Source organism: Crotalus tigris, unplaced genomic scaffold (assembly GCF_016545835.1).
Source record: "Crotalus tigris isolate CLP2741 ecotype Arizona unplaced genomic scaffold, ASM1654583v1 scf7180000023617.9722795, whole genome shotgun sequence".
Taxonomy (NCBI): domain Eukaryota; kingdom Metazoa; phylum Chordata; class Lepidosauria; order Squamata; family Viperidae; genus Crotalus; species Crotalus tigris.
This window is the reverse complement of record NW_024100081.1, coordinates 7,798,257-7,865,265: the sequence shown is the minus strand read 5'-3', so window position 1 is coordinate 7,865,265 and position 67,009 is coordinate 7,798,257. Positions and strand designations below refer to the sequence as shown.

Sequence of the window (67,009 nt, the reverse complement as noted above, 5' to 3'; positions counted from 1 at the left end):
TTGTGCCATGCATTTATGAAGTGGTTGATTTGTTTCCCCAGTGTACAGATCTGCACAAGTAGGAAAAGGGCCTCAGAGAAGCAAAAACCTTGGTGACAGATCCTTGCTTTAGTGCACATAGTTCCTTTGATAGGAGAAGTCTTGTATTGTCTTGCATATCTATCTGAAGAAATACTCACATGAAAGAGCACAGATATGCTGTCATTGGTCTGGACTGAGATTTAGTTATAATATATATTCTGCTCAGCTGGTTTATCTGTTTCCAAGACCTATCTAACATTTCACTGCCCCTCTGTTGTATTGATCTTTAGCAAGCCTTGTCAAAGGCAGTTGGGTAACCAATGAAGGGGTGAAAGAGCTTATGAAAGCAAGAGAGTTTATACAGGTGATCTACAACTGTGCTGGAATGACATATCCTCTGTCTTTCTAGAGCTACTGTCAGAGGCACAATTTAATTTCAATCTAATTTTCCCTTAAAACTATTCTAACCTCCTGGTTTGTTCTTGTAGACCAAGAATATCCTTATGGCAAGCAGATTTTAGAAGAGGGATACTTATATATTAGATGAATCTGGTGAGTTACAAACATTGGTGTGAAACTCAGACATTCTAGTCTTATTTCAAAAGACCTGTGATATCTGTACATAAGGAGATCCTAGGAAGATATTGTGCAGTGATTTGCAAAGTATCAGTTTAGAATGACGAGCATCACAGAAGTATAAAGTGGGATCTAACTGCTGGTGTCAAGCTAAATTTGGAAATATTTTTCAATCAGAGCATAAAAACAATCTACCAGAATTACCATTGCAATTTGAAAGAAATAAGTTATTAAATTATATAATAGTTGGTTCCCATCCTATGAAACAAATGTAGCTTTATATTTGGTAACAGAAAATAAACTTGAGAATATGTCTGATTTAACAACATCTGCAGACTTGCAAGGCATTATGAAGTCTGCTAGAAATATTTTTGATATATAGGCAGTTTTTTGATGAGCATTCAGGTTTTGACTACTGAACTGAAATGCTCTTATTCCTTTGACTGTTGCTGTTTTTATTTAGATTTCCTAAACTTTGTTAGTTTTCTAGTGTGTTATTTGGAATTAAAAGTGGGCTGCTAATCTAATTGTGCAAGCATTCCCTATGTCCCCTAATCTTTTCAAACTCCAGGTGTAGATTTACTATTCATACATGGGAAAAGGCAGCAATTGAAACATGAAGTCATTCAACATAAATGAGGAATTAACTACTCCTGCTGATTTAAGAAAAAAATACTGCTATATAAAATGAATTTAATTTGATTACTTTGTGGTTAATGCAGCTAACAGGAGCTTAATGGACTTGATGCAGATAAAGATGATAAATGATTATGGCATCTGGCACTCGATAAGGAACGTGTAAGGTGTTATCCACTAAGCATTTCATAGAAACAGTGCAAAGTTTTACAAAATAAGGAATTACTCAGATTGTCAGAGAACAGCCTAGTCAGAGAAACATTAGTAAATAGGTACATTTTCCTGACTTTTATGCACCACACAGATTATTTAGTTTTAGTCAGGAGAAATTGAATAAAAGGGATGGACATGAGAGAAGATTATAATAAACAGATTTAATTCAGCACATTTACTGATGCTTATGGCATATTTCCATGTGGTGGTCTCCCATGGAGAATGAGACACGCACGCAAGTATCTCGGGATAGGAGCCCAGAGCTGACTCTTGCACCCTATTTTATTGTTACTAAGGTTTTTACATCACACAGCGTAAGCAAAAGATGTATATAGGGGTGGTTACAATGTATCAAATAACAGACACTTTCCAGATGCAAGGCTACTGCAGGTGTTCTTATCAAAGTCTGTCCAAATGGTTGATGAATGCATCCTGTGTCTAGAGCGGTCCGTTTGTTATCTCAAGGACCTTGTGGGAGATGTCCATGGGCAGATGCCCATGGACATATTTGTGCAATTAATCCCACATCTCCTGCTTTTGTGTTTTTTTAATGTTACCGTATATTCCGGCGTATAGGGCGATCTGGCGTATAAGACGACCCCCGAGTTTGACGCCGGGTCGCAAGACGATCACGCCAAGTCGCAAGATGATCGATGCCGAGTCGCATATAAGACGACTTTCTAGGCATGCGACTTGGCATCGATTGTCTTATACGCCGGAAATAACGTTATTTCCGGCGTATAAGACAACTTTCTAGGCATGTGACTCGGCGTCGATCATCTTATACGCTGGAAATAACGTTATTTCCGGCGCATAAGATGATCGACGCCGAGTCGCATGCCTAGAAAGTCGTCTTATACGCCGGAAATAACGTTTTATTTCCCACGTATAAGATGACTTTCTAGGCATGCGACTTGGCATCGATTGTCTTATACGCCAGAAATAACGTTATTTCCGGCGCATAAGATGATCAACGCCGAGTCGCATGCCTAGAAAGTCGTCTTATACGCCAGAAACTACCTTATTTCTCGGCGTATAAGACGACCCCCGAGTTCGGAGGCTGTTTCATCGCTCTCAAAAGTCGTCTTATACGCCGGAATATACGGTACTCACTTCCAGTTCCAGAAGGGATCTTGATTCACTGATTAAGGTGTCCTTCCTAGTGGAGGGCGTAACATTTTTGCACATTTGCAGGAGGGAGGGAATACATTGAATGCAACAACATAGCAATACAAATAATATCAAAATGGTTACTATAATAGAAATCAAAGATCGTAGCCAGGATCCATCCGGTAGCCAGGACCAAAGGGCACCCCAAATATCCACGGTGCCTGATCCATCACTGCGTAAGGGATTATTTTGGAGCATAGATTCCATTTTCCTGGCTGTAGCAGAAATATTAGGTTGAAAATCATGTATATACATACAACAATGAGAATGAATTAAGGCACATACACCGCCTTTTGCTGCTAAAATAATATCTAAAGCATACCGATTTTGCAAAACTACTTCCCTTATTTCCCCCATTTCTTGATTAATCATTTTAATGCTGTTGATTGTTTCATTAAACATATGAACAGTCCAATTGTTAAGCAAATGAAGGTCCCTATAGTTCATGGCAACTCCTAGATTGGGTAAAATTCCTCTGCTGATTTGAGTCTCTAAACTACCACCCAATGTTAGGGGTGGATCCGAGGAACCAGTATCACGTTTGTTCCGCAGGCATCCATCAGGGAGATGAGGCAAGGCATATGCAGCAGGAGTCAAAAGGCCTAGTGTACAGGTGTCTTTCCAATCCTTAGGCACCTGGCGATAGGCTCTACGGCCACATAGTAGCCACATATCGGGTAACTCATAATAACCCTGGTGAGACTCATTAGCAAATGTTATTATGGATTCCATGTCAAGGCAAGCCATGTAGGTACTGATGTTTGTCCATTGATTGCTTTGATAAGTGTCATTTATCTTAGTAAGGTTGCTTTTGATGGATATGCATTTCTTTGCTGAATTCCGTATAATAACTTGTTGACAATTACTATAAGTTCCCAAATAAATGGCAGTACGGAATAGTCCTGTGCTATAAAAACAAAATCTGGCAGGTTCCATTATACGAGCGCCCACAGCATATGTCATATTCAATGTCTCTGTAGTTATGCTCCACAGCTGCTTCCATCCTGTTTCATTGAACGGAATGGCATGGAAAATAAGGCCACCATGACTGTCACCAGGAATTTGCATGCAGATCCAACAGTTCGTGACGTTAAGTGTAAGAGCAGTGCGCCTGGCATCCCGTACAAAAGCATTAAAAGCCCACAGTCCCTGATCCTCATATGCCTGGCTGAGGTGGTGTATGTTGAGCCATATAAGGACGAACACAACGAGCTGGAGTCCAAATGATCTCGCCATGGTCGTCTATTGCAGCGTAGCCTCGACCCCAGGTAATGAGGGAGGCAGGCCCTTTCCAGGTGGGATCAGGCAAACGTCGATAGTATACCTGGGAGCGTGAAGAATCTGTGGGAGAAGCAGAAAAATGCCTGCTTGCGGCAGTTGAGCCAGGGGTGCCAGAAACATTCAAAAAGTTTAAGGTAAAAAGTACAAGATTAAGAGTGTTTTGTATCCCAGGCAAGCCGGGGGTATTTTCCCCTTTCTTTTTTGCATGCATAATTTCTTTTGGATTGCCCAGGATAGAAAAGGTACGAATACAATGATTAATAACATGTTTAGCAGACTCACCCTTTTGGGGGGTGGCCATAATAAAACCTGAATAGGTGTCAATGGAAACATGCAAATATTTCCAGGGGGCAAATGGCAAATATTGAGTAACATCCATTTGCCAAAGTTGACAGCTCTGCGTCTCTCTTGGGTTGACCCCTTGAGGAACAGAGTGTGCTTGGAGGCTGCAGGTGGGACATTGTTGTATGATAGCCGCAGCCTCCGTAGCTGTTAAAGAAAATTGTTTCATTAAAGCCTTCTTATTTTGATGAAAATATGAATGGCTGTCCCATGGGGTTATGGGAGATAAAACAAGGACAGAAACGTCCTGGTGAGTGGAGGCGGCCGAAGCGGCAGCATCCGCCTTGGCATTGCCTTCGGAGATAATACCAGGGAAAGGTTGGTGACTTCTAATATGAGCAGGAAAAAAACAAGTAGAGCGGGAATGAAGAAGGGATTGAAGTGTGAGAAATAGACTGAGGAGAGAGTCATCCAATGAGGGTGACACATATGAGTCAGATAAAGAGGTGAGAACTTTATATACATAAAGACTATCTAAAATAAGATTAAAAGGTTCAGAAGAAAAAGTTTGTAAAGCCAATATTGTAGCAGCAAGTTCAGCACGCTGAGCAGAAGTTTGAGGAGGAGTAATTTTTGTGTGCCATTGTTCACCCTCCTTCCATACACATGAACCATAAGTCTTGCTGCCATCAACATACAGGGTGACAGCGTTAGGAATGGGAGAGGAGGAAATGGGAGAATGCAGAGAAATTGAAACATTATTAAGGAGTTGGAAGCGAGGGTCAGAGGGAATATGACAGGAAACAGATCCTGCCCAGTCAGCAAGAGAAAGTTGCAATACATCTGAAGAGGCAAATAAAGGTTCCCATATAGTAAGAGACATGGGGACATATAAAAAAACAATATCAAATCCAATTAAACATTTTGCTCGAAAACGGCCCTTCGTAATTAAAAGAGCAAACATATATGGCAGTGGATTGATAGATTTGCGAGGGGTATTGGGAGGTGAATCCATTCAACAATGGAGACGCTCCCCTTTTGATGTTGGAGAAGGGCAGCTGTAGGAATAAAGGGAGTATTAAATATGGCCAAAGACAAAGGCTCATTGGGAATGGCTCGGTCCACCCATCAGGTGGAGAGGGCACTATTAATTAAGGCAAAAACATGTTTTTGAGTAGGGTTAAGAACAACAACAGAGGAGGGGGAAGTGTGGCCTCGCAAAGCCAAAAACAAGGGTGCCAATTGGGCAGTGGTGAGTGCAAGAAATGGACGCACAAAATTTATGGTGCCCAAGATTTGTTGTAAAGTAACTAAAGTGAGAGGAGAAGGAAGGTGGATGGCAGGGAGTACTGGAACAGAATGAGAGGCTAGGACTTTATGTCCCAGATATAAAAAGAGAGATTGGGTCTGAACTTTTTCTGGGGCAACAATAAAGCCATAAGAAGCTAAAAGCTGAATGAGTTGGGGAAGGACAGTTTGTACTGTGCCAGGAGGACCCGGGGCAGCTAGGAGAATGTCATCCATATAGTGATAAAGCAAAAAGTTAGGATAGGATTTGCGAAAAGGCAACAAGGCAGCGTCCACAAAAGCTTGACATATGGTGGGGCTGTTAAGCATGCCTTGGGGAAGAACAGTCCATTGATAGCGAGGAATAGGGCGGGACATGTTAGTTTGAGGCAAAGAAAAGGAAAAAAGTTGTTTGTCATCAGGGTGTAAAGGAATGGTAAAAAAACCAGTCTTTTAAATCAATAATTGCCAAATCATAGTCTTTGGGGATCATATTTGGGTTGGGCATTCCGCACTGTAGCGGACCCATGGGTTTAATTATTTTGTTAATGAGGCATAAATCATGAATAATTCTCCAGTTGCCTGATTTTTTCTTGACTACAAATACTGGGGTGTTATAAGGACTGGTAGTTGGTTCCAAATGGCCAGATTGTATTTGCTGATATACCAGTTTCTGCAACGCTTCCTGTTTTTCTAAAGTGAGTGGCCATTAGTCCACCCACACGGGGGTGTCAGAAAGGAGCGTAAGCTTCATGGGTGAAGAAGGCATTGTTAGTCTTCCAGAGTTAACTTCGCATTAAATTGAGAGAGTAAGTCTCTGCCCCATAAATTTGTGTGAAGAGGGAGGATGACAGATTTAAATTTAGCAGAAATGCCTTTTGTGATTTGTTGTGCAGTAAGCCAATTTTTACTGGAGCTTGCTTGTTGAAGTCCTCCCACTCCCCTGACTGCCGGCGAGAACTCAAGAGGCCAGTTAGAGGGCCATTCAGCTGTTCTTATGACTGAAACATCCGCACCAGAGTCTACAAGACCAGAGAAGAGAATGCCATTGATTAAAAAAGGCATCACCAGTTTTTGGGGAGTAATTTGCTTTGTTAGTGCCAATAAATCAAAGGAAGAATTCCCAGAGTGAGGTGCATATGCAGCCTCTGGAATGGGTGGTGCTGGACGTGGTAATAAGACCAAGCGTGCCACCGTATCCCCCCGGTTCATTGTGACAGGGAGATTGGTATAAAATTGGACTTTTAGGGTGTCTCTATACGTGGGATCTATCAAACCTGGAAGCACAGACACTCCTTGTTCCCGAGCAACAGGTGTGGGAAGGATTATTGCCTCCGTTTCTGGAGGCAAGGGTCCAGAATAAAGGGTTTCAGCAACCGTGAGTAGGTTAGGAAAAGTAACAGAAAGAGCAGAAGCCAATTTTAAATCTATGCCAGAAAAACATTGCGAAGCAGAAGAAGTAAGGTCTGAAAAGGATGCAGCCTTTGGAGAGGGGTTAGCTGCAGACCCCTTTGTTAGTTTAACAGGGAACAACTCTGTCTCGGATAGTTCAGAAACGCTTAAATCACCATTGTTTAAAGCCTTTTGAAAAGCACCATGGATGATTCCAGGCCGGAGACAGGCGGCAACGTGGCAGGAACAGGAGAGGCTGTTTGTTGTTTATCAGGATCCATAAAATTTGCAGGGGCAGAAGGAGGGTTAAAACCAGCTCCAGGGGGTAAGGGAGTGGCCAACATAACAGACGGATTTTTATACGGTGGAGGGTCTAATAAAGGCTGATGAGGCAAGTCAGCATGGGTTTGAATCAGGGTATAGGCAATTTTCCAAAGGCACAAAATCTCTGCTGGGGCTCTTGGAGACTGATGGAGAACGGTGCCAATTTTCCTCCATGTATCTACTTTTAAAGATCCAGACTCTGGATAGGATGAGCAGTTAGCCCATACGTAAGCAAGCAATTTAACAGCCTCAGATTTAGAAAGGTGACGGGTTAATTTCTGTTCCTGATCAGTAAGATATTTTTTCCTGCCAAGTAGCCTCAGCTCTTCCACATGCTGCTTTTGAGCGTGAGACATTCCACCCCCCATACTTACGAAGAGGAGTCAGTTGCCAGCAACTTCGTCGGGTGCACCAAGCCTATTCCAGGCGATAAGTAAAGGGTCGGCAGGGACGTATCCTTCAGTGGATCACGTCGGGGTCACCAGATGTGGTGGTCTCCCATGGAGAATGAGACACGCATGCAAGTATCTCGGGATGGGAGCCCAGAGCTGACTCTTGCACCCTATTTTATTGTTACTAAGGTTTTTACATCACACAGCGTAAGCAAAAGACGTATATAGGAGTGGTTACAATGTATCAAATAACAGACACTTTCCAGATGCAAGGCTACTGCAGGTGTTCTTATCAGAGTCTGTCCAAATGGTTGATGAATGCATCCTGTGTCTAGAGCGGTCCGTTTGTTATCTCAAGGACCTTGTGGGAGATGTCCATGGGCAGATGCCCATGGACATATTTGTGCAATTAATCCCACATTTCCACATATTAGCAAGGATATCCAATTACTTGGATTGACTGTTGTGAAACAGTCTCAAGCAGAGTGTACACTAAATAGCTTTTCTCCTCAAAGCTTCCACGCTACATGCATATTACTTTAGCAGACTGTCTGCTTACCTGCAGTGCCTTCTACTCACATTAGTTTATGTCATGTCTAAGCTTTCTTCATTTTTAAAAATATACATGCAAGGCTGAAATATGACTGACTAATTTATGATTCAATGTGTTAGGTGAAGCCAGCATTGGTGCTAATTGAGGATGCACTAAACTGGAATAAACGTTTGCTGCTTCTATCCTCAGCTGGGTTTTCATTCTTGGAGAGAAGACAACTGAATCTTAGGTAATCTTAGGCGAAGCTTAGATCAATCTTAGATTTATGTACTGTAGGACTAGATCTTTATTTTCCCACAATAACAACCCTGTGAGGTAGGTTGGGCTGAGAGGGAAAGGTGAGATTTTGCACACAAACACTCCATTCCTAGTCCAATTCCATAGCAATAGCATATGCTTTACAGCACTCTCTGAGTGGATTACAACATCAGCATATTGACCCCAACAATCTGTGTCCTCATTTTACTGACCTTGGAAGGACGGAAGGCTGAGTCAACCTTGAGCTGGTCAGAATTACATCCTGGCAATGAGCCATGAGTTAGCCTGCACTGAGTGAGGCTAAGCATTCTAACTGCATTCTAACCACTGTGTCACCACAGTTTAGGGTCAGTTTGTGATGGCTGTTCTTCTTCCTTCCTGCTGAAGATTACCACTAGCTCCATGATGCTTCAGGTAATCACCTATCTTGTCTGTTATACAATGGCTTGTTAAAAAGGGCATGCAAGTGCTGAGAGAAAAGCATGAAAAAAAGATGTTAACTGTCTAGGGAGATTCTCAGTCACCCAGGTCATAGATGTCTCAAAGGTGCTTTTTCAGCAGGGGTGGGTTTTTTTCCTTAAGAAAGAAGATGTTTTGTTTCTCAAGCGAAACGTCTTCTTCTTATTCTTCCTCAAGGAAAAAACAGTCCAGTTGCCTTTTTAAAAAAGCACCTTTGAGAAAAAAGATCTTAACTTGAGCTGAGGCTTCTGGGAACTGCCTAGATATGGCCATATCATTTTCTTGGGAACAGAATGCAAATGGTTTGTCATTGTCTTTTACCAGGACTTTTCCTGACTTCTTAGTCTTAACTACAGTCCTGGGGATTCTAATTTTGCTCCACATTTTCATTTAAGTATTGTAACAAGTGTCCCTAATATTCACCTTTATCTCTCATCAGGAGTCCGTCAACTGAGGCTTCCACATACTAATTTCGTATACAGACAAGATGTAGTCTAACTTGCGAATCTTGATTATATTGGGGCTACATCCAGAATTCCATGTTTAGGACAATGCCAATCAATTTGGACATATGCTGACCAATATGTGCCACAAGGTCAACCAAAACCCAGTTTTTCTCCCAAAGTCTCTTACTAGGCCAAGCAGGTTCATGCTGTTCTATCTTTAGGATCTCTAATCTGGAGACTATCTTGTTAATCCATATACTATTGGTCACATCCTACCAAAGGGAGGACACTTATTGTTTATCAAGCATTTTCTAAATGGGAATCATTCCACATTCTGGATACTCTGGATTTTCAGCTAGGTTTATTCCAGAATGAAATAACTAGTCATGAGCAGGAACGCTGTGTGTGTATGTGTGTGTGGTTTTTTTTTTTAATTTGAAAAAGGTTATAATGCTTATACTTGGAAATACTGGTGTTTCTTCCCTCTTTAGAGGAAAATATGTGATATTTAAATTTAAATTTAGTTTTATTGCTTTTTAATTAATAACAAAAAAGAGCAAAGCACAAAAATAATAGTGATAGAAAGATACATTGTCAAAGAGAAAAAAATACATAAAATGTGCTTTAACAATAAAAGTGAAAAATTCAGCAAAAAAGAAACACACTATGGTATATCATAAAAATAGTTACAATTCTACATTTATTATTGAACACAAATATTTTTCAAAGCATATATATTTCTGATATATTCGTGGCTCTTTTTTTAACCTAATGTAATTTCATGGCACTCTCATGGGTTTAACCCTATTATTTTGACTAAAATATTTTATTTTTATTTAATTTAACAGTCTCTTGAGATTGCCATAAATACATTAATTCTTATAATCCTTGAGATGCCAAACTTCAACTTTTAAAATTTGAATGGAATGACTAGGCTTCCTTTTTATTTTATTTTATTTTATTAAAAATAAAGTGCATTCAGGGCCAGATCCAACAGTCTATATAATGCCATTCCAACTCTGGTTCTGAACTGGAGAATGTTTTTATTTATTTTTAAAATATTTTGAATAAAATCACTCTTCCAAACAATAAAATGTCATCTAGGTGTTTCTAACCTTCAGTTTGAAAAAAAAGAAAGCAATTCAGTTATTCTTCCAATGTTGATCCTATCTTGATAAACAACAAACAAACAACAAACAGACAACAGAGAAACAACAAAGAAACCTCATAACTTTTTTTTATTATCTGAAGATAACAGGCATTTTACATAAAGTAAGACGGACACAAGTTGGTTACATGGCGTCATGCTGCAGCCTGCTTCAAAAGAATACAATTGTATTTATTTTAAACTATCAGAGAATAAATAAATATTATACATATTTGCATTGCCAGGTAGTGTATCCTACAACACAAAACTGTTACACTATAGCTTAATTTTTACAGAAAATTATATCAGTTTTTTTTCACCCTTTAAATGTTTAGGTCTTTATCTGGATATGGCCCATATGCATGATTTCGATATGGTAATCCTTGACTTACAAACATATGTTTAGCGACCATTCAAAGTAACAACAGCAGTGAAAAAAATGACTTATGACTGTTTTTCAAACTTATGATCATTGCAATATCCCCATGGTCATGTGATCAAAATTCAGTTGCTTGGCAACTGACTCCCACTTATGATGATGGCAGTGTCCTGGGGTCATGTGATCACATTTTGAGATCTTCTGACAAGCAAAGTCAATGGGCGAGGCAGATTCACTTAACAAACGTGTTACTAACTTAACAGCTGCAGTGATCCACTTAATACCTGTGGCAAGAAAGGTCATAAAAAGGGGCAATACTCCCATAACAACTGTCTCACTTAGCAACAATTGTGGCTGTAAGTTGAGCCCTACCTTTAGAGGCATTGTAAATCACCTTTTTATAAACAGCTCCCCAACATCTAAATTGATGTATTATGGGGGTTTTTTAAGCCACAGAGGTCTTTTAAACATCAGTAGTAACAGATCAGTTCATGAAACATTTATTCTCAAATATGACTTCTCTTGAGATAGAATTTCCTAGCCCCAGCGATGTAAAGTTTAACAGTCCTTCAAACTTGTTCTCTCCTTTTTCTCCACTAAAAACAAATACATCAGTGCATTTTCTGTGCATTTGAATTACTTTATAAAAGTATGAGTTTATCCAGAGTACTTGGGTGGGCCTAATAAACATACTGCGTTCATGTTTTTTTTCTCATCTTTAAGTTGTTATATATCATTATTTTATAAAACCAATATGCGGTCTGATGAAATTTGTACTTTTGAAAACAAGCTCCAGATGTAGTTCCCACTTATCACCAGAGCAGGATATTTATTTAGCTCTGTACCTTATATATAACTATACAAAGTAGCCCATCTTCAGGAGGTTTTAACAGATCTTTGACTTTTGGGAGATAGAACTGATTGACCCCAAGATTTTTCAAACTCTGTTTTGCAAAATTTTAGGATTCCACAAGAACTTGATGAGTTTCCAACAAGAAATTAAGTAAAAAACAGAGGGGAAAAAATTCACTTGAACACAGAAAGTCTCTTATCACTAAATCTTTACTTCCTGATCAGGAGTTCTAGGTATGCAAATATTTCTTTCAGCTAACAGATTACATACCCTGAAAAAGTTTGATAATCCCCAGTTTACAACTTTTGATCAGAAAGGATCGTCATCTCTTTTATCAAAGGAGACTGTATTTGAAAGACAACATCTTTAATCATTTTAATTCACTGTTAATTTATATGTGGATTTAATATATGAGGGGATAGGAATCCTGTAGTCCTCCAGTTGCTACTGAATTATCGCTTCTATTAGCCACAGGATACTGGGAATTGTAAGGTATATCTGCACTGCCTTGCAGGCTTGTTCCCACAATGGGACAGCAAATATGTTCAGGCTAGAAGTGGATAATATCAGCCTTTACTCACCTCCATCCTTGAATCTCCAAGTAGCCTTTTTGCCTTATGTCAATCCAAGTTCTTTTGTCTGTTTCAGCTGAAGGGCTAACCCTAGCAGTTCATTTGCTACTTTGCAAAGGGGAAAAAATGCTCCCAAATTGAAACAGTACTTGCCCTGATCAAAGACATTACTTCTAGCAGTGCCAGTCAGATAGCATGGTGCTTAAAAGCTTGGGTTGATAAATAAGAGGTTGCTGGTTCCAAACCCATTAGAAATGTGTGTGTTTTTAATTACTAATTTCTTTTTTTTAGATAGCTACAATGGTTCTTTTTATTCTCTCATTTATCTCCAGGGATTGAAAAAGAATAATGAAACGATGAAATGCTGCACTATTATTTTTAAAAGCCCTCAGCTGGCAAGCTGAAGGAAAGAGAATAATGACAAAAACATTTTGCAGCAACCTTTTTAAATACTGGTATTTTTTAAAAAAAAGATTTTAAAAAATACCATAGTGTAGGACAATTGGCAAGCATGGAATTTTATTTTGGAAGTTGGGTGTTGAATCTAGTTATATATGCATTTGGATTATTTATATAAATATATAAATTTATATATCTATATAAATTTATATATGTATTTATATTTGTGCGTGTGCATATACATATACAAAAATGTATGTATTTGTATTTATCAATCTTCCTATATATGTACAGACATGAAAATGCACAGAAAGACAGAGTAATTGGCAATGCTTTCCTTCAATAACATGGTAAGAGCGCACAACATGGAAATGTCCAATTTGAGGACACGGCAGTCTGCAGTCTAATCTTCCTAGCAAACAGTGGCCGAACTGACTCAGTCCAGGTATGTTTCACCAAGACTGATTTAGACAAGAGCAAAGGACAGGAGCAGCTTAAATGGTAATTGCAGATATGTTCAAAGCTTAACAATATCTGGAACATTTCCCATAGCCTTATTGTGAAAATATTCAGGAGAAGGTGTCAAACAAACAGTTCATTTCATTGCTTCAGACTGCAAAAAGGGAGTTCATCAGGTGTCTCCACATAAAAACTAATATTTCAGGGATAAGGGGCATAGCTTAGTTTTGTTTCCAGCTTCTGGCTTTCAGTCTCTAAGACAGTGGTGGCGAACCTATGGCACGGGTGCCAGAGGCAGCACTCAGAGCCCTCTCTGTGGGCATGCGCGCCGTCGCCCTAGTCCTATGCCTTCAGCTGGGTTTTATAAAAACTTTTCACTTTAGGCCTCCACCGCTGTGTACAAAAAAAAAAAAGGATCAATCAATCAGTCAAAAAAGATCTTGCAAAGTTGGAATTGATTGATTGAACTTTTTAGTCACACCCAATCTGCTGTTACCATCGCAGCCACGCCCACCCAATGGGCCACACCCACCCGGCACCCGACGATGCATAAGTGGGTTTTGGGTTGCAGTTTGGGCACTCGGTCTCTAAAAGGTTCGCCATCACTGCTCTAAGACATTTGTGTATGTGATATTGAAAATCAGAGAGAGATCTTACACTCAATGGAAAGCTTCCTTCTCCTCTGCCCAGGCTAATTATATCTTCACGGAGTGGGAGCCATTGATTATATAAGAGAATGAGCAGCTTGGTTTGAATGCAGATGATGAAATTCTTACTTTTGTCACCCCCACTTTTTTCAGGGGCTCCTGCTATCTTTTGCATGCAGCCCTTGGAAAGTACAATATGATCCTTGAGTTAAGGAAAGGTTCCTCACCTATACTGGGAAATGTATAATCTCCTGAAGCACTTAAAAAAGATACACTACAACCTAAGAACTTTTTTCCTTACCTATTAGTGTGAAGTTGGCTGTTATTTTAATACAATTTGTTCTCAAAAACTGGTGAGACTTCAGATACATAAATGGGGTAAAGAGAATTCCAAGGGCTTAAATTTGGATCAAATATTCAAAGTGCTGACGAGATCCGTTTCAAAACAGAGCTTCTAAACTGTGTGTGAAACTACTCTGAAAAAATTAAGAATACAGTATCACTCATTTCAGACTCAAAAATCTGTGATTCCATTCAGGTATGCTTCACATGTGTTTAAAAGGTACAACATATTATTTTATTAACCAGACTGTGACATAGCCAGTTGATCATCTATATAATTTTGGGGAAGACTGATTTACATTCCAATTCATTCATTTTTCTTTTTACTATTTATTTTTCTCCGTCAAAATCAAATTTTTACTGTAATGCACTTGAGAGATGCTAAAGTAATTTTGACATTGGCATGTTCTGTGTTAACATTCAATGAAAGCTTTCAGAGCAACAGAATTTTTCCTCAGTTTAATTACAAAGTCCTTGAAATAAGAGGGCAATTAAATACTTCAGTAATTACAAGATGTAAAAACATTGTATATATCTGTATGCATTATGTTCCTGAATGAAAAATCAGGGTTTTTTTTTTTGCAGAATGTATGACCTTAAATTTTGAAGATATATAAGTAGTGTACAAAAATTATTATGACAATAATTGAAGTTTTGCACTCAACACAAGAGGTATGCTTGCAAACTCCAAAATCAAATCTGGCTTGAACAAGTCTAAATTTTACCAGAATAAGCTTTGCAACCCTTAGGGGGAAAGAAATCATAGGAAAGAGTTTCATTTATAGAAAATAAAAGTTCTAAAATAAGTTTGCTAATTTCTTAAGTCCCTACAGACTTTAGGCAAAAATATTTTAAAATGACAATCTTTCATTGTAAGATTTCTCTTTTATTTAGCCGTTGGCATTAGAAATCAAGCTGGTGAAAAAATCTGGAAAACGTTTTTTCCATGTATTTGCACTATGTCTTCTAACAGGAAATTAATTTGTATGAAATATTAATTTCATTGTAGCATCTTTCTTATAACTTTTTAATATCACTTTGAGTTTCCTCACTTCTTAAATTCTCGGTGTTCTGTGTAAGTTGTTCATTTTTGTACTATTTAATCTCTGCCTTCCTCAACCTGTTGCAATACAGGAATATTGAGCTACAGCAACTTCCATCATTCATAGCCAGCAAGTCAGGGAATTTGAAATCCAACAAATCTGGAGAGAATTACTTTGGAGACATATAAAAAATATTCCTTTAAGCAGGCCTTGTTTGTAGATACCAGGTAGATGTTTTAAAACAAAAAGTGGTTGTTAACCATTGTCTTCCAAATTGAAAGTAATAAGTTTTCTTCTATTTGATATATTTGACATTAGCTAGAGTAGAACACCATAATCTACCCTCAAATCCTGACCTAGTTCTATGGTATTGCAGGCAATCTTCTTGGGTTGAAAACATTGTCAGGCAGAAAGCACTTTGATTTCCCCAATCTAAAGAAATTCATTGTTTGGATTTAAATTGGCCCTAAATAATTTAGTGACATCAAAGTCAGGAGGTCAGTCACTACTTTTGTAAAGTGTGAGGGTATGAAAATGCCTCATATATACAGCAGAAGTTTTTTATATTTTCTTAAGAGCATTTTTCATGTTGATGTACCACTCCATAATTGGAGACAAAGCACTGTGGTATTGGAGGCAATCTTCTTGGGTTGAAGACACATTTGGAATATCGATGGTGTTAGTCAATAGAATTAGAGCACAGATGTAACAACTAGCTCCACCATTAACCAGATTGAGATGGTATAAAATGTCAGCAAAATAGTTGGTGATAAATTTATTATTACTATTATTACAGGGAGGATGAAAAGTGCCTTTGGGATTTCCTATCTCCAGCAAATGTATTAGACACAGTACAGTGCCCTTTGTCTGGGTGGCAGGAGAACAGTGCCATGCGCTGCCCAGTAGAAGGGTGTCAACATCTCTTGCCTTGACCTTGCATGCAACTAATATAGAAAAGACCTGGCAGATAAAGCACACCATTGGATAACTGTGTTTTAGTTTCAGAGTTGCACAAACATACAAATAGAAAACTATGTATCTTAGCAGAAGAGAGAAAGAAAGTGGGTAATAGTCTTTGGAATTTGTACAGAAAAATTAGTAGGGCTTTCAGCCATTTTATTTGAGGAAGTGCTTCCAAAAAAAAAAAAAAAAATTCTGAACCTGTCCGACTGCAAGTGCTTAACCACGAATCAATTCCTGGTGTTCATAACATACAGCAAAAAGTTTCAGAACTATTTTTTGTTCAGCTGCATTAGGAATGCTGACTGTGTAAAACCAGCCGATAAAGAATTAACTTATTTTCCTCTGTCTTTTGTTGCAATGATAGCATTTATTCTATCTACTGAATAAGTATAAAAGGCAAAAGAAAATGGAAGGAGGGGTGTTCCACAATTCTGCGTAAGGCAACACTGATATTAACACACAAGTGAAAGAACATGTAAACTATATACAGTTTGAAGTGGGACTTCCTCTTCCCAATTCTGCTCCCACCCCAAATAAAAGCAAAGCTCTCAACACATAGAGTAATAACAACATTCCCAAACAGTTCGTATTTGACTCACAGTTCTGAAGACAATTTCACATTTTAAAACACCTTTCTGTAGGCTATTTTTTAAATTGGCCAGTGCAAAGAGGCAGAGGTAATGCCAGATGTGGACTCCACATGACTTCTGCAAACCCTTTCCCCCAAACAGGAGCACCTTAAGTGGGACAAAATTGAAAGTAGCAGGCTCTACATCAGAAATCCTTCTCTCTGGTGGCAGGGACTTGGGCATTTCCTTGAAGCCATCTGTTTATTGGGCTTTTTCTGGAATTTGGCTCGCCCTCAGTTTGGTAAAGTATCCAGTCCCAGAGAGGCAGCATGTTGCTTCGCTCGCAGCCGGAGATTCTCAATACTGGTTGTTTTACTGTTCAGGCTGGGAAGAGTGGAAGATGCCTGGAGAATTGGAGAGGACCACACCTGCTGGGCGTGGGAGAGGGACTGGTAGTAAGACTGGCAATGCAATGAGCTTAGGGGTGCCATGTTGACATTCATGCCCAAATATGGCATGGTAGAAGGGCTTCCCATTTCAAAGGACGAATAATGGACCAAGTTATTGGTAGCTGCCATGTGTTGGCGGAACTGCTCTTGAAGGCGGAAGAGGCTGAGAGGAGAAGACGAATAGGAATGCGCTTGGGACATGCTGCTGCTGGAGGATGCGGTGGCAGCAGTGCTGATAGGGGAATCTGCATTGTTAAACACAACAAAATCAAGTCAATGAAGACCTAAGCTCTGACCTGGAATGAATAAATTGCATTGGGATTTTTAAAAGTTGTCTCAAGTTCTGGGCAGCGTTTTAAGGGAGAAAGAATGATGGATGTAATGCCATGCTTGAAAACATGAGTTGTGTATACAATGGGTAGGGAACCTCTGGCCTTCCCGTTGCTTCTCTGTAACTGCCAGCAGCCCCAGAGAGAAATCCCAGTGCCAAGAGATGTAGGGAGATGTATTTAGCAACCTCTGGAAATCTACAGCTCCCTCTTTCATATAAAAGAACTTGGGTCCCAGAATGTCAGATGCCACTGGACGCATTCTTGTCTGAAACTCTGCCAATAGTTCTTAGTAATTTTGATCCAGATAAAACATAATAGCTTCAGGAACAGTAATTTGTTCTTCCTTTCATACAAATGCAAAAACACTTTAGAATTGTTCACTTTATATATCATCAATTTCATTCAGTAGGGATTTACAACAAAAATTAAAACATGCATACATTTCTAAGCACAGATATTCATGCAATAATAAACGTATAGACCTGGGTTAGAAGATGTTAGAAGATTCCTTTAGCAATTGTAAAGAGAAAGTTCAAAGGAGGAGAAAATAATATTGTCTGATCTAAGTCTAAGGCCAAAATTTACACAGCAGCCATTTATAACATTTCTGTTTCCTTTATTGCTGTCATGCTCAGTGTTACTACATCACTCCTTTGCCAGACTGTTATGTGACAACAAAGTGATGGTAACATGAACTTTCTATATAGGCAACCTCATTACTTGGCACCAAGCATTTAATCTTTAAATATTTGCCACATAGCTTGGTATATGCCTGGATTGAACTCATCCAAGAATTAATCACTTGTGTGAAATGTTATCCTTGCATTCATTAGAGCAAAAGCTGAATGCGAACCTGCATTGTAGGCTGGAAAAAACACATCACACTAAGATGAATGTAGGGCTTCTGCTTGTAGGAAATAGCTGAGAATGCTGTACGTATCCCTTCACCTTGCCATATTTGAAAAATTGCTCTAAAGCCTCACTAAGATGGATGAAGGTCTTCCCTAATTTTTTACAATATAAAGCTGCAACATTGTGATTCTAAGACCGGAGTTAATGGTAGTCTTTTCTGGCGATACCTTCACACATAACAGTTTGTTACCAGGTTAAGGCTCAGTTTGAAGTTTAGGTAAAAATGGGCAACTTTAGGGTCATGACAATGCTTTGAGAGTATTGGGGATTTTTGAAATAACCTCCTAGCTAGCCCAAGTTCCCCAAAAAATGAAGCAGCCACATTGCTTCATTGGCATTGTTCTGTCTGACTCAGTGAATGAAATAATGAATGTGAGATAACGGACTAACTCAAGACATAAAAGAAGCCAATTATGACAAATGTTTAGGTCACTTTTCTTCAGAGACAAAAATTCCCTTTTGAAATAATCTATCTTTAAGTGACTGAAATGGTTCAGTGTGGTTATTTTAAAGGGCTTTTAATGTTCTCAGTATTTTCTGAGAACATTGTCCTTGTTGTATGTTTCCCTTCTCTACCCTCAAGATCTTTTTTTTTAAAAAAACCTTTTACATTGTTAAGAGATCTGGAACCTGAGTTTGCATACTTTAATCTAACGTGGATTTTGAGATAAAAATTCTTAGCAAAGGGAATTGGTTTTCTTCTGACCTGCTTTTGGACTTGTCCTCTTGCTGTTCAGCACCTTGTTTTCCCCTCCAGGGCTTTTCTCTTCCTTGTTCTCCTCCAGCGAGATCTTGAATTCCTCCTCTTTGTCTGTCTGGTCCTCGGCTGCTGACTCACTGGCTGAATGCTCAGAGAGAGTCAGGCTGAGCTCTGCATTCACCTCCCTTGGTAAACTCAGAGACTTGTCTGCATCGAGAATTGGAGTCGGTGTTTCTAACACAGAAGTGTCTGCTTTGCCTTCACTGTGATTGGCTTCTGAGTCTTTCTGCTTCTGTAGCTGCTCTTTCTGCAGACTGCGCTGCTTCTTTCGAAATTTAGCTCTTCTGTTTTTAAACCAAACCTTTGTTTCCCCCCCAAAACAGGAAAGAAAGAAAAGGGGGAAAGTAAAGAATAAAAGGTAAACATTTTGTATTGAATATTGAATCTTCCTCATCATGCCCACTCCAGAAACCTTAGCAAATTACATGTACAAATTCAAACAAATTCAATGTTTAATCAGCATATTCTCCTGTTCATAAATGGCTAGCAGTGAATGCCTAACTTTTTTGGTTTGAAAATAACCTGTAATAAATCTGGGTCTGATAAAGGTGTAAAATTAAAGCAGATAGAAGATGTTGATATCCTATTTAAATTTAAATACTATTCAGACTTAAACCCCATTAAGTGTATTTGAATTTATTACTGGGTCAATATGCATAGGTTAGTGATGAACTTCTGGGGAGGATCATGACGAAAAAGCAGGAATGGCAATACAATGTAGATCAGCAGCCAGATCAGCAGAGATCAACAGGCACAAATATTTCTGGATAAAAGAGAGATCAGGTGATCACCCATTTGCACTCTGGATAGCTGCTTCTCATGAGTAGACTGCAGGAACTGAGGATTTCACAATCAGCATGTAATTAATTTATAGCTAAAGAGATATTTTCTAAGTGATGGGATAAGATTCCACTTGGTGAGTTATAATTCTTTTTTGATTACAAAGAAAGGAAGAGCTTTAATGACTTACCTTTTTTTTTTTTTGCAAAAAGCTTGGCAAGGAGCTGATACAAGAAAGTTTAAAATAGAGGAAGGGGACAGTTACTTTGAAAGATAAAGTTTTTGTGAAAATGCTTTTGAATAAATTGAAACTGTATTAGACAAATCAACCAGACCTTTGTGGGAATGTTTTCTGTTTACTATTAAAAAGTCCAGACAATTGATAGATTTTGGAAACTAAAAGAAAAAAGTAATGAGTAAGACTGTAATGCTGACTGTAGCTATGAAGATGATGATTGTGAGATTGATTATGGAGTGGCATTAAAGACAAAAGTATTAAAGGCACAGAAAGATAAAAGGGGGGAAAGTTTGTCTCCCCTCCACTTCTTTGAGCCACTTTCCTTTTGGGATTACAGTACAAGCAAGACAACTAGAAAAGCAGTGACAATGGAAGGGAGGAGAGGATAATTAGTGCAACCTGCAGAGGAAGGAATTAAACCAGATTTGCTTCAGGAAATCTTTGAGGAATTGGCCAATATATTAGCAGAGTCACTTGATACTGAAGTAACTAAATCATTTTTTACCCAATTGATAATTTTTGAAAAAAGAATAGGTGAAAAATTTATAAAGATGGAAGAGGAGATGAAAGATGAAGTTAAACAGACGGCAAGCTTGTAAAACAAGTGTCCATGTAGTAAAACAGGTCAATGACTAAATCGAACATTTTAGAGAATAAGACAGAAGTTATAGCTAGAGAATTGAAAAGAGAACTAGATAATCTAGCTCTACTGGAACTGAGAAAGAAGGAATTTTGTTTCAAACTTAGAGCAATAAAGGAGGAATAAAGATATTAGAGAAGAGTTTATTAAAGCCCTGGCAAACATTTTGGATTAGGAAGAAGAGGACACTGAAACAGAAATTGCTAAAGTATGTAGAATAAATTCCAGATCTGAAAGAACAAGAAACGTACTAAGGGATATTTTGGTGTTTTGTCAGGAAGAAGACAAGAAATCAGCTTTTGCAGCAGCATTTTAATACAAGTGATAAATCAGATATAACTGCTTTTACAGAAATTCCTATTAGAATTTTGCATAAAAGATATTTTTTTGACTGAGAGATTAAAGCAGAAAAAAAAATCCCATTCTGATGGGACAAATTACAAGGCGTGATTTTTATAATTAAATAGCAAAAGTTTTATGTTAAAAAAATGAGGGAATTTTTAGAAAAATTCAAAGAGAAATAGGAGAGCCAAATGGAGGTATCAGAGAAGACTACACAAAAATGCTAATAGTACAACAAGAAATTGAAAGATGATACTGAAGCAGGTGCTATAAGCATAGCTTTTTCTAAACTTTTGGCTTCATGATGGAGTAAAAATGCTTAATGTGGAATATAAATGGAGCAAATGCAATTTAAAAGAAGGAAAATGATTATTTTTTAAAAAAATAAAACAAGATATAATTCAAAGTCTTAGCCCCATGCAAATTAACTTCTATCCCAATAAATCTACAATGCAGATCAATCAATACAAGATCTTGTTTTAGTTGGAGATTTATGAATAAATCTCTTTCTCTTTTTTGGTTGTTGCTGCAGAAGTAAATTCTTCACCCACATTTTTATGATTTCATGATAAAGGAGGCTAAATTTGTTGGTTATAATATACAGATGGAAGAATGTGGCTGAAAATATTTAAACTTATATTATGTGTAATCTTAAGGAAACTTTTATAAGATGAATATCATTGGTATTTGCCACCAGAGAAACTGTATAAGGACCCTTTAAAATTATGATGGAAATGTGAACAATAAGAATGGACATTTTATTATCTTTAGTAGATGTGTGAAAAAGCTAGAAAATTCTGGATCCAAATACATACATTGCTTTGGAGGATCTTAAAGATTAATATACAATAGAAACCAGAGCTGTTCTTTTTGGAAGGGATAAACTGGATAAATAGTTGGGAAAATGTCATGGACATTTTTTTTTGTACATGATCACTACAGCAAGATTATTGTATGCATGACTTACATTGACTATTTGATCAAAGAAAAGACAATATCTACATTTATTGCTGACCGGGAAGGTCTTGTAATTTTTTTGTATGGAACAGAAAAAAATTAAATTCTGATTCATGTTTTTGATTATTAAACAGAATAAATTTTAGAAAGAAGACAGAGATGCTGTAACCATAATGTAAGAGGTAAACATATAATTGTACTTATAACTGTTGTGAAGAAAATTGGGAACTACTTCTTTGAATCTTTTTTCTTCCTTTTCTATTTTTTTTCTTTTCCTCTCTTGCACTTCTCTCTTTTTCTTACTTTATATCATGTTGCATTAGTTCTTATATTTAAAAAAAAACTTTAATAAAATTATATAAAAATATATGCCTAGGATAGTGCTGTGAGTTTAAGATCAAGTCTTGGGTTGCCATCGTCAAAACAATTAATTTGGATCCGGTGTCATTGGCAACTATTAGAAACGTATGTACAGTATTAAGTAAAAGCACGAATAATATTTTAAAGCGCATAATGAGGGAGAGCTACAAATTAACATGCCTTAACTTTACTGCATCTGCAGACTTAATTTTACAGCATGTTAAATATATAACATTGAATGAAGCTCATTTTTGTTTATAACAGTTTATGCATCCTAACCACTGTGCACAGAAGGTGTGGTAATTTATAAAATCTACCTTTTCACATGAAAAAGAGAAGAGAGACGAGGAAAAAGAGCATTGTTGGGTTTCCCCCCCCCCTTCTTAATTCGCCCATGGTATTCTGATTTTTCTGAAACACCTTTAAACCTGCTCCTCTGCACAGGCAATGATCTTGATCAGAATACGAGCTCCAAGCTTTCACTGTACATAAACAACATTTAGGCAATTGGTATGTATAAAATACATTAAGTGTGTTGTGCAATTTAACCCTATGCTTATAGCATATGAGCAGAAATAAGTGTATATGTTAATCACCAAGTGAGTGTCATACTTGAAGGACCAAAAAATACGGCCAAGAAGCTTGATCCATTTGTCTGGGTGTTTCATAATCATAGTATGCTCTGAAGCATCAATTAGAAAGATATTCATGAACTACATGATCTGTTTTCAGAGTTTTCAGAAGATCTAACATTTGGATTAAGGCTAAGAAATGACAGCACTCACGTATAGTCCCCAATCTAAAAGAAACCAACCCTCTTCCCTCTTAGCCAATAGGCATTTTTGCTGCTAAAGAACTATTTTATTCTTTAGATGCACTTAGTTGTGCCATTCTTAGACACTGTTATCGTGATAAAACAAGTATTCACAGATCGCCTCTGTTCAGGTAGTAGAACTGCATTTAGCTCAGTTGTCTTCCCATGAGAAATACTGATTGATGGGTACCTGTACTCTAGCCTCTGGCAGATTAGTGCACATTGCCAATCTCTCTCGCATCACCACATCTGGGTAGTGAGTCTTCTGGAAAGTTTTCTCCAAGGCTTCCAGTTGTTGGGCTGTGAAAGCTGTACGGCTTCTCCTCTGTTTGCGGTGCTGGGAGCCATAACGGGCCTCCAAGATGATGTCTTGAAACGTACAGCCGTTGGAAGATAAGAAATGTGCCAATTTAATTAGTGTAATTTGTGTGTTAAAACATTATAATATGGCAGCAAACACAAAATAATAATTGGAAAAAACTTCTGCTTCAAAGCTACCATCACCTCTAGGTAGACATCACTGCTTGATTTGACCAAAGAAAGCAACATGGCAAGATCCAAAAGTACAAGGCTGAATTGGTAAACATCATTATATTAGAAGTACAAGTAATTTTCAAACATTTGCTTTTGTATGTAAAGCCAGTCTTCCCTAATCAGGTCCAACGGGAAGTGATGGGTTTCAGCTTTCATAATCCCAGCTAGCAAAGTCAACAAATCTGGATAGTACAGGGTTTGGGTAAACATTAGGGATGAAAAGAAAGAATGGCAAACATCATGAAGCTCTACCTCTTTTTTGTTCTATTAACCTCTACTGTATATGTAGAAGATTATAGTCTACAGAGCTCAGCTTTCTGAATGCATGGAAGTATCCCTGAGAGTTCAGACCCTCATAAAACCTGGTAAAAAAAAGAAGGATCTTTGGGAAGATCCATTTTCTAAAATATGAAAAAAAGAGTCTCCACTGCAGAAGAGATAAGGATGTCCCAAGAGGAATCTAAAGAAGTCCTCCAGAGATTTCAAAATGAGAGAAAATAAACTCATTCAGTGGTAGCAATGAGTGAGATCTTCTCTCACTGTCTCTCGCAAATTTACACAAACAAAAGTGTATGGGAAAGAGGCTTTTTAAAACAGTGCATGTTTTGGAATGTGACATGCACAAAGATACAAATGCATTAAAGAAGTACTCTCGGAAAAGTTGTATTCAATAATGTGTGCCTTGGAGTGGGTTGTTTTGATTTTATTGTTCTTGCTCTTTTTATTCCGCAGTGTTTCAAGGATGGTTGTAAATTGCTTTTCTGGTGAGAAGTGGTTTAGAAATACTTTTAACAAGGTATTAACTCATTCATTATTTTCTGAATATTAGATGAAATTGACTGCTACTAAATATGGATGTTTCAGGCTTGCACTTCTTCTATAAGTATCACCAAATAAAGGAATAGAAGGGGAAGATGTAATAAAAACGAACAAAAATCACAGTCGTGAGACGTCCTGAGAATTGCAAGGAAGATAAATAAGTAAGTGCAACATACTTTCTTCCTCTCCTTTTTGAACCTATGCACAGCTGGAAAGATTGGACATTTCCAGTCATTTCAGCTCTGATTTTATTAAAGTGTCGGACCCCTATGTAACTCATGAGAGGGATGCTGTTCCCATACTCCCTCCACCTGGCACAAAACCCATCCTTGCTCTTACCAGCCAGTCTCTCTGCCAGTGTGAGGGCATGCACTGAGGGTCTGTAATCAGGTGCGTGCTGAGCTTGCTGTGCTGCTTGTTGGTGCAGGTTATACATCGCGCTCAACGAATTCATGGCATGGAGAGAATAGCCATTCACTCCATAGTGCTGCATGGTGACATAGGACCTGGAGCAACAGAGAAATGAAACTGGTTGGAGAGTTGTTGTTGAGGTAATGTATGGATACAAAAGAAACAAGAATGCTGAAAGTAATAGAGTTGAATCTCATGTTGAATGCAGGGTCCCATTTTCTGCTTGCAGTTCAAAGGATACATGTTTCATCTTTAATCCCTGTCCAGCTATGGATCAGGCAACCATAACAGCAACAGCTTACTTCCACGGTAGCTGAGCAAGATGGGGTAAATGTAATATAGAGAAACACAAATATGCCTTGCACTGAAGTTCTGAGGTGAACTGTTTAGAATGATGGATTGAGAAGGGGAAGATAATTTCTAATCCATATTGTGTTGCTGGAGGATACAGGTTCTATTTCACCCTAACCTACCTTATGGGGTTATTTTAAAGATTAAATAGATAACCCAAATCCCTGTACAATTTCCTGAGTTCGACAGAGAAAGCATGAGATATGACAGACACATAAGTAACCAAAGAGGGAGACCAATATCACAGTGTTGCCATTAGGAATATTCGTGTTCACAGTTTCTCATCCTCTTATGCCTTTCCATGGGATGGCTAATTCTCTTACCTCCCTCCAAATCATTGATTTTAAAACTTGGTATCTTTAAGAGGTGGACTTCAACTCCCAGAATTCCCTGGCCAGCCTTCTGGGAGTTGAAATCCATATATATTAAAGTTGCCAACTTTGAAAAACATTGGTCCAAACTCTCAAAATAATGAGTCCATTTTAGATCCCCCCCCTTTTTTTCTTTTTTGCTGTTTTTGCCAAACTAGATAGAAACCTTTATATTTTATATAGAAAATGCAATTTTGCTTGTTCAAAGAAAATATGTGTGACTGGTTAAACTTAAAAAATCATGATCACTTTCAAAATAGAAACATCTGTTTTTCTGCAAATAGTAATATTACTTTTCACCTTTATCAATATGCTTTTATAAACTTTATAGACTAGAATATGGGTTCTACTTGTCAAATCTTCTGCATTTCATAAATGAAATCTATTTTACTTGAAATGTGAATTTTATAAATTTGTAAGGAATAAATGAATTATATCAGAGTTTTATCATTCATGATGGAGAAATAATTCTCTTAAAAGGTACTATTCAAAATAAGCGTGAGGCATTCTAACCAAGATGTATTTTGAAATCATAAACATTTTCTACCCAAACCTATGGGGACTTAATGAACTTGATCCTTGTGATGAAGTTTATCATGTAGTTAATATAATTTGATTTTTGTTACTTACTCTTACTTTTCCAGTAAGAGATTTGGGATGCAGAAATTGTTTTATTTAGACAATTGATGATTTTCACAATTGCTACTTTTAAAGTGTGACCTTTATGTTTGTGTGATTTCCTCCAATGTTACAACGTCCAAAACATTGACATAAAAATGAAAAGAGAAGCACCAAGCAAGTCTGAAGCTTTGGGTGTTTGTCTGCTGTCGGCTACTGAATATTTTTTGTATACTGCTGAGAGGGAAAGTATCACTAGATATAGATTTCATCTCTAACTAGTCATCTTATATTCTCCAACACTGGAAAATAGGCAGCCTCTAGCTACAGCAGTCTTTTTATTCTGGAAATCCAGCCTTTCATAATCTTTCATTGGCATTTTGAGTCTTTCCATATTAGGGAGATAGAAAGTAGCTTTCTGTCATTCAGCTGAAATCACTGCTCAGCTATTCTGGATGATGGTCCTGCAAGGCCCTTTTCAATAATTATGGCATAAAGTTCCATCTGCACATAATAAAAGACTTATGGAAACTGGACAGAGGGGCTGTTTTTTGTTCTCTCCTCTGTGTTTTCTTTTGCCCTATAGATCATGGCTGTCAAAATCTTATTCCCAATATTGTGCTTTGTATGGCTTGTAGACAGATTTTATTCTTTATGGTCTGGTCACAATCATGTACTTTCTGTATCTGGAAGGATTGGGTGCAGGGGGAAAATGCAGGGAAACAAATGGCTCCCTTCCCCCATAAAATGTTAACAACAAGGCGTCAATGGCTGAAAGGAAATGTCACACTATATATACTGATAATGAACTCACTTCCCTAATAACAGCATCTTCATTTATATGAGAGGGAAAGAGGGAAAGAGGGAAAGAGGGAGAGAGAGAGAGAGAGAGAGAGAGAGAGAGAGAGAGAGAGAGAGAGAGAGAGAGAGAGAGAGAGAGAATCAATTCAAAGAAATGTCTGCTTTTGCAGAGAAGCAGGAATCTTTTTGAAAAAAATAAGTTAATCAAGAACCAATGAAATCCAACCATGCATAGCAATCATAGATAATTTGAACGTCCCTAAAGAATAATTTTATTTTTAATTTATTTATTGTGCATATTCTCCTGCCTCAAGACAAAGTGCGTGGTGAGATCCATGAACGTGCAGATTCGAATCTAGGTTTCCTTAAATTTAGTCCAACACAACTTTCTTTATACTCCATGATACACAGAATATTCGTCAATGTTTCCAAAACAAGCAACATAATCCTAGAAAAATTATTTTAACTCTGGTGTGATGACCTTGTCAATGTATCAAGTTAGTGATGTCAGAAGACAGTCAATATTGAAAGTATACATTGCTCATCTATTCCTTTCTTCATTTTAAAAATGTGAAGAGATCATAATGCTTCTTGTGTAAATTTTGAATATGACAACTTTTCTACAAGAGTGCAATAGAATGCCCAGTTTTGATTATTTTTTTGCTCCATAATGTGAAAGAACCTGACTCCAATCAACAACATTCAGAGAGATCAAATATACACATGAATATTTGACCATCCTTCTGCATATAAGTGCATAATAGTCAGACCCCACTGCATAGTTCAGAATTATTTTTTCAAAAAATGTCTATTTCATTTAATGATTTAAAAATTGTATCCAACTTCTTTATCATTGGGGGGCTAGCAAGCAACATCTAACTTAATTAAAGCCCCAAACAAAAGAAAAACAATCAAAAGCAACATTTAACTGATGATGCACTGTGAGATAAATAAAAGGCCCACTTGTTTAGAGACACACCATACAGGAGCCAACCAGTACTCCTTCAGCAGGAAATTGCACAATCACAATGTGACACAGACCCATAAAATTATCTGCTGAACTTTAGGTGTTTACCTGAGTGATTAAATAGACAGGTATAGCTGCCTGAACTGGGGATTAAAAAACCAACTGGTGCAGTGATTTGTGAAAGTTACCCACTGATTAATATCTGAAGATGATGGTACGTACATTCAAGTAGCTTTCCTATCAAAAATGGTGCACAAGGCTAGCTGAGATACCTTCTGCCTTCCCTGTTGTTTCACAGGGCTTGAAAAATCACAGTGAAAGCTGATGAATCTGAACATTGTTCTCTTCTCTGAAGGGGCTGTCCCAAACTATATTTTGGACCAGGTGAAATATGCTGAACAAATCTTAAAAGGCAGTCTTTTCTAGGCAAGCTTGAACTTTCAAGATTCTGAGAAAAATAGACCAGTAGATTTCTAATCAACAAACCTGTCTTCAGATCTCTAGGCAGACAAGACTCACGTAAGGCTTTGTTGTTGGGTGTCATTAGTTTGTCTAGCATTATTCAAGAAGTAGAAGAGACTCTCAGCACCTGGAGGTAGAGAACACACCCACTTAAGTGTGTAAACTAAAGAACAGTAGCAGTTAGGGCAAATTTCTATTAAGGAGCCTTACATCTTTACCTTGTAGCTATGACAGATTACATTTAAGCTTTGTCACCTATATTTACTTCTGGTTTTCCTGCTGATTCAAACAAGGGATGGGGAATAAATGAACCCCTTATTTTTATTCTTATACTTTTAACTCAGCTGTCTTTCAGACAGTTCAGGGCCATGTAATGAGATTCTCCAATGTCCACGATAATTCTGTAAAGCAGGTTAGGCTCAGAAGAGTAATAAAGTTACCCAAAAGGAGGCAAGGTTGGAACTTTTCCTTGAACCCAGAATCCCTAATCTAAGTCCATGTTCTAACTACTAATTGGCTAAATAATATAAATGTGGAGATGGAAACACATCGTGAAGATGCAGTACAATTCTGAAAAGGCCCTCAACACAAGATAAATGCAATAAAAGCAGAACAGGCTGAAATCAGGCATTTTCTGGCAGGACACATTATTCAAAGCCAGGAAAAAAAGAAGGACCTGGGAAATAATAATAATAATAATAATAATAATAATAATAATAATAATAATAATAAAGTTGGAAGGGACCTTGGAGGTCATCTGATCCAACCCCCTGCTCAGGCAGGAAACATTTTAGACAAATGGCTGTCCAGTCTCTTCTTAAAAACTTCCAGTGTTGGAGCATTCACCACCTCTGGAGGCAGGTTGTTCCACTGGTTAATTGTTCTAACTGTCAGGAAGTTTCTCCATAGTTCTAGGTTGCTTCTCTCCTTGATTAGTTTCCATCCGTTGCTTCTTGTCCTGCCTTCAGGCGTTTTGGAAAATAGCTTGACTCCCTCTTCTTTGTGGCAGCCCCTGAGATATTGGAACACTACTATCATGTCCCCCCTCGTCCTTCTCTTCATTAAACTAGACATACTCAATTCCAGCAGCCTTTCCTTATATCCTTTAGCCTCCAGTCCCCTAATCATCTTTGTTGCTCTTCTCTGTACTCTTTCTAGAGTCTCAACATCTTTTTTACATCGTGGTGACCAAAACTGGATGCTGGATAGGCACATGCTTGGTTGAATTGGCTACTAAATATTACCAGGAATGATTATTTTAAAGAAAATTATTTAAAAAATAGATTGCTAGACTATAAAAGTATTTTCTTTCTTTGACAAAGAAAGATAGGCAGCATATTGCAGTTGATAGAATTGGAAGATACTCTGTTCTCAGGAGTGAACAAGAGATACATGAGTCAAACCTGGGTAGAAAATTGGTTAGAGATGAAGGAATATTTATGAGCTGAATAGGTAACTTGAAAAAGCTACACCTTTTTCCTTGGAGAAAGGAAAGGGAGACGTGGAGGGGATTCTTACACACTATCAGAAAGAGAAGATTTACCTTTTTAAAAAAAGAAGAGAAGGTTAACCATCTACTTATTGCATCTTTAAATAAAGCTTGGACTGAACAACCCTTTAGTGAGAAGGCGTTTTCAAGTAAAGGGTTGATCACTAAAGGATAGTCTATGACAGGGGTAGGCAACCTTGGCTCTTTTATGACTCGTGGACTTCAACTCCCAGAATTCCTGGCTGGCTCAGGAATTCTGGGAGTTGAAGTCCACGAGTCATAAAAGAGCCAAGGTTGCCTACCCTTGGTTTATGAAATAGGTTACATGAGCAGATGATGACTGTTTTAATGAGGAGATTGAATCCTTCTCCTTAAGGCAGGGTGTCAAACTGCCAGCCTGCAGCCTCATGCACCCGCAATGCAAAAAAAAAAGTTGTGATACGTCATGACACATCATGTGATGTGGCGAGTTTGACACCTGTGTCTTAGGGTCATTTAAACTTAGGAAATAAATGATTTAACACAAGGGTACATCATCTGAACATCAGGAATGCATTCCACAGAGCCATCCCAAATGTGGCTAATAAAAGTACAATATTTAAGATGAGGGGAATAATCAGATTAACTTTTTTGTTGACTCTGTTTTCTATTCATTGGGTCTAACTTTCTAATATCATTGGATCTAATGACACCGAATTTAATTTTTGCAGTGGCCCCACATTCTTTTTGACATCTGCCTTAGGAGTGATACTCCAAGGTGAAGCGTGGTGTTCAGTCTAAAAAAGGTCATAGATCCGTGTTTTTAAAAAAGGACTGACTGAGAGCATTCCCGAGATAGTTCCATCTTTTAAAATGTGAGTGTATAGACCTGCAGAAGCACAAGCCTTGTCCCTGAAAAAACAGGCCAGGAACAGAGACACCATACTGCATGTAACATCATCAAATCTCCCTCCCATCATCTCCCTAGTTCATTTTAACCCTTTGAAGTTCCTCCTCTGAACAGCTCTTTGGCTAAAACTAAAGGAGAATTCTTTGTTGATTAGAACTCATATATGAATGTAATAAAGAACTGTTTTCTTAGAGCCATTCATTTGTGGGGAGATGGAGACAAACTGAAATGCGCACAGGCACATTTAACTTCTCATTTACCTCCTTGCACATGCCAAGTAGAATAAATTAAATATTTAAAAGACAGTGTGCAGCAAATTTCTTGTAAATGGTAGAGGCCATTTGTCAAGCTGCTGTGGTGTTTTGCAAGCTGTCGAATTGTGCTTACATTGGTTAAAATAATCTTTATATTTCATTAAGCAACCAAATAAGCTGATCTTCCCCACTGGCTGTATAGATGGCTTTAATTTTCAAAATCTGCAAATGCATCTTTTATGTCGTTTGGTGGCTGGAGGGCATTGGTAATGCTGTAGCCAATTGGAGAATAAGCAGGGGCATTTGATTAGGCGGCATATGATATAAATTAACATTGTGCAGTGAAAAAGAGCATATCTTAAGTTGTCCTTGGTACATTGGGGGATTGATCTTTCACCTCTCCATTAATAATGACTGCTAGTCTTGAATCTGTTTTCCTACAGATGAGAATAAGAGGAAAACATCAGTAATAAATCCAGATGATGATCATTATCATTGATATTTGATGAGGATCAGTGAGATGATGATGATGATGATGATGATGATGATAGCATTGATGATGTTATCCAGTCAGATAATGAAATTCTGCAAGCAAATAACCAAGCTCATAGAGCACCAAAGGCTCCACAGTCCAAATCCAGATAAGATGAGAATAAATGTTGTTAAATGAATAGACAAACTAGATAAAAGCTAAGCAATTGTGAAAGAGACCCTTAAATGTTGAACATCTTATCTCCATATCACTCAGCAGACAGAGTAGGCAAAAGTGTAGGGGAGGATCCATGAGAGAACTGTAGTTGTCCAGGGGCATGGTGGGAAGGGGTATCTAAGGTGTGTTGGGGAAGGAACCGTGTCCCTTGTGCCAACTGGGAATTCATCATCAAGGTTGTTGCCGGTGTGAGCAACTTGTAGGGTTGGGCATCTCTTTCTCAAATTCTGCTTTTGATCAGATAAGAAGCTGCTTGACCAAGTAAGAGGTGATAACTTGAAAAGGGAAGATATGCCTCATGAAGATATGATGCATAGAATTTATTTCAGCAGCATTCTTTTGAAGGCTTGGGCATACTAATTCATTGATTAGATGTTTCTTTATCTCTCTTGCTGTGATGATGTTGTTGCAATTGTTTCCAGCATTTTAGTGGTGACACTTTCTTCTTATTTTTTTTCTACTTGTTTTCCTTTAATCTGCACAACATAGAATGTTTCCCGAAATTGCTTTCAAAGGAGAAGAGTATTTAGGTGAAATTCAGAGTAGATGCCCTTGTAGTTATTTTAAATAACTGGCAGTCAAGGAGTGTACATGAATATCTTACTATTATTATAGAATTATTGCTTAGCTTTCCATATTTCCATTACATCATATGAGAGGGAAATCCTTCCACAAGCTTTTTTTCAGATTAGAAAAAGAAAGCCTAATAATTTATGATAAAAAGATGTGTGGCAAAAAATAATAGATTTCTTAAACACTGATTTTTAGATGCCCTTTTAATAATGAAAAATTATGCCAGAGTGAAAAATGAATGATACTTGAGATATTTAGCAAAATTCAAATAGATCTCTGAACTAGCACAAACCTTAATTTTATAGTGATTCATGCAATATAGCTTTCTAATACATGATATGTGATTCTTTTCTTTAATTTGCCCTAAATCTTGAGGCTTGCAAGTCATTTTAGTCTTCCTACAATTCCCCAACTGGTGTCTTGAATGATTCTATGTCAACGCTGCAAATACTGTATATTCTTGTTTTGACAATATGCAGAACTGTCTGGTATTTTTAGAGTTAATGCAAAGCAGAAGAGGGTGGAGGGAAAAGAAACGGAAGTGAATCTTTGCCCTCCAAGTTAATTGGAAGATGTGAATCATGACCCCAAAATAGGGGAGGGGAAATGCCTGGAATGTTATGTGCAAAGGAAGGGAAATTCACCATGCCATGCTGACATCTCTGTATCACTAATAAAGGCTTTTTAGGTTAAAAAAATGCATGAAAGTTCTTTGAAGTGTTTCGTTAATCAGACACATGACATCCTGTTTTAATAGACACCAACCCTACTGTGTATTTTATGCCTTTGCCCCTCAATTTCATTGATTACAAGTATCACATTCATAAAAGAGATCTAATTTTTGCAATAAAGAAAATAACTTGACTGGGCATGTTTCACTGATTCCTTCTGCTTTTTAGTGCAGATTTTCAAATCCCTTTCCATTGGCCTTTAAAGTGCTAAATGTATATGAGATCCAAGCCACAAAAGCCTAATTTGTTGAGATGATATTCTTATGGAAAATGACTAAGCAAAATAATCAAAACCTGTCAATTTAATTCCTCTCCCAAATACATTCTCTCTTTTCTTTTGCCATTGTTTCCAATGAATCTTAATATTAAGTTTCCTTTCTTGAATTGTACACACATTGTTTCTGCCTTGCTTGTCTGTCCCTATAGGTATAAGCCATTACAATACTGATCTTTTGCTGTTTGCAGAATGTTAAATAGTTAAAAAATGTTAATAATCCCAGCAGGTTAAACATATGCTGCATATTTATTTAACTTTTCAAACTGCATTTTTTTTGTCCTTTAGTAATTGTTGCAATGATCTCCTGAATAATTTTAAGTTGTCTACGTTAAATTGGAAGATGTAGTCTAACTGTTGGTCAGAATTATATGAGTTATATGATTATATCAGAAAGGACCTAAATTATATTGAAAAAACAAGCACGCAACTGAATTCTTTCAATACTTGTAACTAGCATTGATCAAGCAAACTTTATATAATCGTTGGTCTATATTCACTATATTACCCTTTCAACACTCTATCTCCAGTATTCATTACTTTGGTTGTGAAACACTGATTTAAAAAATCAACTCTGATCTGAATCCTAAATTCTTACCACAAACATCACTTAATTGAATGGGTCTTATTTCAGCAGTATCCATGGGATCATCCTGTATTTAAGACAATTAACACAATACAAAAGAAAAAAAATAAGCAATGTATCTTTCTGTTAGAATCTCCTCCACATTGATCAGGAAAGTTCTCTGTTCTTCCAGAATGGTTTGGGACAGAGGTGGTATAGGAGGATTGTCTATGGGAGAAAAGAACAGGAGCTGTTCTTTCTACTATTTTTTTAGAATTGCAGTCATGTGCAGTTATCTGAGAATATCCCCACAATTCTAGTGGAATTTCTGGATGTTAAAATTGCAGACCACAGAGAAGAATGGAAGACACTATGCAGAGCCACCAAATTTCCAAGCTAACCTTCCCCCCCCCCCATACACGCACACATACATATAAAAAAAAAGCCTGTAAGTCAATCCATTCACTGATCTTATCTCTAGGCTGCTAATGCCAGATTATCTTCCTATACAATTTGTTCTTCTAATCAACATGTTTGATTTGTGATTTGCTGAGAAAGCATCATCCCTAGATTCATCACCAGAAATATTTACAAAAAGCATAAAGGGGTACAATTCTCCTGTGTTCAGGTCCAGTTATAATCCTGCAGGATATTTAGTTAAAACATGACAGAAAGATGACATCCTTTCCTTTCTTCTGTTCTCCTTCCCTCCCTTCGTCCCTCCCTCCCTCCTTCCTTCCCTATCAGATATTTCAGCCTTGTTATAAATGACTCTTATCTGCCTTGATGAAAATCCCTCCCTCCTTCCTTCCTTCCTTCCTTCCTTCCTTCCTTCCTTCCTTCCTTCCTTCCTTCCTTCCTTCCTTCCTTCCTTCCCTATCAGATATTTCAGCCTTGTTATAAATGAATCTTACCTGCCTTGATGAAAATCCCTGCCATCATTTAAGTATGGAACCACATTCCATTTCTGGCCATCTTATCACATATGCTGCTGCCGGTGCTTCTATAGACCAATTATGCTTCCCTGTAACTACTTTGACTTTAATATTCTAATAGTAATTAAATGATCTGAACCACAAAAGAGGTGCAGTTCTGTGTGTGTGAGAGAGGGGGGGGGGAGGGAGGGAGGGAGGGAGGGAGGGAAAGAGAACCCTGAATAATTACCAATTCTGTAATTTGATGAGCTTCAATAATCCCTGATATTTTCATTCTCCAATAGGGAAGGATGTTTTTCAGCACAAAGACTTCATGTCACCCTTGGATTAACTTCAAAAGTCTTCACTGAACAAACTGTACCCGAACTATGACAAGAACAATCTCTTTCACCTGTTACAACCTGCTGGGTGCATATGGAGAAAGTAAGTACCGCAAAAAGAAATGGGGGTGGGGATGGGCCAGAAACAGAGCAAAAAGAGAGGTACACACCATGTTGGCTGTAATCTACAGCATTGGAACCCCCAAAGCCTTAAGATAATGCTGTAGCCTTCAACAGAAATGTTGCTTCATCCTTGCTTGCTATTCAAGATAAACATTACTCTCACTGTATTATCCTTTTTGTTAGTAAGTGAAAAACACATTCCACTTAGAGACATCAGTCACCATACATATACAGTGACAGTTCCTTACATATCTGGAAGGGCTCTAAATAAATGATTTCTGCAAGATGTCTTAAATTTTTCAGGTCTAAAGTCTCCACAATTCCCATAATATAAATGATTTCTGAGCCCTAATGTAAGTTCTTTGTTTCTCAGAGGATATTTGAAATCTCTGGAAACATTCCCTATTATAACATTTATAGGGATATAAATAAGATTTACAGATATCCCTCAGATTCATCCAAACTCTATATGTACAATAAATCAGGGTTCAAAAAATTTCCCTTTAAGATATCGAACAATGAAGCGGAGATAAAGAAGACATTAGGTTGGTTAAATAATTTTAAATTTCAGTATATATTAGATAATTATTAAGTTTCTGTACCGCCACAGGCATTAAATTATTGGCAAAATACAACATTAAGTATCCACTGTGTAAAACAAGTGTCTATGGTTTAACAAGACAGTCATCAAAAATAACAAGATTCACTCTAAATTAGGAGCATCGTGCTAAAATTCACATGAAGACATTTAAAACATGAAACTGAAAGAGCCCACCAGACGAATTCCCTCTTAACCAACTTCCAGAATGCTGTCAATGTTGTGTCTAACTTAGGAAAAGGAAGTTCACTGATGTGGGATATTCACATCATTTTCTGAACAGAAAAAGAGGTCCTGAAGGTACTTTGGCATCTTAGAATTCAAGATTGTTTGATCTTTTACTTTTAGCAGGTTTTTTTTTCCAGTTTAAAACTGCAACAAATAAATAGATACTCTCCCATTTATGGCAATTATTTTAATATATTATCTTAAAAAGAGCCCTGGTAGCACAGTGGTTAGAATGCAGTATTGCAGGCTAACTCTGCCCGCAGCCAGGAGTTCGATCTTGATCGGCTCAAGATTGACTCAGCCTTCCATCCGTCAGAAGTCAATAAAATAAGGACCCAGATTCTTGGGGGCAATATGCAGACATTTCAAACTGCCCAGAGAGTGTTTTAAAACACTATGGAGCAGTATATAAGTCTAAGTGCTATTGCTAATTATTGTTGAGATATTCAGAAGGGTTCAATTATATAATTGCATTTTCTTTTAAAGAAGAATTCCTTTTGTGTCTCATAGTTCAGTTTGCATAACTCTACATTCTGACCATTTCTGAGGAACCCAGAATGGACTGCTCCTGTGCTTCTACCAAAGTGTCAATTTTTCAAGTCAAATGTGTTGACTACATTTTCAACATTCTTGCCTTGGCCATTGTGAATGGCCAAACCCATAAGATTTCCTGTTAGAATCACCACCTCTGGTTTCTTTGGCATCTATATTCTATGAGAAATCTTTATGAATATCTATTCAGAGGTAATCCTGCTCAACTCTGTCAGATTTGCTTATTGATGGCAGTGTTTCCCAAACTTGACAATTTTAAGGCATGAGGACTTCAACTCCCAGAATTCCACAGTCAGCAACGCTGGCTGTGGAATTCTGGGAGTTGAAGTCCTCATGCCTTAAAATTGTCAAGTTTGGGAAACACTGATGTAGAGCAATAACCTTATATTAGAATTCCGTATGTTTTCACTTTTGAAGTAAATTCCAGTGGGTATCTTTCTATTTATTCCTTTCCACTTACACAGGTAAAAGTGGATGTAATTGCAGCCTTGGGTCAAGGTGCTTTCCTGTCAAAGATCAAGTGTGCGCAGTCCCTGGGTACAAAGAGGTAGAGGATGGGGTTGCGCAACAACAAAGGAAGTGTGAGCCCTTCTTTGTCTTTTTTAAGACATGCATAATAACTTCCAGGTCAACAATGCCCTACTACTTTGTAGATGTGCTGGATTACAGCCCCTGTTGTTTGTAGCCAATCCTTTCTGACAATGTGTGACAAAGAGAAAGGTTTCATCAATGTGTAACATGACCGATGGGAAAAGAAGAGAATTAGAGAAAGTGATCCATAGCAAAAGAATCAGAGTAAAACAGAGACGAAAGTAGGCAGAACAGAATGTCCCACCTGACCTCTGAATGCTGTGCCGGGAGCCATTCTCCAAAATCTGAGAGACAAACAGGATAAACCAATGAGTGCAGCCAGGGAGAAAAACAAAATGATTCCTATATTTAAGTATAATTAGCATAAAGTTAATCCAGTACCATAGAGTTGGTGTTATTGCTCTTCATGTGTTTCATAACCTCCCCTTTCACTACCTTTAAAATTACAATGCAATATCAACTCATTCTACAATTCTTTATTTTTGGCTTCTTTGGCAAAGGAAAGATTTTCATAAAAAGAAGTGGTACCAGTAACAAAGGTAATTTGCAGCTAAATACATTTAGTAGGATAGCTGTCATTAGTAGGATGGATGGGGAATATTATGTTGCATTTGGGGTTTTAATTCCATAAATTTCTAACACCCCAAAAGCATTAAAACCAGATTAACATTTGAAATTGTGTGTGTGTGTGTGTGTGTGTGTGTGTGTGTATTCTCAGAAAGTTGGAAGGAAGAAATGGTCACCTTAATACTGAGGTTGTAACCCTCTAAGTATTTATTTTGATACAACAGGTCTGACTTCCAAACACATGGACAAGGTTGTACAGGTAGTCCTCAACTTATGACCACAATTGAGCCCAAAATTTATGTTGCTAAGTGAGACATTTGTTAAGTGAGTTTTGCCCCATTTTATGACCTTTCTTGCCACAGTTGTTAAGTGAATCACTGCAGTTGTTAAGTTAGTAGCAAGGTTGTTAAGTGAAGATCGCAAAAAACAATCACAATCCCAGGAAACTGCAACGGTCATAAATAGGAATCAGTTGCCAAACGTCTGAATTTTGATCACATGACCATGGAGATGCTGCAGTGGTCATAAGTGTGAAAAATGCTTATAAGTCACTGTTTTTCCAGTACCATTGTAACTTCAAAAAAATCACTAAATGAATTGTTGTAAGTCAAGGACTACTTGTACTCTGTGTCTCCATGTACATATATGGACTTGCATTTGTAGATGTGGATGTGTAACATGGAGAATGTGGGAGAGAATTGCATTTTTGCCTGGTACAACCTGTAGCACATTCTCAAGTTTTGGAGGCGTCTATTTTTTTTTTTTTACTGCTTCATGCACTTCAAGGAAAATTAGCTATAATCCAAAGAACATTTAAACCAATTCACATGACTTCCTATCACAAATTGATGCCCCACTCCTTTTGATAGGTTTTCAGAATGGGTAGCCAAGTCTAGACCATGGCAGTAGGCTACATACACACATGCATAAGCATTCTCTTCTTCTACTCCTTTCTGGCATAAAAATTATGTTACAGAAAGTCCCTCCACATGCACACACAGAATATCAAGAAGATGAAACAATTTTTAGATCTTCATTGAAGTCAGTGTCTTCACTATCTTAAAACATGGGCTATAATCTGGAAATATGGGTAATCAGCTCCCCCAACTTATTAAGGCTTTGGATTGGTTTGTGTGCGAATTCCTATAATAGCCCCAGTAGAATGAAACACCATAGGATGTTTAAGGCATGTAGCTTTATTATGGACTATAAAAGCAAGAGGCTAAACTACTACTTTTTCTATATATCCTCTTTCAGACCAGGGTATGTGAAATGAATGCCTGTTTCAGCTGTCTTCCATCCAGTATCTTCAAGAGTTTTGCAGAGAGTTGAGGTTACAAACTTCATTGCACCCAGATAGCATGGTCCAGTGGTGGCGAACCTATGGCATGTGTGCCAGAGGTGGCAGAGTCCTCTCTGTGGGCCTGCACACTGTTGCCCCAGCCCCATCTCCCCTTGTAGTCCCCTCATCAGCAGCCCCCCCCCGGAGAGTTGCCCCCTATGCACGGCCTTTGCATAGTAGCGCAGCCAAGGACATGGCAGCTGGGCAGCAGGGACGAGACTCTGCTCTTTCACCCTGTCAAGTGCAGATGATGCTGCGGCGCACAGGCAGAGGGTGTGGCTGCCATGGCGCTGCTGGGCTGCCTGGGCGATCTGTGGTGGGCCGTGGAGGCGGTGGGTGGCCCTGCAGGTGGGCAGAGCGTGGAGCAGGAGTGGAGTGGGCAAGGCAGGGGCAGCGGAGGTGGGGAGGTGGGGGCGGGGGCAGTTTTGGGCACTCAGTCTCTAAAAGGTTCACCATCACTGGCATAGTCATTGGAATTCTGTGAACTGTATTTACACCATTAATGGCACCATTAAAAGGCAACCCCATTCTCATGTCAATTGGAAGTCTTCCATGGTCATATTCAGAGGCTATTTTCCAGGAATCTTCTCAAGAAAAGTAAAACAGCACCAGTAGTCTAGAAATTGAATCTCTCGGTTTGGGCTTATTTTTCTCCTTTTAGGTACTAATGCAAAGACTTTTATATTCCTAGCTAGAAAATAAAGCCTGAGTAAATATTAGATAAAATAAATATGCAATTAAATCCATATAAACTTTGATTAATTGAAATCTCGACAGAGCATTAGTTGCTGGACAGATGGTTCAGTTCTGTCCTACCTACATCCTTCTGCAAATAGTTCCCCATATTGCTATTAGTCTGACCACTAATTGCGATCTCATTGCTGCATAAATTTGTAACAATGACATGGAGTTCCAAAGAATCAAGATGAACAAGATACATTTCACTAGAAATGCAAGCAAGATTTTAGATAAATAAAACATTTTACATGGTGCTAAAAGGGGATGCAGCTCCTGTGTCCATTCCAGAAGCTACTGTGCACTTTTATGTTGATTCAACAATTTCAGCACACATGGTGTCTCTTTAGTTATGAATTCTAAGTGTCCATATGGAGCTTTACATATACTCATCGAAAGTGAACTTGTTCTTGCCTTCTGTAGGCAATAGAGTTTCCTTGGATTTAAACTATTTTTTTTTTCAAAAATCAAGGTGCTGAGCAATGCAACACAACACATGTTCTATATTAATTTTCCTCAAATTGGCACACTCCAAATATCCATACACACCACTAGGAATTATAGGAATGTGGTAGGTGACAATTTGGAGAAGGTTCACAGCCCATGTGTTGCAATATTACTGATGGCCAACACAAACTGAAAGTTTTCTGTAACATACCTAGAAACCTCCACGAAGTTTGGCATATTCCTTGAAAAACACAAGAAATTACTTTTGTTAGCAGTTATGAATAGCGAAACTGTTGTACAAGCATGAAATCTCTCATGTATACAAAAAGGAGAACAGGCAACAGATTTTCTATACTGAATCTCTAGATAGAACTTCGTGTGCTTTGTTAATTCAGCTGCTTTTGTGCAAATTTGAATGTGGTTATTCAAACTTGACTTATAGCACAAGGATATTAAAAAGAAAATTAAAAAGCACACATGACATTGTGACTGTTTATTTCACTTTTTATTCTTATGTCGGTTTCTGTCTGGCCTCTCAATTATAACAATTTATGTAAAATCATTATGCTTATTTCTTCTGTTGAATGCCTTGATTTGTTTCAAAGAAATATAAGGAATGCCCAATTAGCAGAGAATATTTGCCCCTTTAGTTAGCATATAATCTGTCATTTCATAAAACCTGCTCTGTAAAAGTACCATGAAAGAGGTTTCAAGAAATAAACCACTGTCTTTTATGAATACCTGCCTATAATTATCAAGTGTAAGAGGTCAAAGAAAATGTGTAGTACAGTAACATAAAAGTAAAAATTAAGTGAGATTTGAACACTATTTACAAGAGTGATGACCTCAAGGACTGGATTCAAACTTTGTTCTAGTTAGAAGTGTGTCACCAAAATTAAGGGGTCTATTGGAAAGATGCCTAGCTCTGGCTGACACCCCAATTATTTAAAGTCAGAATGTAAACTGGTCCAGAAATCGTTATCCTCAAATAGAGGAATTCACACCTAGCAAATATGGAAGAAAGGTAATTCTTAGCAGCAAAGGATTTTGAAAACTGGAAAAAATCGGCTATAGCAGGATTTATCTGTTATGAGTATTACATAGAATCAAATGGCATGTTTTCCTTTATATTTAGGCACAATGGTCATGTCAGTAATGCAGACATTTCAGATGAAAAGGATAATCTACTCTGCCAGTAGAGGCTTGTTTACTCGGGCAATAATTTTGCACTCCTCAGGTTTAAAGTGACTGTTTTCCTTCGTTTTTTTTTACTTAACTTTTATTTGCCCCCAACCACCTCCTTTTATTTGGGTGAATCAGATTGTTCCTGTCCTCACCTATGTGATTAAACACTCAGCTGTGCATTACTATAAGCCTACTATCTTAGGATCTGTTAAGGAGATGGTCTATATGGATGGAATTAGTATTATTACTTTGCATTTAAAAATAATAAATAAAAGGCTCTGCTTTTCATATATACTGATTCAAAATATGGATTAGGTCCAATTTCTTGGATTAAAATGAATATGGGTACCACCATCTTAATCCTAGTTTCTTGCAAGTAAATTCCATTATTATCAGAGAGATTTAAGGTTTGCAGTCTGAGTAGTAAACAGGATACTGTTCTTTTTCCAAAGAGAAGCAGAGTAATATCCTAATAACATACTTCCTTCTACCATATATTGAATGGGCAAAAATCACCCTCATTTAGAGCATTTTTAGCAGTTGAGGTGCAGTAACCTGTTGGTATATTAAAATGGAACACTCTCTCCATATTTAGGAATATTTTTACTTTTCCGTGTCTTCAAGTCAGTTTTTTTTTTTATTCCTGGTGATTGCCTGGATTTGTCCCTGCAGTTTCTTTGCAAGATTTTCTGGAACTGATTTGTCATTGACTCTCTCAAGGATTGGGAGAAAATGACCAGTCCAAGGTCACCCAGTTGTCCTAAGCCAGGACTAGAACTCACAATCTCCCCGTTTCTGGCTTGATACCTTAACCACTAGTGACTAGACCAAACAAGCTCTCTCCATAGCAATATCCAGAAAGAAAAACATACTGATTTGATAAATTACAATGAGGATGTTATTGCTACATACTTTTAAGGGTGGGATGGTAACTCCAATGGCTTCAGCTAAAGTGCAGAGGTTTCAGGAAATGAAGTTGAGGACCAGATTATTAAAGAACAATATTTTAAGATGTTTGGGTGTTTTAACAGAAATCTGGACATTTGCACTTCTAAGCATTTACTGCAAGGGAAAATAAAGATGATATCTCCTTCTAGTCAAATCCACCTGAGATATTTATGTAGTTTTCTTGTTTGTTTGTTTTTTCATTTTACTTCCCAGTCTTAGCTAGCAGGGATATCTGCAGAGTGTGGTTAAAAAAAAAATCAAGATAGTGGCAATGCCGGTGTGATCAAAGCATTGTCTGGTTTTTGTATGTAAGCTATGTACCTGAAAACCAGAGATAGATTCTATTATAGTACTATGGCTGCCATTTTAACTTTTTTGACCATATTCTGTGAACATCCTTATAAAAGGCCACAGCACTGGTTTTTCCTGGTGTTTCAAGTACCAACTACATTCAATGCTGCTTATCTTTCTGAGATCACTCAGGATTAGCAACCCCATGTTAATTCTACCACAGCATACTGACAACTAAATGTTTCAATTATTTTCAATATTTCTTGTTATTAACACTAGAAGCATGAAAGCCAAAAACATTAAAGTATGGATTGAGGAGATCTCAGATTCTAAAATCTCAAGAATTTTTTTTTAACCAGTTGAAATCTACCATCATTTTGTTATAGGAAAGCATATATCATTAATAACATGTTGGTTGCTGTGCACTTGTACCTTTTTATATACATTTTTTCAAAAGAAAAGTCACTGGCTTGCAAATCCTGCTCTAAGCAGCAGCCCAGAGAACTGTTAAATAAGTGATGAATGGCTAAAGCGTTGCCTGTTGTGTTTGGGTATCTTAGCGCAGCTTTTTGGATTCTTAACTTCAGGCCATTCATCACAAAGTTTGCTCCAGCAGCCAGCAGCATCCATGCAGATGGATTGGCTTGTTTGGGTTTGATCAATTTGATCCTGACCCTCATACAAAAGAGTCTGCCTGTAATAGCCAGAAGTCTTCATTTGGCTTGGACACTACAGAATGTTTTTCTCTAGCTTTTGTTATGATGTGTCTGGTGTTTAGGAGAGATTGATGACTCTAGGGACAAAACCCATTACAGTTATCCACAGGCAACAGAGACCAATGCTGTGTTAAAAATAAAAATATTCCTGGCTTCTCCTGCCAATGTCCACTTCTCCTGACCTAAAAGGAGCCTTCTGGGTAGCCTTTATTATTGTCCCTTAAGGGCACAGCTAATAGGCCTTATGCTGTGACAGGTACCATAGATGCATACGGAACAGAGAGGCCTCTGTCCTCTGATAGTTGGAGCATAGGATCTGAGGCACCAGCAGGCATCCATTAGCGGTAAGGCGCATTTGTGGTGAGACTGCCAGCATGGTTATGCTTTAATAAAAGCTCCTGTTAAGTGAAGTTCAGGATCTTAAAGTGAAAGGCCTCATGGAGATAAGATATTCTGGTGAGAAATAAGGAGTTAAGGAGTTAATAAGGAGTTGGGAAGGATATAAATATTTGTTAGGTTTATTTCCTGCAAGGTGCTTGACACCTGGGGATCTCTCTCCATATTATCCCCATGAACAATACTTTTGCCTGCTGAGTTGGGCTGAGAGAGAGAAGGTTTCCATGACAGAGGATAGATTTGAACTTGGATCTCCCCACCCACCCCCAGTCCAACCCTTTAATTACTAGGATTCGCTGGCTCTATAAAAGCAAAAAAAGCAAGCACCATCCATGACTGTAAGTACTCTTCTATATTTTTCCATGCACAATGAGAATGGACACTTTCAGAAGTTATACAATTATTTTCCTGCAACTATTAAAAGAAATTGCTGCTTAGGAAGCCCTCAGTAATAGGTATCTTCAAATATCTAAAAGAATGTTGTGTAGAAAATGGGGCAGAATTATTCAGTGTTGATCCAGATAAGAAGTCCTGAATTTACAAGAAACCAGATTTTGGTTGGATATCATAAGAGAAAATGCCTTCCAATGGTACAAATTGTACAAAAACGGAACAGATTATCTCAGAAGTGGATTCAGATGCCATCTGTTAGGGGTATTGTAGTAGTGGGTTCCTGTTCTGTCCATAGGGTTGGGATTGATGATCTCCATAGTCCCTCCCAACCCATATATCCTACGATTCTATGAAGTGGCCACATTAGGATACCTCACCCCTTAAGATCATATTTCAAAAGGATTATATTGCACCATGCAGATATAAAGTACCTGTTTTCATTTGTCCTTACTCCTCCCTATACTGAGGGAATTGTCTTATCTTTCCCCTTTCAGAAAAAATAAATAAAACATTCTAAATTTCAAAGTCTGGAACAAGTCTATGGAATCCAATCATGCATTGACCAAAAAAGAGTAGGTAGGTAAAGTCGGATCTGAAAATAATTTAGTGAGTTTCAGTGATCTCCATGTGTCTACTTCAAAGTACACTCCAGGTATTGTTTGGATATATTAAACTTTTAATCTGGGGAACTGGGTGGCTGAGTTTTAATACTGCTCATATACTGTATAGTCTTATTAGAGTATTTAAGTAGTTTTAGTTTTGCTCTGTCAAAATAATTTTTTTATGAAAGACTGCTGGGGAAGTTCAAATATAAGTGGGTCACAAGTGTGTTCAGGATTGCATTGGTTTATATATGGGGGGGAATAACAGATGTAACTGGAAAATATGTTAAATTGGACATGTCTAGTTCCTTCCAGTTCTAGCATTGTATAGAAACTATCCATTTCTAGTGTTTTATTCTTGCCTGTTAAATTTCCTTGAAGACTGTCCAAAGCAACCGGAAACACTTTCCTTTATTTTCTTTATGATCCCCCCCCCCTTGCACTTTCATTGCCTTTGGGGAAGCGTGGGGGTTACTTCCAGACAAAACTGTTATCCATTAACATCCAATTATCACTTGGTCCAAGCCATTAATTATAAATCAGCCTCCTAATTGGGATAATTAGCTCTCTGCTGTTTAATGTAGCATGACTGATGCGTTTGGAGAGAATGTGATCACTCCATTTGTTTAGTTTTAAGAAAACAATATCAAACTCATATGCTTTAATTTCAGACTTAGTCCACACACACACACACACACACACACACACAGAGAGAGAGAGAGAGAGAGGGAGGGAGGGAGGGAGGGAGGGAGCTGACAATGTATTGTTCTGGAGCCAAGCTGCTGATGGACACATGTGAGTTTTGTTGAGAAGAAATAGAAAATTCTCCCATGACAACTCTCTCTCCCCTGGTTCAAAACCAAGGTTTTGCCCATCACTGGATCCCTAAAACGCCCAGTTCTCTGTATTTCTTACTTCTTCGTGGTGTTGCGGGTTCCATTTCATTGACTCTTTATCTTCATTTGGATCTTACTTACTGCTTTCTTGCCAATCCCCTCCTCCCTCTTCTTTCATTTCAGTTTTTGATTCTTCGACGCGTCCTCCCCCCTCCCTTTCTAACTTCTTAGTAGCCTATTTTGGCGATAAAGATCCTGCCCATCCCTCGGTCTTTTCCGACGGTGGGGTGGTGGGGGGGGGAGGGAGCTGGATAAGACTTCTGACAAAGTCCACAGCTTGCGTTGTTTGACAAGGAGGAGAGGGTTACAGGCATAACTTAGTCTTCCTTCCTTCGCTGCACCTTGCACACTAGCGACTGATAGCGCCCGAAGTGCTTTGTAAAAAAACAAAACAAAACAAAACAAAACTATCAAACAACCTTTGAGCAAAAAGATACCCCCCCTTTTTTTTTTTGGAGCAGTCCGCGCTCTGTGCTCTGCACCTGGTAAACTTGGCGACCGCTTTCACGAGAGTCTCTGGATGAAAGTGAAAGGAATAGAATCCGCCGGGAAAAATTCCTCTGCCAACGGAACCAGCGGGACTCAAGAGCTCCGCTTTCTCTCCATCCTTCGCACTCTGTTGAAATCGGGACAGGCAAACGCTCCGCGCCTGTGGAACCTCCCAAATCCATTTTTATTCCCAACACACACACACACACACACACACACACACACACACACACACACACACACACGTACGTGCTTAGACCAGGGCCCGCAGCAATAGCACTTAGCACTTATATACCGCTTCGCGGTGCTATACAGCCCTTTCTAAGTGGCTTAGGCCCGTCTAAAACGGTTTAGAAACACCTTCTCCGAAACTCGCAGGTACAGTACTAGACTGAGGTGGGTTGAGCTTATTGGTACTTAAAACAGGAGAACGGCAGCGAAGTTGAACAGTGTCCCTCAGGAAGGCGTTTGAAAGCGACTTTCCTACTGTTGGTTGCCAAGATCACTACTGGGATGTGTCTAAGACAGGGGTAGTCAACCTTGGCTCTTCTATGACTCGTGGACTTCAACTCCCAGAATTCCCGAGCCAGCTCTGCTGGCTCGGGAATTCTGGGAGTTGAAGTCCACGAGTCATAAAAGAGCCAAGGTTGACTACCCCTGGTCTAAGAAATCACCAGAGCCGGCGGACGCTTGACTTAACTACTGTATTCTCGAAAGGCAAACGCGTGCGCGGATCTCTATCCCCCTCCCCTTCGGAATCGCTTGCCACTGTGGGGTTCTACAAGCCCTTTTCTCTATCCTACTGAGCGTGTGTGTGTGTGTGTGTGTGTGTGTGTGTGTGTGTGTGTGTGTGTGTGTGTGTGTGTTTCTGTGTGTCTGATTCTCTCCCCGCCTCCACCCTTTGCTTGATGTCTCATTAATGAGGGCGGCTCAGAAAGCCGTATATCGCTGCGGGACATGATTAGATATTTATTACTGTCATTTACATAAGAAATTTGAAGAATCAACCAAATGGAACGGAAAGGCGGCAGCGGCGCTTCGCTTCGCAGCTTGTCCTGCGCAAGGAAACAAGGCTGGAAGAGCGCGTTCGGGGCGTCCTTATCCACGGAGCGGGATGGGTCCGAAGTAACCGGCCAACACGAAGTCCTGCTAGCTAACTAACCAAATAAATGTCTCTCTGAGGACTTTAAAAATAAATAAAGAAAACTTCAGAATGAGAGGGTCGGAACTGAGACATATTTTAGGCCCCAAAGAGTTGCCCTTGGATTGAAATGACAAAGCCTGCCGTGCGTGTATAGGTTTGCTGAGGGCAGGATTTGTGAGGTCTTCATTTTCCCCTTGTACAAAAAGTATCTCGCTCTCCGTTCTCTTCTCAGGTCGAGTCGGGCTGCCGGGTTCTGACTAAAAGTCGTTTCCGACGACTCTGGTCGGACTGACTCCGGAGAAGGGAGGCAAAGTAATAGCAAAGGCGACCTTGGCTGACTTTGCAAAGCTAAGCAAGTAGGATTAGGCCTGGATTATATCTGGACGGGAGACCACGAAGAAATCCCAAATAGTCGGAAAAAAAACCCCATGCTGGAAGAACATAATGAGGAATTATTTCTTTATGTTGCTGAGAACATGGACATGTTCACAACGTCTGTCTGGACTGAAGGTAGCAGTCAGCTTTTTATGGAACCGTGGCTGTGTGGAGACTACAGTTTGCATAGGAATGGCGGTACAAGAAGTCAGAAATCTCTAGGAAGGAAACGTGCATAGATAGCATTGCCCATTGGGTAAGAACTGTCTAACAACTGGCAATCTGGGCCAGCAAACAGGTAGTAAGACCTTTGAAGTGGCACCCTCCAGCCCTTCAGGTGGTCCCCTGCAGCTGTTAAGCAGCTTTAAGGCACAGTTCACTTCAGTGTGGGAAAGCAATTTTGATTGTTGTGTATTGGGTTGGTACCGCAGGTGGTTTTTTTTTTTTTTAATCCGGGGTTAAAGTAGGGACCAAAAATATGCTCCCTTCTCCCAAAATAACACGGGGTTACCCAACGGGAGTGAGAAAAGCAGCAAGAGTTACAAGGTTGGAGATAAGACTTGGAAGCGGGCAGGGATAGGAAGAGGAACTCGCGCCGCAGTGGCAAATGGACCAGGTCGCATTCTTTGCTGAGTGACAGTTTAGTGCAGACGCCGCAAATACTCCTGCAGACAGGTACTGCGCGATCCTGTTTTGTATTCCCCCAACCTATTACTTCGCCCCCTCTTCTCAACGGAATCTCTAGTAAGACTCCGCTGGAATCCCCTAAATCTTTCCTCCGACCAACAGCGGTTTGAGAAGCGAACATTTCCGCGCTCCGTCCAAGGTGCAGAAGCGGGCCGATTTCTTTTCTAGGTTCTTACCCGGGCAGTGCGCGCGCGTGAAAGTGGGAGTGGGATGAGGACACCACCTCAGAGGCCGGGATCCCAGCACTTTACCCCCGAGATTTGGGCTCCGCTGATCCAGACTCCCTTTCTCCTGGAGCCGGAGGACCGACGGAGATGCCCGGCGTAGGAAACACAAGTCAAACTTCGGCAATTAAGCTGCCGTTTGATTGGCTCAGGCGTTCCTAAGGAGGGAAGCCAAATGCAAGGGCTGGCCTTTTCGGGAGCAATTTGCTCCTCCTTCGATCCGGCAGCAAGCCCTGATTCCAAAGCAGACAGCAGTTTGGACAGAGGTTCGTTGCGGAACAAGTTTCGTCGAAATCCGAGGGACTCGCCTCATCTAAAGTCGGGAAATTCCGGCCGAGACTTCGCGTTGAAGTTTCGTCCCAGGCTTATGCGATGGGAATGGGGGGGGGAGGGAGGAAAGCGCCAGTGGGCCGAAAATGAAATTCTTCATTGGGATCCAACCCGAACAGTTGGAGCTATTTGTACCCGCACGAACCAAAAAGATCTGCAAACTTTCCAGTTCTCCAAGGCAGGGTCTTTCAAAAAAAAAACAAAACAAAAAAAACCCAAGGCAGAAGAGAATTGCCTGGCGCTAGGTCTTTCTGGCCGGCCCTCTGCGGGTCCAAGGCATCGGACTGGTAGATGGAATTCCTTTCTTGGCAGGAGGGGTCGTGTGGGCTAATGTGCACTTCGCTGTGAGTGGGGGAAAAAATATTCCCACCCACCATGCTTTGAAAGCATAAGGCAGGAGATAAGTTTCGTAATGTCACGCGGAGGAATTGTGAATACTTTTTTTTTTTTTTTTTTTTGCTAAAAAGCAATTCTAGATGTCATTTGATAAGAAAGGTTATTGCTCGGCTATCAACTCATTTGGCTTCTCTTCTTTTCACCCAATAAATTGATAAGGCTTCACCTTATAGGATTGCAAGCAAAAAAAAAAAAACACACAAATATATAAAGCTTACTAGCTGGCTCTAATCTCATGTTCTACAATTTCACTTTCGTCAATTTAGCTTCCAAATAAAGTTTTTTTTTAAAAAAAAAAGAAAAAAACCTTTTTTTAAAAATCCATCAATCGGTGCTATGTATAATAATTCCGTTAAAATGACTGAGATGTGAGCGACGAATGCTTTGACATCTGAAATTCGTTAGTCAACTTTTCCTGTACGTCACCTTCTAAGAGTTATTTTGCACATTTTATACAGGTTTTTGTCCTTCCTTCAGCAAGCATTACTTTAAATTTTCGGGAACAGGGGAAAAAGATGGACTAAGAATTGTTAAGTCCCTACTGAAAATAAACAGAGCCTGTTCCCCTCCCACCTCTTCCTTTTCTTCAATAACTCATTTTGTTTGCTCTATTAACTTAACAGAAAGATAAATAATTTTTAAAAGGCCTGAGCAACCGCAGCAACTGTGCAAGGTTACACTTTTTATTTGGAAAATTTGTTCCCCATCTTCCTCAACGTTTGGGATTGTAGGCTAAATCAAACATTGTGTTGGACGCGATTACTGGTGGCAGGTATGTGTGTGTGTATGTTGTTACTTGGCAGTTAGGTCCATCTTCAACAACAGGATTAACTTTCAAGTAATTGGAGAGGCAGAATTTCTTGTAATGACAAGGGGATCTTACGACGCCATAGGCAGTATAAATGAATGCAAAATAGGAAATAAAACTTTGTTTCCTGTTCTGAAACTCTCCTGTCCATACTCGCAAATATTCGTTTGCCTTGCTCTAACAGAATGAGATTTAATACCCCATACCTATTCCCGGACTTCGAATCTACACCATACGACTTTCTGTTTTTAAGTATCCGGAACTTGGGGGTGAGGAAGAATATCCTTTGGCCAAACAAGTCTTGGTAGCTTGGAATGAATTGAGGCGCGCCCTCCACGCGCGCGCACGCTCCTCTTTCTCCTACCCTGGTCCCTCCACTACCCAATGGCCCCGGGAGAGGCTGTGGCCGAGATGCATGCAGTCTCTGACTCGAAAATACGCCGGCGGATCACAGTCCGGATTCGCAGCGTAACGGAAGCGCAACCAGGATTGTATTGGTCAGCCGCCAATTTGCCAACCCCAGGTCACAATGCGTGTCCTGTCGCCTCGTAAATTTGTCCTGATGTGGTCGGGGTAAGGGCTAAAGAGGAGCTGCGGGCAGGAGAGAGGGTGAAGCTCCTAGGGCAGAACTAACAAAACGCGCATAATTTAAGGAGGGCGAATTTCCGCTCCCCGAAAAACTCACGCTTAAGTACAATAAAACAAGATCCATGTTGCCAAATGCCCCCTGCGCAGTTCTGCAACACTTGGCCCCCCACTTACTTGAAAGTGGAGCCCCATTAAACGCTTGCACAGGCTGAACTCTCAGGGAATTCAACCCTTGCCTCGTGAGACTCGCCCCGAACTCTACCGCCAAGAGTTACATTCGTGCTAGAAACAGGTGGGGGTGGTTCCCTCGAGGCTATCTAGTCCAAACGCGCTTTACTATAGAGTTTTCCACGCATTGGCGTTTTCAATCCTCTTTAAACATTTTCATCCAGATCAGAAACAAAATCCTCACTCCCTTCCTTCCCCCCCCCGCCCCACTTGCATACTGCTGCTAGCGAAATATTCGCCTTCCAGCCTTCTTTCTCTTGACTTAATCTCTTCGCCTCCGGCTCCGCTTCCCTCCGCCTCCAAGTCTGTCTCTCGGAGCCTCCCTCGGCTGTTTGGCTTATTAAAACATCGTTAGGTAAATAGGGATGAAATGGGGTAGTCCACAAATGGAAGCGCTGAACTCTTAACTGCGCCCTTTGGCAAATGAACGGGGCGCCGGAAAAGGAGCCGGAGTGAAAAGTAAGTAAGTAGGTAAGGAAGGAAGGAAGGAAGGAAGGAAGGAAGGAAGGAAGGAAGGAAGGAAGGAAGGAAGGAAGGAAGGAAGGAAGGAAAGAGAGAGGGTGGTGCGCCCCACAAGTCAGGAAAGAGAAAGGGGGGTGCGCCCCACAAGTCAATAATAAAACAAGGAAAACGGAAGAAAGTCTGACCTCTTTCACTTTCCCCCCTACGGGGTGCGTGGAAAAGAATTCAAAGGGTAGCCGGGACGTTTGACAAGTTTGAAGACTCGAAGCTGAGTATTAAAACCATTCGTGGGACATTCGCCGCCGCCTCGCTAGGGGAAAAAAAGCAGCTTTTAACCAAACGAATCTGTGCGCCTAAATGCATTTCCTCTAACCGTCTGCTCAACGTTACATTTGAAAAACGAGGCAAGAGAATTTATCTCTCTTTACCTAAGAGAAAAAGGGGAACGGATAAGAAAAGATGGGTGGGGGGGGGGAAATAGTTATGGGACGGCCTAATCTGTTCCAAATGAAGTCAAGCCGGGGCAGGCTCGTTCAAAGGGAAAGGAACTGCCTCCGCGCAAGGGCTGGCGGCGATCTCCACGAGGGAGCCCGGACTGAGGACCGCCCCGCGGAAAAGTTTGTCCCCCGGATCCTTTCAGGATTTGGTCCCCGACAGAGAAGCCGCAGCGCCATCCTCGCCTCGTACTCCTCCTCCTCCTCCTCACCCTCGCCAGGCGGAAAACCGCTCGAGCCCGGCCTGGATAGGCGCGCGCGCCTCCTAAAGGAGAGAAGCGAAGGCCCGGGGCAAAGTTTCGAACGCCGGGAGGCTTTTCGGCCAAGCAGAGGGAGGGGCAAGCCGGGGACCACGGCCCTACCTTTCGAGAGGACGCTCCTGTCTCGGGGGTTGATTGCAGCCGCCGCCGGCCTTGAGGGAGGCAGCCTCTCGCTCGGGAGCCGTGCGAAACGCCCAGCACGGGACTCGAGCGCGCTCGCTTTACTCCAAGTCTCCTCCTGCCGGGCTCCCAATCTTGCAAAGCTGCCATCTACTGGAGGAGGCGGATTCAGGAAGGATTTTTAAAAGGCGCCTTCACATAGACCTGGCAGCTCCCCTGCAAGATGTTGAATGGCTCTTCCCCACGTCAATCAAAAGAGAGGCTTTGCTGATCGCCCCCTCCCCGGGCCGCCAAGTCTCCCTCCCTCGCTCCCTCCCTCCCTCCCTCCTCCTCCCCCCTCCCTCCCGCTTTCCCTCCTAATAGCAATTTAAGCGCTTCTCCCGCTCGCTCCAGTCCTTTATTCCAAGGCTAGTCAGGTGTAAAAGTCTAATTGAATCTCTGGCCGATCATAATAGCCAGCCAGGCTGACGGGGTCGAATTGGAAGCCGTGGAAAAAAAGAGAAGGGGTCGCATTAGTGCTTTAATGAGTAATGGATCCACGCCCGAAGAGAGCCAAAGGGGGCAACAGATAGACTATTCCGTCCGCGGCGCCTCGTGTTTGCTTGGAGTCATAAGGCTGATAAGGCCGATCAACGAGGGGCCGGAAAAGATCACAGCGGAACGCCGCAGACTCTTCGGACTCCCTTACGCGAATGTAGAGGAACTCTGCCCGGACTTAGTCCTGAACTTCGAATATTCGCACGGTTTTATGACGTGTTTCCTTTCTGAGGAGGCCAAAGTCCAGGTCAAGTTAAGGCCACGGGTGTCAAACGCCCCGCGTCACGTGACGCGTCGCGACTTTTTTTTTTTTTTTTTTTTGCATTGCCGGAGCTGGGGTTGGCGCGGCCTCCGTCTGATGCAACCGGCCCGCGGGCCGGCAGCTGGACACCCCTGGAGGGTTTTCGTCGGGAGTCTCAAAGTTCAGCCCTTCACACTTGAAGCCTCCCTTCCACGTGATCCCCGCACAGGTCCTCAGGAAATTACTTAGCTACACACAAACACACATACACCCCAAATCTTCTTGCCAGCTATTGCTGTGACTTGGATCACTAGAACTGCCCTGTCCTTTGGGTGTTGCTCCACGCGATTATGGACTTCTGAAGTCGTCGCCTCTTCACTATGCCTTCCTGGGTATCAAACCCAGGAGAGGAAAGATTCGTGTTGTCCATCCTCTTCCCCTTTGATTTGATTTTTATCCCGATCGCGGAGGAAACTGTGTGTCCTCCTTACTAAGTCTCTCACCACAACACAACGCTTGGCGGGATAGAAAGCTCGTAGAGCTGAGCTTTCGATTCATTTTTAAACACTGTGACTGCAATCTTATCCATTGCTTGTTATGGCATCTTCATAGAATCTGAAGCTGAAATCCTGCCCCCGTTTACCCGAGCATACAGCTTTCTAAACTGAGTTTATTTCTAAATCGAAATAAAATCCCCTTCTCCAAATAAATTAATCTACGGGAGCCTTACTACAGTTAACTAAGCAAAAGCCTAGATAGCTTCAGAGAATGTTGGCCCTTGCCCGCGGTGTGTGTGTGTGTGTGTGAAGACTGCGGGTGGGATTAAGATTTGATTCCTAAATAATCCGGTGGATGAAAAGGAGGAAAAAAAATAGGCGTGATGCAGACGGAACAGTTTTAGTATTTCTTTTAATTTCAGTGACTATTCCATCTCTCTCTCTCTCTCTCTCTCTCTCTCTCTCTCTCTCTCTCTTTCTCTCTCTCTCTCTCTCTCACACACACACACACACAATCTCTCTAAGGCAGCCAAGAGGTAGCTTTTTGGCAGACCTAACTGCACCCGTTGGTTTTATTTGCTTTTCGGCTCTGTCATGCCTTTGCAGTTGTTGAAATCCTTTGCTAATAGATGCCAAGGTTTTCTTTCTTTCTTTTTTTCTTTTTTGCTTTAGACTCTTTCCCATCCCAGAAGGATTTAGGGTGGGATTGGGAGGACAAGACGCCATTTCAGGTTCCAAAACACCCTGTTTTAAAATGACTGCGGATAAGAGGATTAAAACAATAATACCCTTCTCTTCTTAAGGGTTCTCCCCCTCCTCTAGAAAAGATTTCTTCTCCCAGAGCAAAACCGTTTAGGCAGGAATTAAGGGAAGAAGACAGTCAAATAGGGAGGGGGGGGAGAGAAAGAGGAAAAAAAGAAGCTCCTTTAATTTTAAGCCCGCAACATATAGCCATCTGCAATACCTCTTGACTTTTGAGGCTACGTGTTTGTGTGTCTCTATATACAAACACAGAGAGACAGAGAGACACGCGCGCGTGCACACCTTCATATATGGTAAATTGTTATTTGCTGAGCTAGCGGGAAGGAAGGAACTTCTGAATACAAGTTTTGGAGAGGGAAAAACCGGACACCGTGAATATTCCTTCTAAGTACAGCAAAGGTCTTGAAATATCTTCCCACTGAACAAGGCAAACGGGAGAAATCCTGTCCTAGAAAACAGGCTGTTCCAGTTTGAGCCCTTCCAGATGTGTCGGGCTGGCTAAGGATAATAGGAGGTGTAGGCCGACGCATCTAGACGGCCCCAAACTGGACAAGGAGTGCGTTTTATTTCTTCGTTCCACCCTTTTCTTCGGGGGAGGGGCGAACTGTTTATCACCTAGCCAAGCTGCATACTTCTGACGTGTGGCAAGGACTCTGTTCCTAACCTGAGATGAACTCAGGAAGTTGGTGAGAAAGCTCCTTCCAGACGCCTCGAAGTAACTTGACAGGTGCCCGTTTGGCCTGCTGAAGTATTCCCCCGGCCCGCGTTCGTCCCGAGCTTGGCTTTTCAGGCTCCCTGCAAGAAAGCACTGATCTATCTCCCCTTGCTGGGACTCGGGGAATGCTCTGACTTTATGGGGCGCAAGCCCTGCGGGCTCCCCGCAACGAAGCAGCGAGAGCAGCGAGCCAGGAGAGGACGAGCGCCGGCAGAGAGCCAGCCCGGGGGAGGGGGGAAGGCAAATTGCGGGGGCTTCCTTCGCCTGCCTTCTGCTACGTGGCCCCTCCGGGTTGGGAGGGAAGCGAGAGATCTCCGTAGCTCTAGCCTTCAGAGCCCCTTTGCCCTCCAGGCCCTGGGGCTCTTGGCTTGCCCCGCAAACCTGTAGCTTCTCCGCAGCGTGGAAGCAGGAATCTGGCGCAGAGAAAAGGGCTGGCGGCCCTTTGACTGGGCAGAAGCGCAGCGCCAGGAGGAGGAGGAGGAGGAGGAGGAGGAGGAGGAGGAGGAGGAGGAGGAGGAGGAGGAGGAGGAGGAGGAGGAGGAGGAGGAGGAGGAGGAGGCAAATGGGTTCCAAAAGTTAAAAGCCGCTCAATGGCTTCTTCCGTCAATGAACGTGAACTTTTCCCCAGTCTCTGGGCCGACGACCCTACCACCGCCTCCGGGCACCCGAGGAGAAGAAAATCTGATTCTGTCGATCGAGTTCTCTTTCTTTCTTTCTTTCTTTCTTTCTTTCTTTCTTTCTTTCTTTCTTTCTTTCTTTCTTTCTTTCTTTCTTTCTGTCTTCCTTCCTTCCTTCCTTCCTTCCTTCCTTCCTTCCTTCCTTGCTTTTTCCTTCCTTCCTTCTTTCCTTGCTTCCTTCCTTCCTCTTTCTTTCTTTCTTTCTTTTTTCTTCCTTCCTTTCTTTTTCCTTCCTTCCTTCTTTCTTTCCTTCCTTCCTTCCTCTTTCTCTTTCTTTCTTTCTTCCTTCCTTCCTTCCTTTCTTTTTCCTTCCTTCCTTCTTTCCTTGCTTCCTTCTTATTTATTTATTTATTTATTTATTTATTTATTTATTTATTTATTTATTTATTTCTTAACCCTGTTTTAAACTACCGGTTGATTAACGATAAGCATATTGTGAGCCTCGCGTGCGGATGGGGGTGAATCCGTCGCACAGTTTATAAGAGGGGAAAGGCGCCGGCTGCGATTCTGTGCATAAATTCCCAGAGGGAATGGGACAGAACTTTCCCTTCAATCTGGTTTGGTTTTATAGAGCCGCCTTCTTTCCGAACCTTGCTAAAATTAGGTTTTTAAGTGACTTGGTCTTGACCTTTGTTCGGTCAGGCAGGGGTCCCTTATCGCGCTACTCAACGAAACCCATCTAAGTCTTTAAATTTCAATATTAAATATTTTTCCCCCGGGCGCTTCAATGTTTTAAATCAGCTTTCACTGAATTGCTGTTTACCTGCTAAATAGATTCATAACAAAGTTATAACATTTATAGCATTCGTAACATAAAATGCCCATCAAAAATTTCATTTTAATGTTAATATTTAAATGAATCATGTCTATTAAATAGGAAGCAACATTTAGATCTTATTTCTATGTCACAAAACTTTCATCCGAATCCAGAGGTTCCAAAATCTGAAAATGGATGAGAAAGATTGCTGATCTTATCGCCTTCCCCCCAGCTTAGTCCTTGTTAGACTACAATTCCCATCATCCCTCTCTGGAGAGGATGGGTGCGCTAGTTCAAAGGGGTGTATGAGAATAAAGGACTGTCAATTATTTTGAAATTAGATTTACACTTCCTTAACAAGTTTTTAAAATTTTTAAGGAAATTTAAAAATGTCCTTAATACTATTGTCTCTTTTTACATTTTTTTAAATATTTCACTGGGACACGACAAATAAATACTTCACTGATTAGAATTTGCTCAGTTATTGACAACTGCGTGATTGTGTGTGTGCGCGCGTGTGTGCACGTGTGTGTTAATTTCGTTTAACAAATCAGGAGCTTAATTTAAAGTATTCATTCTCATTTTTTCACTTTTTTTTTTTTTCAAAACTCTGGAATCCATCTTTTTTTTCCTTTCCTGAGGGTGACAGACTGGCAACAGACTGGTATATAAATCTTGAATTCAAATGCACCAACCGGCTCCGTTTAAATTGGGAAACGGTTTTTCTATATCCTTACAGCCAAGACAGTAAAAATAAAGGGGGGGGGAGGGGAGAGAGAATAGACCAAACCAGGAGTCTTCAAACTTGGCCCTTTTATGACTTGTGGACTTCAACTCCCAGAATTCCTGAGCCAGCTGGCTCAGGAATTCTGGGAGTTGAAGTCCACAAGTCATAAAAGGGCCAAGTTTGAAGACCCCTGGTCCAAACTCTCCCCCTATCAGAAGATGCATAAAGTCACCCCACATTCTAATGATAACAAGGACTTAAAATGGCTACTTAACCAAATCAATACATCGCCATTGCCTTCTTTTTCTCTCTCTTCTTTTCCTAACGGGGAGTCATCTTTTTTTTTTATTTTTTTTTAATGGCTCGAAATGTCTCCCGCCCCCCCGCCCCCCACACCACACGCATTGTCCATTACTTTGTCCCCTATGCCAACTGCATTCGTGTGAGACTGAAAGGGGATTAACTTGTGAACTTTTAAAAATCAAGAACTTAAATGAGAGGCGAATCTAGGCCACCGCTCATTGTGGGAACCGCTTCTTAAGCAATTAAAGCGAGAAGAAATTCCTCTCAGCCTTTTTCCTTAAAGCTGCTTTCTGAAGGATTTAAGGAGGACTAATGTCCAGTCCATCAAGGCAGATTTAAACTGCACAGTGATATAGAAAATCTCCGCTCGCTGTTATTTAAAGGGGCACTATCACCATTTCCATAAGACCCTTGACATTGTTTCTTTAATCTTGTTTATAAACTTAAACAGATTTTAAAAGTTCCCCATCCCTCCTCTCTCTCTCCCTCCCCCCTCCTCTTCCCATGAATTCATTGAAAACATATTTGATGCCGGATTTCAAAAGAAACCGGAGCAGGCTGAGTTTTAAGGATTTTCTGATGAAAAGTATGAAGTGGCTTGCTGCTGTCGTTCAGGCTTGGATTCTCTCCCGCCCTCTCCTTTTTGGAAAGTTATGAAAAAATTCCACAACTGTAGATGGGGGAGGGCGTTTTTTCTCCGCTATTCATCTCCCTATTTTTTTTTTAAATGGGGAGGGGGGTTCCTGGCTAGGGCTACTTTTACAATGCCAACACGTTCACTTTCAAACACCTAAGTAAAGGCAGCAAGAATTTTATCAACCAACCATCCGTAGAGTGGAGGGCGAAACATACTTCTGCTTTTCTTAACGCGTGTCGGGTATTATATATTTGTATTATATATTTGTTTCAATTTACACCCACCACAACCCTATAAAAGAACTGACTGGCCCAGAGACACTCAGTGGCTAAAGGTGAACTTGAACCCAAGTCTCTTTGGTGTACCTGCAACATCCACAATGATCCATCACCATCTGCTTGTTCATCTTCAGCTAATAAAAGTTCCCTGACTAACTATCAACCTTTATTGGATGAACAATGGTCTTTGATGAGGTCCTTGGTCTAGGTTGATCTATCCAGCCTAGAGTAAAAGGAGTTTACTTGGAGAAAAGCCCAGCTCTGTGGTCCTGACCGATTTAGAAAAATAAAGCCCTTTTAGGTTGAATGGGGCTTACATCCAGCTGAGAGGGGCTAGGATCAAGACCTCTCCCAGCCCCGGAGCAGTTTGCGAGGCCCCTGACCCTCATAAACAAACAAACAAACAAACAAACAAAACAAACACGCACACCAAAACCCCGAGGAGCCATGAAACATGTTTAAGAGAATAACAGAATAACAAAGTTGAAAGGGACCTTGGAGGTCATCTAGTCCAACCCCCTGCTCAGGCAGGAAACCCTATCCCATTTCAGACAAATGGTTGTCCAATGTCTTCTTAAAAACCTCCGGTGTTGGAGCATCCACGACTTCTGGAGGCAAGTGGTTCCACTGGTTAATTGTTCAGACTGTCCGGAAATTTCTCCTTAGTTGCTTCTCTCCTTGATTGCTTTCCATCCATTGCTTCTAGTCCTGCCTTCAGGCGCTTTGGAGAATAGGTTGACCCCCTCTTATTTGTGGCAACCCCGCGTTTAATGTGAGCATGCTTCAAGTGCAGCAAGGGGGGGGGGGAAGCCGGAGGCCTTTTTCTCTCTACTCGTCCGGTGGCTCGTAGGGGGGGGAGTTGTCCCCAAGTCTCCGTGCATCAACTTCTAGCAGTTCAGTTTGTGGGACCCTTTCCACACCCCGCCTGGAGAGGCTTCCTTTGACGGAAGGGCGCGCAAGCCGGACGGCCGGCGTTGTTTCCTCGGGCTGCGAATCATCGCCCCTGACTGAATCCCGGAAGCCCCGTTGCGCGGAAACCCTAAGAAAAGAAAACCAGGCAAGGAGAGGTGGGGGGGGGGCGCACTGCATACACCTTGGCCTCTCTCAAAGCCGGGGCGCTTAAGGCTAATTAACAGCCCTAATGAAATTTCGCCAACGCGATAAATACATTAGGCCTGCAATCCTCCCGCCCCCACGAAAAAAAAGAAAGGGGGGGGGAAGGAGAGGCTTTAGCCTCTTTGCCTCTATTCAAGGGTACTTCAACATCTGCTCATTTAAGGGCAATTAATCATTTTGATATATGGTTTAAAATTGACCGCTTCCAAGGGACTTTTTTTTTTTTTTGACAAGAATAACAAAGCAATTTGCCAGAAGCCATCTTCTGGACATGTTATTAGCACAGATTTCGTTTTAAAGAAGCCCCCCCCCTCAACCTTCTGTGGAAGGTACCTGCTTTAAAGGGCCAGCCTGTTTACCGACCACTCGGCTTGCTCTCCCCCCCCCTCTGATTCATTCCCTGAGCCTCTCTTTCTTTCTTCTCAACGTGCCAAGAAGAAAAAGAAAAAGACCCCCCCCCCCGAAAATTAAAAACAAAAACAAAAACCGGGCATCTTCTCTGCTGTGTCTCCTATCATATGATTTCTGTTTCCAATTCAAGGTGATCTCAGGGTCATGAGAGAAAAAGGGACCTTCTGCTCTTTCTCATTTTTTCTCTATGCCACACACACACACACACACCACACATGCACAGAGAGAGAGAGAGAGAGAGAGAGAGAGAGAGAGAGAGAGAGAGAGAGAGAAAGATGAATGTTTCATTTCCATTTATTTTAGTTGTGACTAAATTTTTAATACACATCACCAGTTCTTATTTAAAAGCACAGAGACAAAAGCATAATAATGTTGAAGTTTAAAAAAAAGATGCATCCATCTGTGAAATAAAACACGGTTCCTTTTTTTTTTATTATATATACATTTACATGCTACCTTGAGGAAAATCCAGGGGTTAGTGTAGCAGGTTTAAAATATTGGATTAGGGCAGGGAGAGCCAGATTTCCATTAAGTACTTAATCAATTAAATGTACCTAACTGCCCATCTCATATTGTCACTCCTCCGCTATGGAAATTCACCAGGCGGTCTTCTTTCTCAGTGCTCAGCCTTCCTCACAGGACTGTTGTGGGTGGGGAAAACCTGGAGAAGCAGCTGCTGCTGAGTGTCTGAATTAAGGCAGGATTTCAATCTGACAAGCAGCCACAGCCACAATACTTTCTGGGAGAGGGGAAGCTACAGGAAAGGAGAACGGAAGGGGAATCACTTGCAGCTTGGTAGTGCTCAGAACTGCCTTATGAAGCAAGGAAACTTATAATTTTTCTGCTACGTTTTTGAGTGGGAAAGAGATTCAGGCCTGTTTAAGCACAGCGGCCTTTGTGAATAAAAACCGGTTTTCGGTAAAACTGTCAGATTACATTCCTTATCTGCTTTTCATCTATCAGGAATACTTTCTACCCTGTTTATGAAACAGTTGTGAATTTGGGTAAGTTTTATTTATTTTATTTATTATTTTTAAAATTTATAAGCCGCCCCACTCCCAAAGGACTCTGGGTGGCTAACAATAAAAAAACACATAAAACATAACAAAACAACAGTACAAAGACAATCATCCAGGGGTTAGGTTTTATAAACCCCAGGCCTGCCGGAAAAGCCAGGTCTTAAGTAGCTTACGGAAGACCAACAATTCTTACCGAAAGTGAACTAAATGAAATTCTGAAGCATTTACAGGTCGTCTTCAACTGACAAATGTCTGTTGCCCAACAAGACAGTTGCTAAGTGAGTTTTGCCCCATTTTATGACCTTTCTTGCCACAGTTGTTAAGTGCACGACTGGACTTGTTAAATTTGTAACACGATTGTGATCCCCATTGGCTTTCCCATGGGTTTTGTTTGTCAGAAGGTTACAGACGGTGATCATGTGACCCCAGGATCCTGCAACCATCATAAATACATGCCACTTTTCAAGCATCTGAATTTTGTTCATGTGACCACCTGGATGCTGCAATAATCATAAGTGTGAAAACCAGTCACCTTTTTTTCACTGTCGTAATTCGAATGGTTACTAAACGAATGGTTGTAAATTGAGGATTATTTGTATGGGAAGTATTTATTTCCGACAAGATGGTTACAGTATCAGACTTCTTTTTTCAAAGAGATCTTCAGAAAAATAAAACCACACTGCCCTTTTTAACAGCAGTGGGACCAGACCAGAGAAGGTTATTCTAATAATAACAACCCAGATTGTTGGGAATGCTTAGAGCTGAATTGGGTGGACAAATTCAAAAATTTAAAGCTGCCTATTCCTTTAGCTTTACATTATTGACTGGGTAGTGCTTATGAGAAGAAACACATGCAGTATGCTGTACAATGAATATGCGGGCATTTTGCAGCAAATGGACAGAGCATCTTGATATGTAACAAATGACAGACATTATAAGATGAACATGCTGGCAAACTGGGGCAAAGTCAAAAATTCCCATGGCAAAAAGATTAGATAGGACTGGCCATATATAATCTATATCACCACTGAGTTTTACTAGGTCCTTCATTCTTTCCTAGGTAGTTTTCCTTAGTCACGCTTGTCACCAAAAAGCCAGATGGGTGAAAGATGTGTGCAAATATGTTTCTGAGTTATACCTATTGCTACATAAAAAAGTAAGTTGCTTAACAACTAGCCTTCATTTTTTTGCCTGCTTGCATGCACACATACTTTTACATACACCCTTGATACCTTTCCTATAATGTTGTTATGGTTTGTCAATCCTTTCTCCCCTGAAACATATACCTAGAAATCATTGCATTATTTTATCTGATATGCACTGATAAAATAGTAATTAAGAATTTACCACTGCAGTTGACCATTCTTGATGATTTGAATTACCAAAACAGTAGAGAGGCTTAAGCAGTCCAGTTTAATTCTTTTGGAATGATATAATTTCAGCTTGAGTTTGGAGAAGGACCTGGCTGAATGATTATCCATGATTCTTTTTAAGTCATCCCTGCATACTGGGTAATAGTAAGTCAGAGTGAATTATCCGAGAGCAGAAATGATGCATATGAAAAGTCATGTGTCATCATATATTCACTCAGCTATGTGCAGTAATACAGTAAAGAACTCTACAAAACACCTTTGTGCAGAATACAAGAATTAATTACATCAGTCCTTGGTAGTCACTCTATCATGCCATTTACTCTCATATCTATACGAGGAATACCAAGTGATTGGTATTTATGATGACACGAAAACTCATAATTTCTCAAAGGTTTTTGAAATATGAATTTTGGGGAGCTCCTTGCATTAGCCAGTGCTCTCCTCCCTGGCTGCCTTTAACAACATCGCCTTTATATTTTAAAATAATTTTCATTTTCACATGTGTTAATTTTAAAACATTTTTTGTAGTAGTGTGGTTTAAGACATTGCTCCTCCACTTCAGCTTATAAACTACGTATAAATCACCTTAATATAAATCAATAAATAGGTCCTGCCTTTGTGTTCAGTCCATAACGTTACAGCTGTCATGGGCATAATATTATTTCTTAATTTTGGGAGTTCTTATATCTACATATCCTTGCTTTTTTTATAATATCTTGTCAAATAAAAAAGGATCATCTTTGCTTTGCTTTAATGCATCTTAATAAAAATATCACCCAGTTGTACATGCTGTATTCTACTTTTGCCATAGATTAAGTTGACTATGAGTGCTATTTATTATGTGCCTGTGATTCTGAATCATCTTTTGTCATGTTTTGGAGGGCCTGCATGGATCTCTTCTTTTTAGGTGTTTCTTTTTCCCTCAGTGATGTAATGTCAGAGTTTAAAATACTTATTCCTCCCAGAAACCTGCTTGCTAAAAGTTCCCAGTAAGAAATAATAGCTTTAGTTAATTCAACAAGTGCCAGAAAATATACATCCCCTCTTATCAGAAAATATTTTTTTTTCATTCTCTCCCTTTCTCTCTCAGCTGCATATAGCAATCTTTCTCTCTTGAACTAATAGAGTATAAAATGTATTTTACAACAGTTTTACCTACAGGTGACTTGCTCTTTATTACTGGATATGGGCAAAAATCAATACTTCTGTAACTAGAAGATCATTTATTTTGTGGGTCTTTTCTAAGCATGTCTTAAGGAGTGGGGCTGCTGCTAAGCTTGCAAAGCTATGATGAAGAATTATGTTGCTCTAGCTTAGTCTACCTCCTGCTTCCAAGCTATTTATGGAATTAAATATGTGTGGATTTTCAGACCAAGTCTAGTGCATCACTTAGCTGGTTTTATAATACTGTGGAGATGGAAATTCCTTTTAACATGCTCCATTTTCTTAAAGGGTTGGGGAATCAACACATTAAAAACAGTGATAGCTGCGTGTCACATGTTTGCTGCTTCCATTTTACTGCAAAAGCCATGATCACACACAATCCATCAAAAAGTCTCTTGCACTGACCTGCTAAAGTCGGAATAGGGGTGGGAAGAGAATTAATAGAGCAAGGTTTACACAAAGCTCTTTAATTGGAACCTGGGCTAGATTATACAAAGTCTCCAAACATACATGGAGCTTCCCATCTGACAAGTTTCATGGCAGGCAGGTAAAGAAACTGATCTCTGCCTGTGCCAGTGTTTCTCAACCTTCAATTCCCAGAATTCCACAGCTGACATGGAATTCTGATAATTGAAGTCCACATATCTTAAAGTTGCCAAGGTTGACAAACACTGACCTATACTAATTGAGGGTTTGCTCTAATTAAGTGACTGAAGAACTCAGACTTTGAATCAAGGCAGTCTAGGAGAAGGTGACATTTTTGTCCAAAGGTCATGGAATTTACAAGACAAAAACAAGGAAATGCAAGTTAGAAGAATAGGGGATGGAAGAGAGGGAAAGGAAGGATGCAAAATCTCACCAGATATGTCTAAATGTATTTATTGCTCTTTATTAACCAAAATGCAAAGTAGAATTTTGTTATCATTCCTGAGTAAATTAGAGGCACTGCTCAGATCTAGTAACATGCTGACAACACACTTACATAAATACAGGTAATCCTCAGCATACCCACCAGTTGCTTAGTGACCAACGTTATGACGGACCCTGAAAAAGTTACTTAGAAGCCAGATTCAAAGGCCCAATGGCTGTCTCAGTGGTCATGTGACTGCATTTTGGATATGCAGCAATTAGGCAACAATTAGAGCTATTTGCCACAGTCCTCCAGTCACCTGGGGCTGATTTATGATGTTTTTGCTGGAAATTGGTGCTTACTACTGCTTATGGCAAAAAAATTACCCCAAAGTGAACAATAAGTTTGCTTAACGATCCGTGACATTTCTTAACAACCACCACAAAAAGGTGATAAAATCAGGCATGGTCAGGTACTGACCCATTTAATGATCATCATGACTCATGACCAACATTGGGGCCCAATTGCAGTCGTAAATTGAGGACTACCTATACTGCCATTGTTGGCTCCTAGAAAAAATTTAGGATATAAATCTAACAAACAAAATGAGACATAAGCAAATGACTATTTGCAGATGAATTTGCTGTTATCAGATTATTAGACAATCCTCTTATATAACAGGTTATTGTTTTGTGATTATGGTTATTATTGTTTTCTTGTTATCACAGGTACTCCTTGTTTAGTGACTGCAATTAGGAATGGAAACTTGGCTGTTAAACACAGTAGTTATTAAGTGGAAAAAAATCACGTGATTGAGACTGTATGTCAAGCTCTCCATCATCAGCCTGGCACCTTGCTGGCATCCTGTCATCAAATGGGAAGGGAGGAGGAGGCATTTGGGGCAATCTATACCTGTGTATCTAATGGTGGGAAATGGGGAGGGTACAGACCAGAGCGGTTTGTATGGGTTACGATGGGCATCTTCAAGACCGCTTGCTCTGAGTGTGAAATTCCAGCAGTGTAAACAACCCAGATTTTCCCACTACATCGTGGAGTTCCTGGATTGGGGGCAACGGACCAGACATTGGAGAATGTTGGGTTTGGCTCTTTGTATCAGTGAGCGGGAGCTTCAGTTTCTGCCTCACCTTCCTGCAACCAACAACTTTAATAAACGTTCTTTTCACTTCAATCAATTGGAGTTGAGTGTCTGCTTTCCTAAATGATTGTCTTGGGGCAGATCTGACACCGTACTTAAGATTTTACACAGGACAATGTGTACTTACTGATTGCAATGTGGGACGCATAACAAAGAGAGAAAGAGAAAGAAAGAAAGAGAGAGAGGCTGTAAAGGTAGTAAATATGGCCATTGTTCACAAACTTACTTTTTTAGCTCTCTTGTAATTATGAACAGTTGCTGACCAAGGCAATCACCTTTGTTCCACTCTGGTTACTACACCAATACAGTAAATTATTCAGTGTTTTTCACTCAACAATATCATTACTGGTGCGGTTGCAAAGGAGATCCCATATAATTATCCTCACTTATAAAGTAGAATATAGGTCTTTTCCCCCTGTCAATGTGTACTTTTTTAGTTATTCCTCTATCATCACCATTACCCTTTGCTATTTCTGTATATATGGTGAAGCATTAGAGGTGGGATTTTGGTTATGGTGTCTTCTTTTGTGGCTTAATGGAGGTGCGGAATGGCACAACTCACCATGGCCAACTCACCAAAGAATAACAAACCACAGGACAACTTGCTGCAGGACAATTCAATAATTCAGTTTAATTTTTTTAAATAATTAAAACATTATTTTATTTTTTGTCGTTCGCATTTCATTTTGTCCCTCCTTTGGCAACCATTCTATTCCACTATTTCTTCAATATTAGTATAAACCTTGTCCTGTGACAAGTTGGCCATGGCAAGTTGGCCATAGCATGTTGCCTGCAGAGAGTTGACTGTGTCAAGTTGGCTGTGTTGAGTTGGCTGCAGCAATAGTCATAGACCAATCCTGTATACTTTTGTATCAAACTGAGTAAGACCACATAAGAATCTTACACAGTAGTAAGCTTGATAGGAGAGAGGGAGAGAGAAGGAGAGGGAGAGAGAGAAAGAAAGAGAAAGAGAGAGAGAGAGAGAGAGAGAACACACAGGGTGGATTGGTGATACATATGTAGATTTTATCTTTTCAATAAAAATTATCTGATGCAATGAGATCCAAATCCAAAACCACATGAAATCAGAAACACACCATGGACATATGTTTTCTCTTTAAAGGAATACCAAAGCAAAACTGATGTCACTTTCTCTATACTAGCTAGAAAGAAAAAGGGTAGAGAAATTGGCAGAAAATCTCCTGAAGTCTTGAGGCTATCTTCAGATTGGTCTTGCTCTGGTTGCCTCCCAAA

The 67,009-nt window shown here is 40.0% G+C and overlaps 1 protein-coding gene across 1 annotated transcript; it reads right to left on the bottom strand.

The window, feature by feature from the left end:
• Window positions 1-13,604: 13,604 nt before the first annotated feature.
• Window positions 13,605-52,806, bottom strand: DMBX1 (diencephalon/mesencephalon homeobox 1). Its single transcript, XM_039319988.1, has 6 exons — window positions 52,518-52,806; window positions 51,847-51,971; window positions 24,940-25,106; window positions 23,438-23,616; window positions 19,063-19,417; window positions 13,605-17,357 (listed from the first exon to the last, which is right to left on the bottom strand). The coding sequence occupies exons 3-6, from the start codon at window positions 25,091-25,093 to the stop codon at window positions 16,957-16,959; spliced, it is 1,089 nt and encodes a 362-aa protein (XP_039175922.1). The 5' UTR covers window positions 25,094-25,106; window positions 51,847-51,971; window positions 52,518-52,806; the 3' UTR covers window positions 13,605-16,956.
• Between the last annotated feature and the right edge of the window lie 14,203 nt (window positions 52,807-67,009).

Bases quoted from the DNA above. Each gene is read 5' to 3' on its own strand.
- DMBX1 (XM_039319988.1), bottom strand. From the start codon at position 25,093: ATGCAGCACTATGGAGTGAATGGCTATTCTCTCCATGCCATGAATTCG. The intron at 19,418-23,437 runs GTACCCATCAAT...GGGGAAACAAAG, and splicing joins TGCCAGAGGCTAGAGTACAG to GTTTGGTTTAAAAACAGAAG. The intron at 17,358-19,062 runs GTCAGAAGAAAA...TTAACAATGCAG, and splicing joins GAGGACAAGTCCAAAAGCAG to ATTCCCCTATCAGCACTGCT.